The sequence below is a fragment of the Sesamum indicum genome, linkage group LG10, assembly GCF_026168435.1.
Source record: "Sesamum indicum cultivar Baizhima isolate 11 linkage group LG10, ASM2616843v1, whole genome shotgun sequence".
NCBI lineage: Eukaryota > Viridiplantae > Streptophyta > Magnoliopsida > Lamiales > Pedaliaceae > Sesamum > Sesamum indicum.
The window spans coordinates 15,954,648-16,014,280 of NC_142666.1; the positions used below are offsets into that span (position 1 = coordinate 15,954,648).

The 59,633-nt window shown below is 33.4% G+C and overlaps 7 protein-coding genes and 1 long non-coding RNA gene across 10 annotated transcripts; 3 read left to right on the top strand and 5 right to left on the bottom strand.

Moving 5' to 3' along the window:
* Positions 1-694: 694 nt before the first annotated feature.
* On the top strand, positions 695-2,947 carry LOC148786737 (uncharacterized). Its single transcript, XR_016067839.1, has 2 exons — positions 695-877; positions 2,365-2,947. It is a non-coding gene; the product is annotated as an uncharacterized LOC148786737 (long non-coding RNA).
* A 1,860-nt stretch (positions 2,948-4,807) lies between these two features.
* Positions 4,808-7,810, bottom strand: LOC105171971 (endochitinase EP3). The gene is made up of 2 exons (XM_011093269.3): positions 7,315-7,810; positions 4,808-5,368 (listed from the first exon to the last, which is right to left on the bottom strand). The coding sequence occupies exons 1-2, from the start codon at positions 7,730-7,732 to the stop codon at positions 4,956-4,958; spliced, it is 831 nt and encodes a 276-aa protein (XP_011091571.2). The 5' UTR covers positions 7,733-7,810; the 3' UTR covers positions 4,808-4,955.
* A 3,777-nt stretch (positions 7,811-11,587) lies between these two features.
* On the bottom strand, positions 11,588-14,113 carry LOC105172092 (nucleosome assembly protein 1;1). The gene is made up of 3 exons (XM_020697132.2): positions 13,810-14,113; positions 13,105-13,157; positions 11,588-12,542 (listed from the first exon to the last, which is right to left on the bottom strand). Exons 1-3 carry the CDS (start codon positions 13,953-13,955, stop codon positions 11,719-11,721), a joined length of 1,023 nt encoding a protein of 340 aa, XP_020552791.1. The 5' UTR covers positions 13,956-14,113; the 3' UTR covers positions 11,588-11,718.
* A 1,571-nt stretch (positions 14,114-15,684) lies between these two features.
* On the bottom strand, positions 15,685-24,000 carry LOC105172091 (endochitinase EP3). 2 transcript variants are annotated; one of them, XM_088885962.1, is made up of 3 exons: positions 23,537-24,000; positions 17,345-17,350; positions 15,685-16,046 (listed from the first exon to the last, which is right to left on the bottom strand). In XM_088885962.1, the coding sequence occupies exons 1-3, from the start codon at positions 23,955-23,957 to the stop codon at positions 15,778-15,780; spliced, it is 696 nt and encodes a 231-aa protein (XP_088742088.1). In that variant the 5' UTR covers positions 23,958-24,000; the 3' UTR covers positions 15,685-15,777. The 2 variants fall into 2 exon arrangements, with proteins under 2 accessions (XP_088742088.1, XP_020552792.1); XM_020697133.2 differs by lacking the exons at positions 15,685-16,046; positions 17,345-17,350 and adding an exon at positions 21,672-22,250 and having other exon boundaries at positions 23,537-23,993.
* Positions 24,001-27,643: 3,643 nt separating this feature from the next.
* On the bottom strand, positions 27,644-29,175 carry LOC110012680 (endochitinase EP3). Its single transcript, XM_020697135.2, has 2 exons — positions 28,697-29,175; positions 27,644-28,268 (listed from the first exon to the last, which is right to left on the bottom strand). The coding sequence occupies exons 1-2, from the start codon at positions 29,115-29,117 to the stop codon at positions 27,856-27,858; spliced, it is 834 nt and encodes a 277-aa protein (XP_020552794.2). The 5' UTR covers positions 29,118-29,175; the 3' UTR covers positions 27,644-27,855.
* Positions 29,176-36,803: 7,628 nt separating this feature from the next.
* LOC105172090 (uncharacterized) lies at positions 36,804-37,993 on the top strand. The gene is made up of 2 exons (XM_088886249.1): positions 36,804-37,064; positions 37,184-37,993. The coding sequence occupies exons 1-2, from the start codon at positions 36,804-36,806 to the stop codon at positions 37,991-37,993; spliced, it is 1,071 nt and encodes a 356-aa protein (XP_088742375.1).
* A 1,174-nt stretch (positions 37,994-39,167) lies between these two features.
* On the bottom strand, positions 39,168-42,806 carry LOC105171970 (signal recognition particle 14 kDa protein). The gene is made up of 5 exons (XM_088885610.1): positions 42,670-42,806; positions 41,822-42,006; positions 41,476-41,569; positions 41,236-41,345; positions 39,168-39,573 (listed from the first exon to the last, which is right to left on the bottom strand). Exons 2-5 carry the CDS (start codon positions 41,834-41,836, stop codon positions 39,403-39,405), a joined length of 390 nt encoding a protein of 129 aa, XP_088741736.1. The 5' UTR covers positions 41,837-42,006; positions 42,670-42,806; the 3' UTR covers positions 39,168-39,402.
* A 3,115-nt stretch (positions 42,807-45,921) lies between these two features.
* LOC105171969 (disease resistance protein At4g27190-like) lies at positions 45,922-56,542 on the top strand. Of its 2 annotated transcripts, none has more exons than XM_088885545.1 (2): positions 45,922-46,114; positions 52,827-56,542. In XM_088885545.1, exons 1-2 carry the CDS (start codon positions 46,050-46,052, stop codon positions 56,380-56,382), a joined length of 3,621 nt encoding a protein of 1,206 aa, XP_088741671.1. In that variant the 5' UTR covers positions 45,922-46,049; the 3' UTR covers positions 56,383-56,542. The 2 variants fall into 2 exon arrangements, with proteins under 2 accessions (XP_088741671.1, XP_011091569.2); XM_011093267.3 differs by lacking the exon at positions 45,922-46,114 and adding an exon at positions 46,274-46,855.
* Positions 56,543-59,633: the final 3,091 nt, after the last annotated feature.

The window sequence follows — 59,633 nt, forward strand, 5'->3', positions numbered from 1 at the left end:
ATTACGTGCTTCAATCGTCTTAAAATTACTACATGCCTCAATTGCCTCAAAATGATTGGTTTCAATTGACTCTATATATGCGCCAACCCAAACAGAAAATTATTCTTCACAATTATATTTTGACCTAGGTCTTGACATTAATCAACCATACACACCGGATACAATATTTCACCAATTTTATTTTCATCATTTAGGGCATATCATGATAATATGAAGTTTAGTTTTACAACAACATCAAGTCGGTTGGACATTTATTCCAGTGGTGATGATAATAAGGCACAAAATGAGCCAATGCAAAATGTGGGCGAGGAAATAATAAGACCTCGACGTCAATGCCACAGACGCAATTGTGGAACGAATGGACATTTTTGAAATATGCAATTGTATAGTTCATTGTATTTTTCACAATTGTATAAAAATATTACATTTATATAGTTAACTGTATTTTTTAAATTAATACAATTTTAATATTATGATTTTTTAGATTTTAAATATTATTAAAATTTGATTTTAAATAATTAAGTTATACAAATTCAAATTAAATAAAAAAATAAAAAAAAAATAAAAAGGAGTTGTGGCTCCAATCCACTACTTGAAGTCATGGATTGGAACCATGCATCCACGACACGGGCATTCTTTATACCTATTAATGATATGTATAGACACTTTGGTATATACACAAATGTAGAATATAAGCTATATATATATATATATATATAATAGAAGATTGTAGAAAAATAAAAAGAGAGACAAGAGAGAGAGGCAGTGGAAAGAGAGAGAGAGACAAGAGAAGAGAAGAGAAGAGATAAGAAGAGGGGGGAGTTTGAGACTTTGCTCCATTTCCATCAACATTAAAGTAATTTCTCCATCTAATTTGGTAAGTTTTTTACATATTTCTTGGTTAAATTCGTGTAGGAGCTGCATGTTTGACTTTGAAGAAAATAACCGATTAAAAGTGAAGAAAATACACCAGAAGAGGCTCTGTTCTGATCAACCTCCGTAAATTGTAATTTTATAGAGTTATACCGATCCAAATCTAGTGATTCTTGATTTTTGGAAACTTTGAGATGTGTACGAAAACTTATAGTTTTGATCAGAAGCTGACTCCGTCGTTTTAATGGGTAAAAGTAAGAAAATATTCTATTGCTCTATTTCCGCGGGTAATCAGACACTGTATTTAAAACCTTGTAACTTGAATTATACTGGTTCAATTCATATAATTCTTTAGTAAAATGAAACTAGACATATAGAAGATTATATTATGAGCATATGGAAATTTTTGGAAGAGTATATGATTTTTGAAAGAATTTTAAAGTAGTAGATTTGAATCTGTTGCAACCCAAATCAGGTTGTCTAAAACTTGAATAACTAATTATCTATAAATCTAATTAGTATGATTATTATTGTAAATGAAATAAAGACATGTGAGAATATTTTGTTTAAAAATGGAACCTTTATCAATCGTATTTCTATCTGAGAAAAATTTGTAATTTGAGACAGAGATGTTGTCAAGGAAAAGCAATTATATGACAAAGATAGATTTTAATAAATTCAATTACTATGATTTAAAATACAAATCATACACCATTAGAAAGCTTATTATGTCTAGTTTATTATACTAAAATGGTTGTAGAAGTTAGTGATTATAATTAAAGTTATAATTTAATTAGTGAGCAATGCTGATACTGTGAAGATTATAGATTTAGGAGCGATAAGGGAAACTTTTAAAATATAAACAATAATTTTAATATATTAAGATATATACTGATGGAAAGATAATCAAGTCTACTTTATAAATAATAAAACAGAATAAATATTCGAAATTTATAGAGTGAGATATCCAAGAATTAGCGAGAGGTATACGAATATAATCTAATTCTGTATGAAGAAACTACAATGATATCAATTCAAGACTGAACACGTTATTGAATACTTAAATAGTTGGAGAAGTGAGTTAAGTATAGTTAATTAATTTGTATAAATGTATCTACTTGCTTAGGTGCGAACTTGATAAAAAAATGTCATGTACTTAACTGAATTGTGGTTGTTTGGTGGAAAGGTTGTTATATGTTTGTTTATAGTTAGGATAATACATGGTGATTAATTACTAAATACTTTATTTTGATTGTTGAAGAAAGATGAATGATGGAGTTATTGTGAATGATAGTAACACGTTTCTATTCAATGATTGATTGGAGTTAAATTATGAAATTACAATGTATTATCGAACAGAGTTGAATTATGGAGTCGATAAGATGAGAATGGTAAATTAAGATGAAAAGATGGCTTACCTAACTTGAGGCATATTTAGTGGTTTATGATGATTTGATTGGTGACGAGCTGAGTGTTGTCATCAATTAATAGATATGATGTGCTATCATACGGGTTGTGTAACCTTATACTCGTTATGCTGTTCGACTGAACTCGTTGGCTCCGCGTCCACCGAAAGTCGCTTCGTCACCGTCAGCATTTGGTATTCTCTCGATAGCTTCAATAGTTCACTGAAAGCCTTTGGTGTAATGAACCGCAAGCCCTTCAGAAAGAAAGACATAATATAGAATAGTTTAATTAAGATTCAAGTACCCTTGAAAAGACTAAAGGAACGGGGGAATGACTACCTGTAATAAAGCACAGGCTAATACGAGCCGACCAGAAGAAGCAAGGCTTAGATTACCAGATCCTGGACACAATCTTCCTAGAGATGGAGATGTTGTGCAATATGATGGATGATGATGGGGATACTATAGGAGTTATGGGTCGTGTGATATGATGGATGATGATGGGGATATCATCTAAGCAGTGTGTGGTGTGATATGATGGATGATTATGGGAATATGTACGAGCTGTGTGCTGTGTGATATGATGGATGATGTAATATCATATGAGCTGTACGCTGTGTAATATAATAATTGACGATGGGATATCATACGAGCTGTATGCTATGTGATATCGAGATGAGATGATGTGATGGAGATGATGATAGTCGGGTAGAACCACTGAATATATTCCAGCTAGGCTAAGCGGGACCACAAAAAACAATTAATAACTAAGAAAATTAAACTATAATGGTATGTGAATCATGTTGTGATTGTTACTTGATTTTGATGTTGGTTTTGCATGATTACCAATGGAAAAATGAACTATAATAAATGTGTATTATGTTATGAGTGGTGGTTGACTCTGGTATTGGGTTTGCATGAGTAATGTTATTATTACTATGTGATGTAGCTGAATTGTTTAACAATTATCGACTGATTGGTGTCATTGAAATTGGTAGTTCGTGGTTACATAATGAATATTGGTCAAATTATTGGTGTTAAATGATATTAGTCTCCTGTTGTACGTACCTATATGTGTGTGTGATATATAGACTAATTAAATTATACTTACTAAGTTGGCAACTCATTTTTCGCGATGTACTTTTACAGGAGACAAAATGCAATGACTCATCTAGCTAGATTGTAAGCCAGTTGTCAGTCTTATAGGTGGGTTAATAGTGTCATCTTGAGTTGAGAGCTCTAGTTATATAGATACGAGAAATATTAAATTGTGGATGAATTGGTATCTTATATTTTTTAATAGCAAAAATTTCCACGTTTCTCATTTACATATGGTATAGAGAAGACCATTGTACCAAGAGTTCGATAAAGTACTTAATTCGCTTGAGGTGTATAACAAATATTGATTATACTAGTTGTCTTAACGGGATAAATATGAATTTGTTAGGGTAATTAAATATGATTATGGAGGGATGTCCATTGGGATGGTGTTAGTTATGGAGGGGATGTCCTCCTCGGCCTCCCTCTTTCTGCTTTGATTGAATTTGGTTCTTATAACTAATTCTTATTTAGATATAATTACATTACACGATGTAACCCCTAGCTTATTTATAGAGATCACCCATGTTTTTATGATAATTACACATATACCAACTAAAACGTCAAAATTACTTACACAATATGTACCGCAACATTACACAACTATCCCTATTCTTCGGCTATTGGGGAGGTTAATGTAATTATGCAAAATACAGAGATAATTTGTGTAAATACGCCATAAATCAGGAGATGTTGAAGCTTATAATTCTGACCTTAGTCGATTCTCTTACTAAATTTTGGTTATTGTTCCTTCAGTTGTGGGTTATTAGGTAGTTCTCCACTATTTTAGATGTACTCTCATTTTTTACGATGTTAATTATGACCTCATTATATAGTCTTAAGCTTATTTTACCTTATATTACTAATTTTTTATGTTTGGCTTATTACAAAGTTTTAGGGTACGTTTATTTGGTCATTGTTCACTTTTGTAAACATCATAATTTTTCATTTTGGAAATGTATTTATTTTTTATGTGTAAAACCTTATCCTATTTCATTTTTCTTATTTTCATTTGTGGACAATACGTTTTTTTTATTTCGTTTTCTATTATCTCAAATCCTATTATACTTTATTCTACATATTTTTTATGTTTAATATATTATTTCTGAAGTCCACAAATTATATAAGAAAATTGCTAGAGAAACGAAAATTTTTCTTAAAAGTTTTGCGTCGGAAAAAAAAAAGAAGAAGATTTTTACTGAAAAATAGCTAAGAAAAACCAAAACATTGGCGTTTGACAAGTAATTTATCTTATATGGGGTCAAAATCTATATATATATATATATATATATATATATATATATAATCATCAATTTTCATATTTGCTGGTAAACATGCAATTCAAATAATCAATAATATTATTCCAAACAATTAAGAACAAGTAAATGCATTACTATTTTGTCATAACCTAAAGTATCACCAAAACGATCCAAACTTAATATTTGGGGATTTATTGCACACCAACAATTTAACTAAAACATATGATCATATCATATGGATACAATTCCAACTATAGTACCAAGTATGTGTATATATTTATATATAAAAGAAAAAGAAAAACCTACAACCTTCTATATATTAGCATCTCAAATCATTGCCAGGATCAACTTGGAGTTGATTGCAATACTGTGTGTAATACCGGACACGAGCGCTTACTGTGTCCGGGTTCGCCCCATCACATTCAAGACGACCATTAATGGCGCGAATCGTAGCCCCAAAGCCTTGGCCGGAAACAATGAGATCATGGCAATTATTCATCCAATACCACAAGGCAGTCCTGAAAGATATGACTCGACCCGTCGCCACAATTTCTGGGTTGTTCAAACCATCAAATCCTATGCTATTGCCTGCTGGGCCGTAGTTGAAGTTCCACGACAATTGTATCGGTCCCCGCCCGTAGTAGCCCTTGTTGGGCGCGCATGGGTACTGTGTGTTGGTCTCGTCGCAATAGTCTTTAGATGGGCCGTCGATCTCCTCAATGTAGCACATATCTGAGTAGAATAGTAAAATTATTTTTTTTATGTTAGTCGAAATACATATATATACGTCGAGAAAATTCTATTTATGTTTAAAGTTTTGTTTTATTATTTGACTAATTAAGAATTTTAGTTTCTTTTCTGAGATTATGCAGAAATTTTGAGAAACATATTTGATAGTATTATTCTTGTATTAATTTGTCTTAATTAATGAAAATTATAAACTATATATATGTCAAATAATGGTTTTCGGTATTATGTTTTGTGTAAAAGTTGCCATTATTAACACTAGTGCCAAAAAATCATATGTACGATATGTACATAGTGACAACAGAATGAACTCAAATAAAATTTTCATTATATTTGTGTTGATCTATCACTAATCATTAGCATATAGTAAATTGCATGTCAATAGTAAATTTCTAGCAATTCGGTAAAAAAAATTACCTTAAATCATAATTATGCAAAATTACAGTTACATATCCAAATATGAAACTATTCATCATTAATGACAATAATAGCAAATAACTAAGAATAGCTATTAGATAAAGTAAGGGTAAATTGCATAAACCTTCCTACATTTTAGCAAATTGCAAAATGGTCTTTTCTATTAACAAAATAGTCGAAAAGCCCGTGATTTCCAAAATATTGTACCTTTTACAAATAAATCTTAAACCTTAACCCCGCTAATTTTTCAATAAACTGTTAGTTATATTCTTACTTATCGCTCATTTTCTCTATTTTTATTTACACTAAAATTTTTTAGATTAAATAATAACGTTGCACCTGGCCAACTATTTAGCAATTATTGTATCTCAAATTTTCGATGTTCCAAAACTTAAAGGTTTTTAAACTAATATTTTGTGCTTATGCATGTCTCACATATATGATAATATTATAAACAAATGATAAATATAACAACAACCAATATTGATCTCAAAAAACTTTATAGATGAAGGATTCAAATTTTGAAACTTATTTTATCCTAGGTCTGAAAATAAAGAGGCTGTGATGAATTGGGCTAGGAATGCAGTGATGTGAACGAGTTTAATTCGGGGACAGGGCGTTGGATATGGAAGCTGGAGGCGAAAGCTATGGGGTCGATTTTTCTTTTACATATAGAGCTAACACACTTACACACTCATTTAAGTTCGAGTCGTTGGATTGTCCCTTAAAAAAATAGGACGGGAAGGTTTTTTTTTTTTTTTCTCTGCCAGCTTGAGGCTGCTGGCGATGGAGTAGTGGCTGGAGGAAGCAAAAAGGAAAAACAAGGGACAAAAATAGAGGAAAAAAAAAAGAAAAGAAAAAAAAGACCGTAAAGATAAAGAAGACAAAAATAAATAAATAAATAAATGTGAAGTTGGGGTTGAGGTGGACTTGAACCCATCACATGTATTCAAATTCAATATGAATTTATGCTATTAATTTATTTGTGAAAATGTAAGTTCGAATAATGAAAATTCAAGATATCTTTTAAGATTTTCAATTAGTGGATTCATACATCACTAGGGACCATTTGTATCCACAAACTAAACATACCCCTAGAGCTTCCACACTCACATGTTGTGGATCCACATATGTGTTAGGTCCCAATTAATTATTTTGGCAAATTGACCAAGATACAGTTGTATATTAAATGCAATATTTTAAAATGATTCTAATTAGTATTTGATTTAATTGGCTAAGTTGAGCTCTCATAATTAATGGATCATGGAATTATGCATTGGAGTCTTACTAATATATAGTATTAATCGACTTTAATAATAGTTAGTCTACTTAGACCTCATCTAAAAATTTAAGAAAGAAAAGAGTATTTTTTAATTGCAGTATTTAAAAAAAAATAATTCAGTCTTATCTAAGAACAAACCGAATAGTTAATTCACCATAACTTATTGAACAACAACGTTAATTATAAAACACCCATACTTGAATCAATACGCAGAAAAAGTAAGAGAACTTACGTCCAGTCTCATGCGTGACATGCGCAAAGAACGCTGCAATCTCACGCCTCGAATCATCTGACGAACCCACAGTACCAAACTGCTGATACGAGTTGAGCGCTTCAAGAAACGCTGCGCGGGTGTAGAATCCCTTCCCGCTGCAACTCGCGGCAGCCTGATCCGCAATTCCATAGAAAAACTGGTCGGTCACAATATCCGGAACGGAAACGCCGTTGCTGCTGGGCGGGGCGGAGCACGGGCCCGACTGGCAGCCTCTGCCGCAGTAGTCATTGCCGGTGCCGCAGTAGCCCCACTGGCTACAGCACAAGTCGGGTGCACAGCCGCAGTTTTGCCCGAGGACCGGCGTCCCGACTGTGAGAACTATTGCTGCAAGTGCCAGAGCTAGTACAGATTTGGTTTCAATGAGGAAAAGCGCCATTCTTGGGGGGTTTTGGTGTGGTTTAGTGAGGAAAAAAGGATGGATATTTATAGTTGCTGGCGTGGAAGAAAAAGCACTATGTAGTTTGTGGTGTGGTGGGTAAGTTGAATAGTAAAGGATGAGAATTGTAGGGGGACAACATTTTTTGTCCTAAGTTTATATATTTTTGGTCCCATTAGTTACGTGATTCTCACTTTTGATCCCAAAAATTTTAAAAATTCTTATTTCTAGTCACCTGAGAACCTTCCATTAATTATCCTTTAATCTGAAAAGTTAACGACCGCATGCATAATACATAGCATTTTCCATCAAATAGCTAATGAAAAATCGATAGAGGACCGCAAGTGGGACTTTTTTGAAATTTATGACACCAAAAATGATAATCCTCTAATTAATGGGATAAAAAAATATATATAAATCCTAAATTAGGAGACAGAAATGCAATAATATTTCCATAATTATATTTTCGTGGAAAGCGTGTTTCAGTGTATATTGTGGGTTGTAATTGGAGGACTCTGACTTTGTCAAGAGAAAGATAGTCCACTAGAGGCAATTATTTGTTTGGGGCCTCAAGTATTTGTTGACATTTCTTCCACATTTTGAAAGGATGACTTCTTGCATGGAATCTTATTTCTCTCCATATTTTATTTCTAGAGAAGAAAGGTACTTTTGCCCAAAACTGCAAATACAGAGCTTTTGTATAAAATTTAACATTTAAACCGACCTCTATTTTACGTTTACATTTGATCGTAACATTATAATTTTGATTTATTAAAGGATCCTAATACATACGTGCATTAATTATTTAATGAATCGAAATATAGTGTGAAATAATAGAAATTGGGAGCAAATTGAATTTTCAAAACTCTGTTAAATTCATGTTACTGTACGAATTAAAATAGACACTACATCTTTCTAAACTAATAATAAATAAAAAAAAAAGAAAAAAACCTTAAAATTTCAAAAAGACAAAGCATTTAAACCTCCTCGATCTTGTTGTGTTCTACAATCACACAATTTATAGCTGGTTTCATCCATTTTTGGCTTCTATATATATTCTCTATTTTTGCCTTTATTTACTAATTAATATTATATAATTATACCTAATCAACACGTACTATTAAAATAGAATAACATATACTATTAGAATAGAATACATTTCAGACATTAGTGTCGTCCGAGCCTATAACCTTAGAGTCATGAAACTCAATTTGGTTAATGAAACTAGATTTTATTAGCAAAAATTGTGCAAGTTAAGAATACAACATGAGAAGAGGGGATTGTATGGTTTTTTGTTCTGGTTTCCTAAGCTGCCTTTCCAACAATTTTGGCATGAGGACAATCTGGATTTAACCCACTACATTCATGGAATGTATTTTAAAATTAGGCTATAAATATAACTCATGAGAGAAGGAATATTTAACAAATAAACTTAGAATTTTTTTATAAAAATTTATATCATACTTATCTTATCAATTCTTAATAAATATGGTGCGCTATATTACAAAAACCTTTTAAAAAAAGATCTTCCACAAAAATAATATTATTAAAACTAATTCCGGAGTTCTGTTTGCATTTTTAAAATTTTCAGAACGTACAGTTTCAAAATATGTTTTTTAACATTTGTATGAACTTAATTTAAACAATTTAGTGATTATATATTCTTATTTTCACTCTTCAAACTATTATTGTGTCGTCATAACTTTGAGATAATATTATGAAAATATTTAAAATTTTTAATTTTCAATTCTGATAAAAAAAATCAATATCAAATCAATATCTATAATATTAATTGATGTTAAATCTGGGAATTGTGTTCAAAAAGTCAATAAGTTGACTATAACAATTATACTATAGGGTTAGTTACACTTATATCTCTTTCTAAAAATACTAAATAATACTCTTTAAAAAAAATTTAAAATTATTCTTATGCCCCTTTAAAAATTTATTATTTACATCTGATTTATTTTCGTTAGTATTTAAACAAAAGAAAATACTGATCTTAATGAAAAGATTGTCAAAATGTCAAAATTTCAAGACTTGCAGCTATATATTTAGTACTATATACCAAGATTGTCAAAACTAAGATATCAAAGTCAAACTTTCCCGCTACATATAGTTGTTAATAACTGCTGTCCGCGTCGTGTAAGGTCTTGCTCCGCATATGTCGCTGTCTTCGTCGTGTAAGGTGTTGTAAATTTATTTAAACATTTCTTTTATAAATTTTATTCATTTTATAAATTATTTTTGAAAGTTATAAAATGATAGATAAAGTAATATTATGAAACTTGTAAAATATTAATAATAGCAATTTTATAGTTAGTAAGACGTGTGCTAAAATCCCAAAAATAAATTAGGAACACCTAACTTTTTTTGGGAGAATTAATGATAAAATCCTTGGTGTGAGGGTACATTTAATAAAGGTTGTATCAAGATTTTTTCACATATAATATTTATGACTTTTCAGACAAGTTTTAAATCCCTTTTACTTTTTCAATGTTTTTACGAAAAGTTCAGGTTCATTTAAACCCTAATATGTATGGATTTGTTGTAGTCATTGAATTATTTGGCATGGTTTATTTGAAATTATACAATTAAGAGAAATCAATAAATAGTTGTCCTCCATGCAACAAGTACAACTTTTGCTACCCTAATATTCTGACGACTTTTCTTATTATTTCTATTATGACCTATTGATTTAAGTATTTAACAGCTATAACTAGAGCCTTGCCATGCAGTTCTAAAAGGGTAAATTATATTTTTGGTTCCATAAGTGAACCTATTTTCAATTTTGGTCTCATAAGTGTACCTATTTCTAATTTTGGTCCCCACACTCAGGCCAATTCGCACATTGAGTCCTATAAGTGGTTTTTTTTTTTTAATTTGAGGACCATTAAGGAATTTTCGTCCATTTGATAACGGCAGCTACTCTCTCCATTAGTCAATACAATCAAAATAAGGGTAAATTATATTTTTGGTCTCATAAATGGACCTGTTTCTAATTTTGGTCCCACACGTAAATGTGCAAATTGATTTGAGTAATATAATTTAATAGTGATTAATTGTATGTTTTAAAGTAAATAGTTATGGTAGTCATTAATCACGATCACGTAATGATTATTGATCGTGATTTTTGTTAATATAGCTAAAACATTTATCTATGACAAAAATATTTTTCACAATGGATAACCTATATTTTTGCATCGATATTTTATTTAGCGATGGTTAATAATAATTTTTTACAACTCTTAGTCCATATTAAAAGTGTTGACAATAGCTATACATCTTTTTTTAGTGCATGTCCCATATACACACGCACTCATTTAGGCACACACCCAGAATTTGAACTAAAAATCTTAAAAAAAATAGATGATCTAGCCCAAATAACTGAGAAAGAGATCTTAAAGCACAAACCGTTTAGCTCATTAAAAGGACATTCTACTTTTAGCTCTAAAATTTACGTGAGAATTAATTAAGAAGAAAAATTCAGAAAACAACATAATGTATGTATTAGGGTTTAATGCAATTTACCCTATATGATATTGCAAATAAGCAGATTACTCCCTATAAAAAAAAATAACAATTTACCCCTCTGTTTAGGGAGGTAAATTGCTGCATTTGAAAAAACAGAGGGGTTAAATTGTTGTATTTTAAAAAATATAGGTGGATAAATTGCTAATTTTTTTTATAGCGAAATAATTTGTTCATTTACAATATGACAGAAAATTGCTTGCATTTTTTGCGCATGTATTATGTTGCAACACACTTTCATTAGAAAAGCAGTGTAGAGAAAGGTGTGTTTCAGATGATAGCTATATTCTAAAAAGATATGAAAACATTATTACATCAAACCTATTAATTTAAAATTAATAGAGCATTAAAATTTGAATTTGAAGCTGACATGCGACTTTTCCCTTGTGGAGAACTTAAGTTGCTGGAAGAAAGTTGAGAAAAAGCTGAATTTAGTCTTAGGTAATGGATTAATGTTACAATTTTCCTTTTCTAAAACTAAGTACATTGTAACAAATATCCTCTCCCATGTACCATGAAACTGCATGAGGAACAATCTTGTCTCGGATGATTAAGCCAATCTCATAGTCTCTTACCATCCGATGCTGGAGCTTTCGGGCAATATCGTGGTATAGATCTTCGATGTCAGGGCCTCGATATGTACTAAACAAGTTGAAGAAACTTTTACGTTTTTCAGTCCCAGCAATCATATTGATGATCTTCGACCATTTCCTAGGCTTGTTTTGCATAATCTTGTGCGTCAAATTCTTCCCAGGAAACCATTCTATCTTCGTCCCGATTGCTCCATCAAGAACAGGTTCACCTTCATCAACCGTTCGATAAGTTTTAGTCAGGACGGAGTTCTTAAAAAATGGATTGGGGTCGAAATGAAATTCAAGTCTGAAGCCTTTGCGATATTCAACTTTAGACGACTTTATTTCTTTTAGGAATTTGAGAGCCTCCTCGTCGTGCTCAGACAACTCTCTGGCAACCACTTCATTGTTCTTCATTGCAGTCAGCCAGAAATCAGGCACGCCTTTCTCGTCTCCGTCCACTTGATTTACGATTCTGTATCTCTTTGCGTAGAGTGGCTGAGACAGCTTCCGGTATCTTGCTTCGAGTGCTGCTCTCTCCTTGTAAAAGTTCGACTCCAAGTAGTCGTGTTGAGCCTGAATTTCCCTTAGTACATCGACCAGTTTTCTTACCTCCGGGGGCAGTTTTTGGAGTTTCTTTCTCTGTCGAGTTCTGGTACTATAACTATCGTTTAATCCGTTCTTTTTGCTGCTTGTTTTCCTCAGGGCTGCAACAAAAATTCACAAGATAGCGATGCTAAGAATACCACCTAAGAAGAGGGATGCACAATGTGGACTCAAGTGTAGTGAGGAAGAGGAAAAATTACACTAACAATCCTTCAAATTAAGAACAGAAATCATCCCAATTATTTGAAAAATTACACCAATTTCCCTGAATATATATATATATATATTTTTATTACACAGAGTGTTTGTCAGTATAAGCACAATATTTTACACGAATTGTGAGTATAATCAATTCGAATGATGCAAATGCAATTATTCTTAATATTTAGTATTCAGAAAATACAATTTACCATTTGTGACATAAAAAATGAGTAAAAAAAATCTTATTAAAAAAATAGTAAATTATGTCCCCTATATTTTTAAAAATAAAGCAACCATAGATAGGTGATAAATCACTTAGTAAGTACGATATATTTGTCGTGTGATTGATTATTTTTCTTGAACTGACACTAATCAAACTGCAAGTGTATTACACTTATTGAATAATAAATTCAAATCTAACCTGATCGAATTCGAGTTAGAATTTTCAAATTAGTAACAGACCTGGAGACGCAGCTACGCTGGGCTGGGAAACCGAAAAGGAGCTTAAACCATCGCTGCAGAAAGAGAAAGATAAGACATTTTGCTATCACGAATACATATTTGAAAGAAGTTATACATAACATGTTATTACAGAACCACTAATCCTTTAACCAATGACAATCAATTATAAAATTACACAGTATATTCAATATAATATAAGTACATAGGAATAAATACAATTTAGCCCCTGTAAAATTCAAAAATACAAAAAAAAAAAAAAAGAAAAAAACCTGTTATGAAAAAAAGAAGATACAAGAAACCCTCCTTGCTTCATGCCCATACGTTCTTTTGCATCATTTTCAAATATCAAGAGTTTTTTGTATTTTCTTTATTTCACAAGGAGTTTTTTGAAACTATCCAAAATTAAGGAGGGTAAATTGCATTTAACACAAATTATTATATACGTATATGGAAAAATACAATTGATATGTGAAATGAGCAAAAATCCCGGTAAAAAAAATAGCAAATTATCCTTTGTGTTTTGAAAAATGAAACAAATTATTCCCCCTATCAATACCCTGTACTTTGAAAAAATGAAGCAAATTATCTTTTTAGTTTTCAAAACAGACGGGTAATTTGGTAAAAAAAAAATTCACAAGTAATTTTTTTGCTCATTTCACACATCAGAGCAAGTAATTGTATACATATATATGTGTGTGTACTTACATGGGAAATTGGTGAGTGGAAGAAGGACAGAAATCAGTAGAAATGGAGGTGATGCTTGGGCTCCTGGATTGTTCATGAAACATTTGCCGAAGTTGCTCTCTCCGCAGCACGACAGCCACCAGTCTCTCCCAGTTGTCTCGGGACATATTTCCAGATCTGATTCCTACCAAAGTAAACTGCAGCTTGCAACTGTTAATCTTTTCTGCAGAGGCGCTGATAATGATGAATTTAGGTTCCAATGATTCTTTCAAGTCAACAAACTCTGCAATGCTTTTGGCTTTTTTTCTCCAATGGTCAAAATGCACTTTTGAAAAACAATAAGTACAACCATTTGTCAAAATTATTGCTAGAGAAAAAAAAAAAAAAAAAAGAGTTTCTAGTCATTGTTAATTATTATGGCTAAAGAAAAAAAAAAGTGATAATCACACTCCTCTATTTTGAGATTTGATGTAATTAAACGTAAATTCTCTATAGTTTGAGAAACTACATTTAACACCGCCTAGAGTTTGTTTCAGTCTAATAAGTAAGACCCTCCATTAATCAGAATTTACTGAATTTGTTGGTAATAATAAAAATACTGAATGAAAATTCATATTTACCCTCAATTAACTGATTATTGACTTATTTCAGGTCAAATATTTTTTTTGAACTAAACTACCCTTATAACAGTGAAGATATACCTTTTCACATGCATTAATGCATGAAGACGTATAAGGGTAATTTAGTTATAAAAAGATTTATTTGATCTGCAATAAGTCAATCGGAGTTAATATAAATTTTATCCTGATTTTTTTGTTAATATCAACAAAATCGGTGAATTTTAACTAACGGGGGGACTTGTTAGACAGAAACAAACCTTAGGAGTGCTAGATATAATTTTCCAAACCACAGAGGATTTACGTATAATTACTCCAAATCTCAGAAGAGGAAAGTGTAACTATCCCAAAAACAAATTATGGTCAATACAAATTAACATAATTGTGCATCGGTCATTAGTTGTTGTTTCCAAAAAATTCGGTAGGTATTTTAATCGTAACAAAAATCACAACAAATATTGATTACTTGTGATTTACTTTAAATTTTGCTATTGATTTTTGTTAATTATGATTGATAATAGTAATTTACATAGCAATTGTGATGGATAATAAACAAAGGAGGAGTCCAACCTCTCTCCGTCTCTGCAAGAAGGAAGACTTCTCCCCATGGATGAAGGTGCCAGCTTTCAATAGGCCTTTCATCTCTTTCCGCCTATTTAACATTTACACTCAAAAAACATTTAGCAAACAAGCACATGGACCGTAAATCCATCATAGAAAATTTTAACTATGGATTTCAACAAAGGAATATATCAACCTGATCCGGCTCGAAAACTCAGCTTCTCCCCAAGCAAACAAGCTGCTCTGTGTGCGTAATCAAGAAGGTTTTCTGCAGACAAGAAATGAACGTCACTTAGCCGGGATAGGTCCCGGCGGAGGTGCTCCGACGCTCAAGTTAGTTTTTAGTACGTGTGAGATAGCTCTCAATGTTAATCGAAGATAACTAGCTGAAAGCTCAAAAAACTTACCTTCTCACAATGCGATCTCTTTCCTTATATCCCCTGCTACCCTGCGCTATTGGCAGGTTTATGCATGTATCCACGTTCAGTGTCCACCATCTGTGAATGGTGCTTAAGTGTCCTCATTTTTAGGAATTAAGTACGCTCTGACCATGTAACCACCAAGGGATTGACCCTTGGTCAAAGACCTTCAAAGTATGTAGACCGTTTTACCCTCGTCAGGAGGGCATATTGGTCTTTTCTAATATCACCATCATCACAACCATTGATCTCTTATAATCGGAGAATAAGAGGATTTAAATATATAGTAATACCACCAGTTCTTACTGCTCGTGCAAAGAGGCTTTTATTTACTACTCATACATATATTAACCCACCTCTCTTTAATTATTTTTTTCACATTGTACTCTTCTCTAACACCACTGATTAGTTCCAGGATCAACTCCGAGTTGATTACAGTAGTCCCTGTAGTGATTAACGCGAGCAGACACCGTTGCTGTATTTGCTCCGTTGCATTCAAGGGGACCGTTAATGGCGCGAATCGTGGCCCCGAAGCCTCGTCCAGAAGTTATGGTGTCATGACAATTATTCATCCAGAACCAGAGGGCTGTCTTGAATGAAATAACTGGATCTCTTGCTACGATTTCAGGGTTGTTCAATCCGTCGAAGCCTATGCTTTGGCCTGCCGGGCCATAGTTGTAGTTCCACGATAGTTGCAGGGGTCCTCGCCCGTAGTAGCCCTTATTCGGTGCGCATGGCCACTGTTGATTAGTTTCATCGCAATAGTCTCTAGATCGGCCACCATTCTCTACTCTAGAGCACATATCTGGGTTTGAAGACGTAAATATTGGCGTGGGAAGATGTACGAGAGTAATTTAGTCAGAAAAATTTATATAACATGTAATAAATCAATATTAAGTCAATCGAGATAAATATGAATTTTTCATTTCAGTTTTTCGCTGACGTTAACAAATTACATGATATTTCCAATGGATGGATCTATTTAATCTTTTGGACGAAAACAAACGTCATTGGTATTAAATATACTTTTAAAAATACAGAAGGTTTACGTGTAATTACACCAAAAACCTTATAGAAGACAATGCGATTATCTTCTATTTTAGTTATACGTTATTTTATATATAGGTACAGATATGTATATAGGTATTCATGAAAATGTTTTCTATTAAACTATATTTTTGTTCTTATAGCATCGTTTAATATAATTCAGTTAGCTGAAAAAGTAAAATGCCTTTTCCTTGATGGTTACCATAGGAAAATTGTTAAATTGATTGATGAATAGCACCGGATTTGCTTAACCTCGATCAGCATCCAAAATTTTAGGGTAAAATAATTTTTTAGTCTTATAAAATAAGTGTATAATTTGTTTTGGTACGACAATTATAGTAAATGAGGCTTTTATTTTATAAAACTCATAATCACGTATTTTTAATCCGAAAAAGTCATGTGCACTGGAGTTTTGGGACTAAAAAAGTGTTGTTTGAAACTAAAAAGACGTAATTTTGGGATTAGAAAGATGCGACTTTGAGTTTTATGGGACTAAAAGTACACCTACCATAACTGTGGTATCAAAACAAATTTTACCCTTATTTTACTCTTTTATTCATTTCTTCCCTTTCAAAAAGAAAACAAAATAAAAAATTAAAATTGATCAAGTAATTTCAATATTTTTTAATAATCTCACAGTTGTGATTCTTTGTTTTTTTCTCTGAACCCACTACTCCATTTTTATTTTTCCCATAAATATTATATTTATAATAAATTCACAATTACAATTTATTTTTCTTCTCTCACCGGATTCAACGTTTCTTTCTTTTCACAAACTTCTTTCTTTGTCCTCCCCGCCCCCAGACCATGTTTGTTTAATTTCTACAAATTTCTTTTTTCTTTTCATTTCATCCGCATATTTTATGTTCGCAAAAATAGTATGCGGCAACGAGTAGTATATATAAAAAAAACATAAATCTAGATTAAAACGGATAAGAACGTAAGAGGAAAATAAAAGTAACACCAAACACCTACAAACAACATGATCAATGAATCTTTGTCCCAATTGTACGTGGCGTTCGTGAAAATATTTGGAATGCATTTCTTAGCAGCCAATGGACTAATTTTCTTAAATTATTATAAGACAAAATTTTCAGGATTATTACTTCAATATAAACTAATTAAAACCAGTAGTTTCTATACGTCTCCTTTGGAGCCATCACAAACATACCTTTGAAGTGTGTTCTTTTCTCAAAATAAATAAATAAATAAATAACATGTTCGCACTAAATATCACCTTTATATAATAGGGTAAATACAGTTTGTCGTTCCGCTTAAATTATTTTTTTCGTACGCTTAAAGCATAAAAAAAGAATAGTTGGTGTTTGATTGACGTTTTTCTCAAAAAAATAAAAAATAAAAAATAGTATGTTTTACATATATGATCATTTTTCGGTGAAATTTTCCATCAAAAAGTAATTTGAGATTGCAAAGTGCAAATATCGTGGAATTTGGGTGTCAAAGTATAATAAAAAGTACTTTGGATGAAAATTATAATAAAAGCACCAAAATATCAGCTTACCGTATAACTTGAAGACAAGAAGGGCTCTGAGACCAAAAGAGCTGGACGATTTTAAGCCTATTAAAGGGGCCTTTAGCTAGAGAATCATTATTCTTAGATATTCATTATTAATCTCTTAGCATCTTCCCTCTTCCCCCTTCTCCCATAGCTTATGCTTTTCTCAATAAGTTAAGGTTTTTCCATACACATTTTATGTATTTTTTTTTCTTTTTAATTTGACGGGGATTTAATTATTAAAAAGACGAAAAAGTCCTTCATTAAGGGCATAAGAGACATTTTGCCAAGATATCCGCACATGAGATCGCAGGTCGGGTCGCTGGGGCCCGCCCCGCGGGTTGACCTGGAGTCTGAAAACGGTTAAGCATCACACGATTGAAGCTAGGGAAGGCTCAAATTAGGACACGTGGACTAATTTACAGTGTCAAATTGGACCCTGTAAATACTTCAGATCTGACTCAATCGAGGTAACTGGCATTTATTGCTTTGACTTTTTGACTTTAGATCGCATATTTCTATCTCGATCACCAACTAACTTGGGCGTCGGAGAGTCTTTGTCGGGAACGAACCCCACTAACCTGACGTACTTGTTTCATTTATCAGGACCCATAACAAATTTGAAAAGATTATGTGGCCAGATCAAATTTGTTGATTGAAGTCGCTTACTCAAGCCGGATCATAATTCAAGGAAATTCTTGAATCTTTTTATTAAGTTGTCAGGTTTTACACACATTTAACTTCTCTAAGTAAATCAATGGTGTTAAGCTGGCCCATCATCCGAAATCATATCTTGATTGTCGTTCCCCACCATTGGAGACAAGAAAATAGGATTATATTCTTTTGTCCAGAACAACAACATATCACCCGCTCCAAACATACCACGACTCGTGAAATATCCACGTTTGGGTAGAAGTAGCTTCATCGCTATACTTCTATAGATGGAAGGCTTGGAATTTACAAATAAATTTTTTTAATTCTATTATGGGTTAATTTATATTTGGGTCATCTAAGTGGGAGTTTATTTGTAGTTTCAGACTGAAACCTCATCAGATTAAGTAGCTTGTATGCGAACAAATATCCAATATTTAAAGCATTTATCAAACGCATCACATGCAAATAAAAAAACTAGCATCCCATTGTTGCATTATCGCAAGCCCAATCCTATACGAGCAAATAAGGTCATAGTGGATCCATGGTCTTCTAGGGTGGCCTAAACTATACACAAAATATAATCTATTATCATTGTAATGGATCTTGTAACGCCTCTTCATTTTCATTCGGCTCTCCTTTTGGACTCCATCCATTGTGGGCTTCCATCGCCATGGGCTCCCTTCCTTAAATTAATTTTTGAAAAAAAAAAATTAGTTTACTGTTTATCTATTCTCATTACAACATAAGAAGGAAACTCAATCATGTTGGGGGTATTACATGGATAGGCAAAAAGCAAGACTTATTATTTCAAAATTAAAAACGAAGAGAGAGAAGAAAATAAAGAGGAACACCAAACCCCACCCAACATAATATAAAAAACCACAATCATAATCAAGTTTTCGAATATCCAAAATAATTTGCAAAATTAAAAATATAAAATCAAACATACGATTATGCAAATTAAAATCGTAAATATATTTTTCGTAAGCTGATAAAACACATAAAATATGCTTTAACACAGTAAATATAAGAACCATAGCTTATATTCAAAATCAAGTTCCGATACCACTTGAAGACAGTGGATCAACTAGAAAATGATGGAAGCATAAAATAAAAGAAAAAAATTTTAAATTCAGATCAAACAGTGTATCTTTGATGTTCCTCGACACTCAATATTTGAAAAACACAGAGATCGAAACATAATGGCATTTAAGGCTATGGAGAAAGCGAAGGTGCAGTATTTAAACTGGAATATTGCCTTTGACATTTTTTAAAATTCAGCTTCTTGCATTGCTCCTTTCTCCGAATCCGTCCATGCAAGGTTACAACTGTAGAAATCCTCCAAAAGTTGTACATACCACACCGTAAAGTCTAGATTTCATTCTTGCTAGCAAGACTAATATCAGGAAGAAGTGATCAAATCTACACTATCAATTACTGTGTTTGATCTACTTTCGCTCTTGACTTGATTCAAAATTAAGAAGAACTCAAAGAGTGGATAGGGATTTTTCGTCTAGAGAGAGCACTACAAAAAAAATATTTTGTTGGAATAACTTTTGTAATGACGAGATTTAAATTTGTAATAGATTTTATAAATTTGGAACTGCTCGTATAATTGATGTTCTCGTCCATTCCTTTAACAGGTGTTACAAAAAAATTGGGACGACTCTTAACAAAGTCGTTCCAAATTGTACCGAATTTTGTACCAGCCAATTTTACCGTTACAATAATGAACTCAATGCAGAACGCGACGTTGGAACTCCCGACCACTTTAAATTTATTAGACCTACTTTTGGAACTACCATCATATTACATATAGTTATACGTGTATATCCCAATTGGAATAGTCGCTTGAACACTATTTATAACGGTCGTGCCTATTTTTGTAACGATGTTTGTACCTCATTCTGTAATACCTCATTTAACACATATTATAACGGCTTTTGTGACTCCTATTATGAACATTTTTTTGTAGTTTGTAACGGCCTTTGGAGCAGCTCTAGGAATTGATTCCAGGTTATATGCTAATGAAGTGTACTGCTAAAATCGTTACAGAAGCCATTACATATGTAGTACAATTTTTATATAAATTATTTATATTTTAATTATTATATTCATTTTTATAATATTTTATTTAATTTTTAGTTATAATTTTTTTTGTTGAATTTGTTAAATATGAAATATTATATAAATGAGGATAAATTACAACCACCTTCACTAATACCCCTCGTTGTGTGGATCCTCAAGTCTGAGGACTAAACCTCATACTATCAAAGTCGAGGAGCTCAAGTCATACCAACCAAGCCTTAGAGGTTTTCATATAACGATTCTCCACGAGTCAGTTCAGTCGGCTTGATAACTTTATCAACCACCCACTTAAATTGCAAAGACGTCATATGCCTGTCGCCTATGAAACACGGCATCCATCATATGAACGCAAAATTTAGTACAAGTCTCAATAGAACTCTCAGTACTCATTCCCGGGACTCTCGACATGCAACATTTTAGATCCAACCTTCAAAAGTTGGTTTCATTATTGTCCTCAAATGCGCAACCCAACTTTATTGGTTGATTAATAATCTATGGGTTTTGTTTCAATATTTAAAAAAGTACAAGAGTAGAACAACAAAATAAGTCAAATGAATACTTACTCTTATTCATTTAATTTCAATATTACAAAATGAAAGAAATTGCTTAAATAATTGACTTTTTGATCACTTATTCTAATACCAGGTGACACTCGTGGTAAACTGAAGTTGGGGATGCTGCATTAAGGCCGTGTTAGGCCAGGGTGTGGTTGGTGGGGTGTGAGCTTAGTACGGTACGAGTGCTAAATTTTCATTGTTGCTTTTATGATGGTTTTATGGGGGCCGAGTTCTTTTTCATGTTTGGTGTTCTTTGATTTGTCTGTTCTTGGGCATTGATGTTTTGCTGGACTTTCTGGAGGTGTCCTGTGAACAGTTTTTACTCTTGGTAGTTGGTAATATCATCGCTTTTTCCTCAAAAAGAAAACATTACACATGGTTGAAATTAAACACATCATAATACGGGAGAATATTACATAATCTAGAAACGGTAACAGTCACACATTTTTCTTGACATAAAACACTTATATTTTGAACATATATAGTAATACCACCAGTTCTTACTGCTCGTGCAAAGAGGTTTTTATTTACTACTCGTACATATATTAACCCACCTCTCTTTAATTATTTTTTTCACATTGTACTCTTCTCTAACACCACTGATTAGTTCCAGGATCAACTCCGAGTTGATTACAGTAGTCCCTGTAGTAATTAACGCGAGCAGACACCGTTTCTGTATTTGCTCCGTTGCATTCAAGGGGACCGTTAATGGCGCGAATCGTGGCCCCGAAGCCTCGTCCAGAAGTTATGGTGTCATGACAATTATTCATCCAGAACCAGAGGGCTGTCTTGAATGAAATAACTGGATCTCTTGCTACGATTTCAGGGTTGTTCAATCCGTCGAAGCCTATGCTTTGGCCTGCCGGGCCGTAGTTGTAGTTCCACGATAGTTGCAGGGGTCCTCGCCCGTAGTAGCCCTTATTCGGTGCGCATGGCCACTGTTGGTTAGTTTCATCGCAATAGTCTCTAGATCGGCCACCATTCTCTACTCTAGAGCACATATCTGGGTTTGAAGACGTAAATATTGGCGTGGGAAGATGTACGAGAGTAATTTAGTCAGAAAAATTTATTTAACATGCAATAAATCAATATTAAGTCAATCGAGATAAATATGAATTTTTCATTTCAGTTTTTCGCTGACGTTAACAAATTACATGATATTTCCAATGGATGGATCTATTTAATCTTTTGGACGAAAACAAACGTCATTAGTATTAAATATACTTTAAAAAATACATAAAGTTTACGTGTAGTTACACCAAAAACTTTATAGAAGACAATGCGATTATCTTCTATTTTAGTTATACGTTATTTTATATATAGGTACAGATATGTATATAGGTATTCATGAAAATGTTTTCTATTAAACTATATTTTTGTTCTTATAGCATCGTTTAATATAGTTAGCTGAAAAAGTAAAATGCCTTTTCCTTGATGGTTACCATAGGAAAATTGTTAAATTGATTGATGAATAGCACCGGATTTGCTTAACCTCGATCAGCATCCAAAATTTTAGGGTAAAATAATTTTTTAGTCATATAAAACAAGTGTATAATTTATTTTGGTACAACAACTATAGCAAATGACGCTTTTATTTTTATAAAACTCATAATCACGTATTTTTAATCCCAAAAAGTCATGTGCTCTGGAGTTTTGGGACTAAATAAGTGTTGTTTGAAACTAAAAAGACATAATTTTGGGATTAAAAAGATGCGACTTTGAGTTTTATGGGACTAAAAGTATATCTGTCATAATTGTGGTATCAAAACAAATTCTACCCTTATTTTATAGGACTAAAAAAATATTTTGCCCAAAATTTTATGTTAGGGTAACTATAAGAAATAATATAATCAGAAACAATACAAATTTCTTATAAAATAATAGAATTCTTTGCTAATTTACGTAGCAATGGATTTAGCAAAGTATTTACTAAGTAATTAACTCATGGCTGATTTTAGTATTGTGTGTGAATATTAATTACTTAACCTACAAGTTCCTCTACTCTCAGGGACTCTTATAACTAACCTTCGGAAAAAAAAAATTGAAAAGTTCCCCTTAAAAAATTAACTAACAAATATTTTTGTCGCAAATATTTCTTGCAAAATCAGAAACAAAAAAAAAATGTAAAAATCATGAACGAGCTAATTACCAAGTAAATATTTTTGTTGTTAAATTCATTGCCAAAAGTAAATTACTGGCGGATTCTATTATTTTACAAGAAATTTGTATTGTAACTAGTGATATTTTTTTGTGTACAATATTAAATTAAATGTAAATGCTAAAACTTACGTCCAGTCTCATGCGTAACATGTGCAAAGAATGCGGCAATCTCACGCTTAGAATCGTCCACAGAACCAGCAGTCCCAAACTTCGGGTACGAGCCAAGGGCTTGGAGAAAAGCAGCCCGTGAATAGAATCTCCTTCCGGGGCAGCCTGACGGGGCCTGATTAGCAATCCCATAAAAGAATGCATCAGTTACAATATCCGAAACTCTGACTCCGTTATTACCCTGAGGAGCATAACACGGCCCACCCTGGCAGCCGTTGCCACAATAAGCATCGCCCGTGCCACAATAGCCGTATTGGCTGCAGCACAAGTTAGATGCGCAGCCGCAGTTCTGGCCTGAAACCCATTTTCCGGAGGCCAGAAGTAGGGCAAGCAGGGTATATATTGCTAGCAGAGATTTTCTTGTGCTGAAGACACTGATCATTTTTTCTGCACAAAGGAGTACTTGAAGAAAATGTTCGATTGGTGTAAACAGAGTGATGGGTATTTATAGTGCACTTGGACGTACTGCAGCAGCTAGTGGCACTGGCAAGTTGTTGCAATGGGCAATTATCTTTTGTTGTCGACAGGGACCTGCAGAAGGGAATTGTCGAGGCTAATTTTAATTTCCTCCACTACCTCGAAAACATGATTATTTATTATCATTTCACTTGGTGGTAAGTGCTATTATTTAATTGGTGTAAATAACAATTTACCTCTTGTGATATTAAAAATGAGCACATTATTCCCTATGAAAGAAATATAACAATTTATCCTCTTATACTTTTTAAAATGAACATTTTTAAAAATCACAGGGAGATAAATTATTGTATTTTAAAAAATATAGAAAGGTTAATTTCTATTTTTTTTTTTATAAAGGGGTAATTTGCTCATTTACAATATCACAAGAGGGTTCCTTGCATTTTTTCCTATTTAATTTTATGAAAATCAAAGTTGGATCTCTCCAATGCGTGATGATGTCTGACCGCAAACGCACGACTTATGTTTAATTCATGCAAATCTTTTAAAAATTAAACCTACTTTCGTGGTTAATTTTCATATTTAATATCTGACTTTCTTACATGGATATTTACCTTTCAGCACTTGGCTTGATATTTTAAATATGCAAATACGTGTCTAGCATATTCACAATGCAATATAAATCATAAGAATTAGGACAGTATTGTGCATCTCTTAGGTTTGTGCCTGACACAGCTGTGTGCGATGATATGACTACATATGGGACTAAATATGCAAATGTCAAGTGTCGAACTAAATCAATTTTTTAACAAAATTCACGACGTGTTCTATTTGGTTTCAGGCTGATTCTGCGTGTGTTTGACGTTTTAACTCTTTTTATCGCTAATTAAGTCCGCAAAATAAGTAAAATATCAAAAGCAGTATCACTGGAAGAAGAAAAACTAAAAAACAATAAATTTTAAATAAAAATCTGCTTAAAACGACGACGAAAGATAATTATTCCCCTATTATAAATACGCAAGTCTGGAAGTTTTCAATGTACATATATATTATAATTCTGACATGAAAAACATAACAAAAGATCTATTGAGGTCAGGGCTTTAAAGTTTGAATGAATAGTTGAGCAAATTTAGTATGTCATGACTTGCACTACAAAAAAGGTGGTATTAATGATAAAATATCAATAATATCTTGTTCGGTTGATGTGATAAGTGGATGTATAGTTACAAAAATGATTGCACAAATATATATATAAGAAGAAGTTTGCTGTTTGATTAAGGAGAATGGGTTTGGGTTGAAGTAAAATTGGAAGTATATAAAACTTTTTCGGAGTCTAATCTCGTTTTTATTTAAAATTGATCGAAAAAGTGTAAGTACAGGCGAAAAAGACAAACAAATACATATTTTATTTAGATTTGAATTCTTTATTTGAGGTCATTTTGTAGTAATTTTTATTTTTATTTAAACTGAATAGTTTTAGTAGTCATTATGAATATTTTTATTAATAATTATTTTTTGGTCTTGTTTGATAAATATTTTTTATTAATTAGGTTTTTAAATTTTTGATATACTTAAATTATTTTATTATAATATTAACTTGCTTATTTTCTGAGAAGAGAAATGATTAATCAATAAAATTACAAAAAATTAATTTTTTTCTTTTCAATCTTTTATTCTCGTACCAAACAAGAGATTTGTGTTCCTTTGGATCATACAGAACAATTTACAAAAAAAGAAAATATTATTCTTTCGCTCTCTCTTACCTTTTCACTTCCCCTCCCCCTTTTATTCCCTTCTTTCTCTTATACTTGAACTAAATGCCCTAAGGAGAATTTACTTAATTTCGATGGGAACTTACCATCGGGCGAATTTAGGAACTGTTTTTTTTTTTTTTCAGGGGAACGGTTTGAAATTAAAGAAATTAATTTGAATCGGAGTTTGGAGCGATTTATGTTTCGTCGTTATAGACAGTGTTCCTAAAATTTAGGAATGGTTGGTGAGGAACCGTTTTCAATTGGAACGGGTATCGTAACACATTGATGTTGATCGTAACTAATAGTGTTTTTGAATATGCATTTTTTTTTCTATTGGAACACATTGGACAAGATTTGGAATGATTATGTAATTTAATTCGAGATATTTTTTGAACAGTTTTTATAATACTCATTGGCTGAATTTTGAAACTGCATTTATTTGAATTGGTGATGTATTTAGGATTGTTTATCGAAATTGTATAGTGCTCAATTTTTGAAATAGTATTAGGCACGTTTTTTTTTTTTTTTTAAAAAAAACAGTCTCTTGTAGCTGTATTAGGAATATTTTTTTGAAGCACTATATGGTGTGTACATTAGTTTGAGTTGCAATACATGTAGGAATGGTCAATTCCTTAATAGCAATGACGTTTGAAGCAGTTACAATTTTGAAATTTGTAACATTTCTTAACAATTACTAAAATCGTTCCTAATTTTTTAGTTAATGACAAAATTTTTAAAAATAATTTAATTTATGTAACTAATTATTAAATTTAACTATATTTATAAGTTTAATTGATTGAACAAATATTAAATAATGAAATGTAATAAACATACAAGACATGAATAATTAGGGAAAAATATTATATTAATATAAAATATAATACAATCTTTCTAGCCGGCTCGATGCTTCCACCACTTGTTTGAATCCTCTCAAGACTCGTCTCTGCGTCCAGCTCCTCTCTCCCGATTAACGTTCTTCGTCCCTCATTTTCAAATAGATAACACGCCCGTGTACGGGAACACGATCAGGTCTTATTCGTCACCTGATTAGTAAGGCTTCCGACACGGCCTGACAGTGTTTGCTTCGATTATTGAACTAGGAATTACATGGCAAGGCCATGTTGTATCAGCTGAGGTTGTCCTCGGATAAAGCATGCATGCAAAAGGGAAAATGCCAATAACACTATTTTATAAAGAAATTAAACCTGAAAAATAATAAATCACGACTGGTTCTGCTCTAAACGGCACAAGAAAAGAGTGTATTTCTCTACTTAAAACACGTAAAATAAGCTTATCAACCAGGCGAAGAGCCATTAATTACTAGTTTTATCGCTTTTTAAAACCCCTACAAGAAAAAATCCTCAATACATGAAAATTAATAAATTAGTAGATTAATTTTCCAAACAACTTTTTATGTGGTCAAAATTACAACACCCTCTATATATATACAACGAAAGTTACAATTAAAGCCATATTCATTATTTCAACAATTCTGAAATTAGAATAAATTACATATGCTTGGTCTCAAGTTTGGTACAATTATAAAAAAAATTTATTGTTTAAAAAATTATAAATTTTCATTTAAATATAAAAAGTATTTATAACTCGTGAAGTAAAAATTACTACTTTATCTTTGTTTAATATTTAAAAACATATCTGAAAAGGTGTAAAAATAAAAATAGGGGTAATGAATAATCTATAAAGCATATTAGTGCATAAAATATTTAGAATTTTTTTTAAAAAAATTAAAATTTTATAATCCAATATGATATTTTGGCTAATTTATTATAAAAATTGGATGAAACTATATCTAATGGCGGATAATTATAATGAAATGACCACATTGCTAGATGTTTTGTAATTTTTCATATTTCAAGTATTTACAATTATTACCAAATTTGATTCCTAACAGCAACCCTTAAATTTATTACTTAATATATTAACGTTACATTGTGTTGCAGTGAAACATATCACTTTGAGAGATTACATAATCCAAAAAATTCAACACCCGCACATTAGGCAAAAACCACAACATTACCCCCAATTCTTCTTATTGCTCGTGGAAGAGGCTTTTATTCACTACGTCCACATATTTCCCACCTCTCTTCTCTAACACCGAAGATTAGTTCCAGGATTAACTCCAAGTTGATTACAATAGTCTCTGTAGTAATTAACACGAGCAGTCACCGTTGCTGGATTTGCTCCATTGCATTCAAGGGGACCGTTAATGGCACGAATCGTGGCCCCGAAGCCTTGTCCAGAAGTTATGGCGTTATGGCAATTATTCATCCAGAACCAGAAAGCTGTCCTGAATGAAACAACTGCATCTCTTGCTACGATTTCAGGGTTGTTCAATCCGTCGAAGCCTATGCTTTGCCCTGCCGGGCCGTAGTTGTAGTTCCACGATAGTTGCAGGGGTCCTCGCCCGTAGTAGCCCTTATTCGGTGCGCACGGCCACTGTCTGTTATTTTCGTCGCAATAGTCTTTAGATTGGCCACCATTCTCTACTCTAGAGCACATATCTGCATGGGAATTTATATGATATGATCAAAGGAAGTTACAGGAGATCCGATTACAGAAATATTGCGATGGAAAAAGGTACCGTCAATACTTTACAACGTGAGTGCAAAACTATTACAAAGACCATCATTTTGACCAATAAATGTATCAACAGTTTGCCACGGAATTTGCAATGTCGGACAATTATTTGGTCAACGGAGTGGTTCTGCCCAAGGCATATGACCAAGGACCACCTATGACCATTTCTCCTGTAATAAAGTTTCTTTTAAAAAATCCTTTAATATATTTTCGGCTACTCCTCTTATCTTCATGGAGTGTGTGAGTATTCATTAACCTAAGTTTCGATAATGCATGAGCTTCCTACAATAAATACTTTTAGATTTCATCAAACTACGATTAACTAATAATGAATGTAAAAACTAGAACTTACGTCCAGTCTCATGGGTGACATGCGCGAAGAACGCAGCAATCTCACGCTTAGAATCGTCCACGGAACCGGTCGTCCCGAACTTCGGATACGATGCAAGGGCCTGGAGAAAAGCAGACCTGGTGTAAAATCCCCTTCCAGGGCAGCCTGACGGGGCCTGATTAGCAATCCCATTGAAGAACGAATCAGTGACGATATCCGCAACTTTGACTCCATTATTTCCCGGAGGGGCGTAGCACGGGCCGGCCTGGCATCCGTCGCCACAATAATCATTGCCAGTGCCACAATAGCCGTATCGGCTGCAGCACAAGTTAGATGCGCAGCCGCAGTTCTGGCCAGAAACCCATTTTCCGGAGGCCAGAAGTAGGGCAAGCAGGGTGTAAATTGCTAGCAGAGATTTTCCTTTGCTGAAGAAACTAATCATTTTGTTTGATATAAAGGAATAATTGGAGAAATGTTTGTGTTGGTGTGGAAGAACGAGGCAGGGAATGATGGGTATTTATAGTGCACTTGGACATATTGTAGCAGCAAGTGGCACAGGAAAGTTTGTTACAATGGATAGCTACTTTTGACTTCGGACAAAGACCAGGAAAGATATTTGTTAGGATTGGTTTTTCTTTCTTCCACTACCTGCAATAAATATTATATTTTTATCACTTCTATTTTGCAATTAGGGGTGGCAACCCGAAGTATGGGGCACGTTTGGGTGGACTCGGAACCATCCCGTCCCGCCCCGGTACAAAATCAATTAGGATGGGTTTAATTCGGTAAACTTGGTTATTTTTATTTTATTTTTTTTATTTATTTTATAAATATACATAAGAAAGAATATTCAATGCCAAAAAAATTTATCGTCAATTATTCATAAAAATAAACCAAATAATTTATAGCAATTACACATTACTAACACTTTCTTCATTTTCGTCTCATTAAGTATTGTGATATATTTTTTAATTTATCAATTGTTGAACGGATACCTAACAATAAACAAATAAAATGATTTAATATTTTATTAGTATTTATTTTACCAAAATAAAGTAAAATATTATATATTTATATATAAACATTAAATAATAAAACTGGGGCGGGTCCTAAGGACCTAGGACCCGGCCTGAACCTGCTACCCACCCCGTTTGTAATTTTTTGGATGGGGTGGGGCCCGGGCAGGTTCTAACGGGTTTGGGTATGATTGCCACCCCTATTTGCAATAAGGAATCGGCAAAGCTACAGTGTCCTTTTCTTCAGATTTGATCTAATTACGGACAAATTTAATGAAGTTTAAAAAATTATATCTACTATTTTTGATATTATAGACAGCTAAAAACTCATTAACGATCCTGATAAAAGAACTATTTTACCCTTTAATATAAAGGTAATTATGATGGGTTCCCTTTAGATTTGTCATAATTAAATATTCCCCTCAAATTACAAGTACACAACCAAACACACCTTTGTGATAGCATATTATAGGGGGTATTTTTTAGGGTATTGTAATTTCAGGAGAGTATATATAATTTTTAAATTAACAAGTGAATTAGTAAGTATAGGGAAAATAATATTTTTGGTCCCATAAGGAGAGTATATATAACACAGTGATTCTCTCTTTTCTCACAAAAATTGATACCTATAATTCTCATATTTTTATAAGGTGAAGCCAAGTAGAATCAACACAAAGAATCATGTCTTCCACAAATGAATCAAATAGGCTAAATGAAACACTTATATACTTAACTGCAACGTGCTAGGCACGTGATCTACCTCGTTAAATTGTAGATGGAAAAGTGCATGAGGACCAAAAATGCTAATTTTTATAAGTTATGGAATTAAAAGTATTAATCTCGTAATGAATGGGACCAAAAATAACATTCATAACTTATTCGACTAAAAATACTATTACTCCTAAATATAGCAAAACCTTAAAAAAAAGCCTATTGTAATTTACGCTTAATATAATATTACGAAGATCTTTAAGGCATACTCGAATTACTGGCAATTTCTCTAAAGTAAATCCAACTTTTCAAACTTACATACTTTAATAAATTTAGATTAATGATTCATTTAAAATTTTATGATTTATTAAAATTAGGGTAAAATACACTTTGTCTCCCTAAACTATTCGTCATGTAATAATTATTCTCTTAAATTAATAAGTATAACACTTACCCCCACAATTAAATTTTTAGACAATATTGCTCAAATAAGTTCTTCATTTAGTAATTTTGTATTTTAAGTTTAACTAAAAATTTCTTAATTGGAAAAAAAATATCTTTTATTTATAATAAATTAAAATATAATTAGTGAGTTAAATAGTTTGATTTTTTTTTTTACAGACTCGAAGTTAACTAATAAAATATAATCTATGACGAATAATTATATTAAACTTAGTAAAAATTTAAGTTTTTGCTTTGATTTTATTTACCATGATTAATAGTAGTGATTTGTCATGATATTTAAACTGTTGTCATTTTATTTACCATGATAAATAGTAGTGATGTGTAATTAGATAAATTTCAGGGGAGGATCTTGTAATAATCTTGAAATATTATTTAAATTTAAGTAAATATGGAAGAGGGATTCTCAAGAACTCATGACATCAAGTGTCACTAAATGATACGTGGTTTTTTATTATAATTAATTAACATAATGAAAAGTAAAAATAAATCATGGATGCATTATAATTAGAATAAATTACAACAATCCCCTTAAAGTTTGGTAAAATTACAAATACCTTTTCATTGTTCGAAAAATTACAAAATTCCCTTAATGTTTGATGAAATTATGTAATTCTTGAATAGATGTATGAAATTTTCAGCTATACCCTTATTGTAATGGAGACTAATGGAATGGACTAATTGTGGTATTGATAATTATTCAAACAACAAGAATGTATTAGTAATTATATCAAACCTAAGGGGAAGTTGTTGTAATTTACCCTTATTATATTTTTGCTGCAAACAAGGTCTAAATATTAGTTAAAATCATGGAATGAATTGTGATCAAATTTTAAGTTTTATTTGATTTATTCATGATAAACAATATTGATTTGAAATGATTTTTATATATTAGTAATTTATAATATATATATATATATAATAATATATTTTCTTACCGTGTCTGCGATAGGCAGGGAAATAATAATTCTGTATGTTGTAGATGCATTTGAATTATTCAGAACCAAATAAGATCAAATTTTAAATAAAATGTAGAAAATCATTTTAGAACTGATGAACTGAAAGGACTGCAAAGAATTAATCTAATTAATTAATTAATTAGGAAGGTCTACTTGAATCATTCTGGTCAGAATGTGACAGTTGGTAAGAAGGACCGCCTCCGGTACGTAAACGTAATGGACCGAATAAATGCTTACAAATCGCAGCCTCATTGACCGACAATAATTCAAATCGCAAGCCTCATTAAATCCTGTACCAGTGTCATATTCATACGTCCATTTAGGGGGCATGGGGATGATAATTATGGTTCTATATAAATTTATATCGATAATTTTGTTCTATAATTTTAAAAGATTTAATTCATTATGAATAAAAATGATCATACATGTATATGACCGACTTAATTAATTGAGGCCACCTTAATTTTTAGTTTCTTTTTTTCTCATTGTGCGAAACTTTTAAATTATAGGATAAAATTATCAAAATAAATTCGTACAGGGGTAAAATTGTCATCCTCATATTTGCAACATTAAAACTATAATTTCCCACACGTTTAGCCTGACTCATAAATGAAACATATATTATATAATTATTGCAATCTTGACCATTCATTTTTATCATTAAAGATCAATGATTGTTAAAATAAGGGTATAATAGTTAAAAGGAAACAAACAGTGAGGAAGAATGTGCATTATTTCAAAAAACACAAAGATTTCTTTTACCTATTTCATTAACATATGAGTTTTCAACTAATTTTGTATAGCATAGAGGGGTTTTACGTAATTTACCCCATTATTTTGCCAGAGTTCACCTCCTCTTGCTAGAAGGATGAACTCCAACGAAAACAAGAACTGAAATGCCAAAATTAGAAAAACACAATACCAAAATGCTAGCTTAAAAAACAAAAAAGTACGAGTCGATTGATACAATACCCCAATTTTTAAAGGCCACATGAAATGCACATACATTTTTCTGGGAAGAATGGTGAAGTCTAGTAAAAAGAATGACTGAAATTGAGAAAATTAAAAAAAATATAGTACCAAAATATTGTTAAAGGACAAAAAATGCTACGAGCCAATAGAAACATTAGCCCCAATTCTAAAAAGGCATGTGAGATACACATGCATTTTTCGGCTGAAATGGTGAACTCCTATATATGAAACAAAAAAAAAAAGGACCGAAATCGCGAAAATTAAAATTATGCAGGACTAAAATATTACTCTAGAAAGTTAAAAGACAAAAATACTATGTGTCAATAAAAATAATAGCCCCAATTTTAAAAGATCATTTAAGATACATATGCAGTTTTAGTCGAGAAAGGCGAACACCGGTGGAAGAAAAAAGAATTAGAATCGCAAAAATAAAAGAATACAAGACCTAAATACTATCCTAAAAAATTAAAGAACAAAGATGCTATAAGGTAATTTAATAGAAACAATAGCCCAATCTAAAAGGCCATATATGATGCACATGAATTTTTCTAGCTAGAAAGGTAAACTCCTAGAAAAAAAAAATACTAAAATAACAAAAATTAGAAAGATGTAGGACCATATGTTATCGTAGAAAGTAAAAAGACGAAAACGCCAAATAACCTAATCAAGTTGCGGGTAAAAGTATATTTTTGGTCCTGTAATTTTAGGTTAATAGCACTTTTGATCCTATTACTTACTCCTTTAACACTTTTGGTCCTTTTTTTGACGTCTTCAGTCTTGAACAAGTCATGTTTGGTCTTTTTTTGGCAATCATGTATTGACAATTTTAGTCCTAATTATCGATAATAACAAGACAAAAAGTGAGATCTATATATTACGGTGTGAAGAATGTCCTAGAATAGTGTGATTTTGGAGCTTTGGCTTCAATTCATACTATGTCACCAAGTTTTTCAAAAATTTCAAAGCTTTCGGAATGGATTAGTGGGGCAGTCTATGACTCTTGGCAAACCAACCCCCACTTGAACAAAGGAAATATTTAAGAGTTAAAATTCGTATCAGCAGCTCCAGAAACAATAGGAAAGGGGTCTCATCCAACCTTCTATTTCATCAAGCTGCAGAGACCAGACATGGTAGCTTTTAACAAAATTAAAGCTACCTCAGGAGAAGCTCCCCTGGTATCAGCTATTAGTGAAAACGATATCTCTACCAGACGAGTTTGGAGGTTACGGGTTTGTCTCACTGAGATGGACAAAGTCAAGTATCCATTCAAAAAACTTTCTCAAACAAAGTGAATGGATCATTATACTGGGTTCGTAGAAAGCTTATTTGAAAAGAAGAGGATGTTGATATGGAAAAATAAGCTACCAGCGACCGAAGCAATAAGGATGAAGACGTGCAACATGTTGCATTTTGGGCAATGGCAAAACCCTATATGCACTTGCTACAAGGAACAAAAGAAGCCCCTGTTCGGAAGAGAAATTCGGGTTACCCAAAAGAAACCCAAACCAGATCAAGACAAAGGTAAAACAAAGAATTTTTACAAAATGAAGTAAAAATTGAAGAATGTAAAAATTCAAGAATGAGACTAGTGGCTGAAAACAACAACAGTCAGTAAAGCAGGAAGTCAGCTAGCAATTACATACCCGGCAAGCCATCATGACTACAAACTTGAAAGGACACGGGGATAACAAACGCAATAACGCTTTTAAAAAAAGACAAAGTGATGACGAACGCAATAACATCTTATCTAAACATACGTTTGAAATCCGCAGACGATTATAAATAAGGAAGCAGCGAAGCAGATGGAGATCATCGAAAATTTTCTCCAACTCTTCAAAGCATTATATTTTGGGTTTTCCAATCCTTGTACTTTTAAATTTTTAGTTTTATGGGGGTTTCCCCAATAAGAATAGAACCTTATATAAAAGGCTAAACAGTTGTCTCCTCCTATAGAAGAAGAAGTGTCTATGTAATATTTCAATTATTTCTTCAATAAATCAAAGGTTTATGTTCAACTTGTTTGTCCAAAATTCGATGAAGTCCCTATATTGGAGTGCCTTTTACACCCTAATATAGGAAACGAAATAGGAATGTGGTGTTTATTGCTAAAGGAGCCAAGTATTTGCGAACCATCTGTTGCGATAGTGTGGTTGAAAAAAGTCTGTAAAACCGAGGACTTGAAATGATAGGGAACAAGGCGTTTAGAACAAGGTATGAATTTATGAAGGCTTAATTTATTTTAAAAACATGTTGGGCCTATCTTGGAGCATGTAGTGAACTATGATTGATTTCTAACTAGAAGGGCAAAATGATCATAAAATTTGCAGAAGTACTAAAACTGCGAACATTTGAAAGTTATAGAATCAAAATTGCCAACTCCAAAATTAGAGGACTAAAATTGCCAACCCCTTATAGATACAGGACCAAAATTAAAATCCCCAATTTTAATATAATCAACCCAAAATTCAATGGAACCTTGTAAAGTTTTTTGTTTTGTAATGGAATATGGGACAAAAACTTGCACAACTTACATTGGAATGCCTTTTCTAACGGCTTTTTACCATCCAATAATAAATTCTTATTCATGACGTGATGACGTCATCGGTAGATAACTGTTACAATATCCATTTCAATTTGTGATAGAAGTCATCCGTTACAAATATTCCATCCCAAATTACCTGTTTTTTTAGTGAAAGTGACAAAACGAAAATATTAAAAGGAAAAATTATTTGTTTAGTCATTTAAGTTTGGCTACTATTAATTTTAATCCTTTAAATTTGTCTATTTTAGTTTTAGTCCAGTAATTTTTAGAATTGCTTAGTTTTAGTCATTTGACTAAATTTTGAACAATTTTACCTTTACACAACTTTTCAAGAGCAATTTTAGTCCTTATATATTCATTTATTTTGCATTTCATAGCTTACACGCTTAGAATAGTATAAGAATTTAAGTTTATTAAAGAAATATTTGTGATATTACATATAGAGCATTATGGACTATTAGCCTTTATCATCAAAAGGGCAAAAAAGTCAAAAATTAGACTGAAGGAAAAATCAATTTAAATCAAAGTTATAGGACGAAAATTTTCTTTTTCCCAATATTAAATAACCTAATACCAAAAATACATTAAGTCTATAGTTATCTATACTAATGTTCAACCATAAAACCTATGATACAAATAAAATATAAAGTTAATTATTTTATAATAAATTACATATTCATCTCTAAATATTAAATTTCTAAACAAATAAAAACCAATCCATTCTGTTGGATTTCAGTATGTCGCTGGTCGCATTTTCGGTTTCAATTCGATTGAATTACCAATTATGAGCACCATTACATATTATCAGTTCTCCTAAAAATTTAGTTATATATATAAAATAAAGGTGAATAGCAATTTATCCCCTTTGATATTAAAAATGAGCACATTACCCTTCTATGAAAAAAATATAACAATTTACTCCCTATATTTTTTAAAATGAAGCAATTTACCTCCTTATACATAAGGGGGGTGAACTGTTGTATTTTAAAAAATACAAAGAGGTAAATTACTATTTATTTTTTTAATAAGGGGGTCATTTACTCATTTGTAATATCACAAGGGGTTGCTTGTATTTTTTTCTTTAATTATATATATAATAATGATTCAATGATATAGAAATATAAATATAAATAGAATTATAAATTTAATATTTTTTATAACTAATAAATGATATATTGAAGAATTACACGGAAACCCTAACCAATTTTCGGCCTCCCCAGAGAAGAGGTCTGCATTGTGCAAACTCCTCTCGTCTCTTTATTACTGTTTCGAAATTTTCTTCCTGTGGAAACTCTAACCATTTTTCCGTCTCCCAGAGAAGAGGTTTGCATTCTGCAAACTCCTCTCATCTCTTTATTACTGTTTCGAAATTTTCTTCCTTTTGAGTTCTTTAAAAACTCTTCACTCGTCTTTTGTTTGATATACAAACCGTTAGTTCGAGAAAAACAAAGATGAATAGCGTAGCAATGCACGAAGTGCGGCTGATCAACGACGACATTGTCAAAGAAATACTCTCACATCTGCCCGTAAAGTCCCTCTTGAGATTCAAGACTGTCATCAAATCATGGCAGGACATCATCGGTTCATGGGCTTTCGTGAAGCTGCACCTGGAGAATTATTGCAACAACTGCAGCAACAACCAGGGTATTCTCGTACGAGTTTATGATGGTAATACACACAAGTGGAAACTATCAACTAAGTTCACAGATTGCAGCAAATTACGTGAGGTATCGACCCTTGATGGTGATTATTTTATGGAACACATTCGTAGAAATGAAATACCCTTTTATCCAAGAATGGTTGGACCCATTGATGGTTTGATCTGTATTCATGGAATCCGCCCGAGTACTCCAATAGCCCTATGCAACCCTTCTCTTGCCAAAGCTCAGTTTCTGCCGATGTTCCAATTTCATCGACCTGTAACCCCGACGCTTACCGATGCTACGTTGGATTCAGTTTCGACTTTGTTCATAAAGATCTCAAAGTAGTGCAGCTGTCGATTTTCTCCGTTTTGTTTAGCGAAATTCGTGTTGAGGTTTACTTCCAAAGCACAAATACCTGGAAAGAATTGGATCACCAAATACTCAATGACATGTTTATTAACAGGGCAATCATGCCTTACAAGAATGGATCATTGTCCTTTTCCCACTGGCTGGCACTCAAACGTGTGGGACGAGTCGCTGGTCCTAATTACAGCATACTGTCATTCAACATGCAGAATGAGGTGTTCGAACTAACCCCAGTGCCGCCTTGCGTTCATGGTGCTGCATATAAAAGAAAAGTGGAACTTGGATTTTTGCCTGAGGTTGATTCTCTTCTCCTCTTTGTTCACCCTCTCAGGAGACAAAATTCTCGAGAAGATGTGTGTTTCGAGAGATGGGTGTTGAATGGTTTAGGGGCCCAGGGACGTTGGACGAGGTTGTCGAGTATTAGAATTCGACCTCTTAAAGGAATACCGAAGCCCGTGGTTGTATGGAACAGCGATGTGTTGATCTGGGAGGAATCCGGTAAGAAAAACAGACTAGTTTTTTACAATTACTGCACTCGAGAAATAACAAATGTGATAGTGATACCCCCGAAGCAATGTGCTCCGAGGGTTCTTGGGTACAAGGGAAGCTTGATTTCACCTGCAATTTTCATGAAGACTCAATTATAAGTAATATGCAGTTCCCTGGCTGATTTCTTGTTTGATGCAAATTCTTGATCCGTTGTATTCTGAGACTTGCCACCAGCTCGATCCTAACATGGGAGAAGGCTGGAACAAGTCTTGCTATAAACTCTATTTTAATTAGTTGGGTTCAACATTTTTACTAGAAAAGCTTAAACTTGTTTTGCTTTTGGCTTACTCACTTAAGTTTAACCTTGATTCAAAATACTTTGTATAAAGAACCGACAGTTGAAATTCAATCAGAAGATGCTGCTGCTTTTATTCCTATTAATGCAATTTTTTTCGTTAACTATTTATATGGTAAATTATAGTTGCGTATAATAAAGAACTCGTTTGCAAAATTACTTACACTTTCCTTATTTTAACATACGTCTAACAACGAACTTATTTGTTAGTTTAATTTAAATTTTTATCCAATTCTCTTGGTGAACTAAGTCAAAGGGCATTTAGATTATGAACTATATTTATATATTTTTAGAATTTTATAATATACTTTTATAGATTAATATTTTTTTTAATCCCTCGGATTTTTCTATTTTTTTCAGTTAATTATTTGTTAGAAAACATTATATATACAAATAAAGTAGTTATTTTTACCTCATTGTCTACAAACTTCCTTTTAGAGGTACTTATATTTTTCTATATAATATCATAATTATATAGAGTCTTGATAAAAATATTTATAATTTATCAATACAACTTTACCAGCTATTAGTGTTTGCAGCTCAACTTTCGGAGTAGAGTCTGCAGGTCAAAACCAAAGACATGATACAAGAATGCAAGTTAAAATCATGAGCAATTCGTAGAATCTGAGGCCTTTGCACCATCGATTCATGCCTGTTAAAACTACTCAAAAGCATGATGAACAATCTCAATAGGCTCCTCTTTTGGTAGAAGAACATACAATGACTATTTTTACCAAAAAAGAAAAAAGAGGCAAAAATGTTCGTCTTCATTCATTAAAAATTGGACTGATAAAGAAATTTCTTGTTAAACTACATACCTGGTTAAAATTAATAAACCCCAATTCCAAATGATCGTTTCTTCGACTACTTTGAAAGAAGCCATTCAAGAACAAATGTAAAGATACAAAAGATGGACTTGGACTAATTCAAGAATGAACCTTGAAACAATCAAGCCCCCATTGTCACAAGCGTGGAAGTGCAAAACATACTCTAGCAGCCACTCGAATGTTTTGAATAGTTTGAATGTACAAAACTGAAAGCAGAAATTCATCTTAACATTCTGTAGAGATGGAAACAAGAATCTATAATCTATACCTCCAGCAAAAAGTTCGGCCATCCAATTTCATCATAAAGATTTTTAGCTCTGTTAGTCGAAAGCCCAAAATGTAAGAAGGCATACACCAAAAAGAGATGAACAATGGAAATTTTTGTTCAGTTAGAAGTTTTCTTAGCAGCAGAAGATCGTTTCTTTGAGTCCAGTTTTTTATCAGAATCTGCTGCCTTTCTTTTATCTTTTCTCTCCCTCTTCTTCAGGGCAGTCATCCTGGCTTTTAAAATAGTCGCATAACTTGATTGAAAACGTTGATGATCTTTTGCCCCGACCTGCAAATACACAGTCCAGAACCATGATTATATTTTATTGCAACTTATTTTCAGGAAATTTTTGGAGGAAAAGAAACAGGGAAAACAAAACAGAAATGACAATGTGCAATAAAGATCAAATGTTTGCAGAAAACAACACAAGCGGAACAGAGCAACATAAAAAGGCTACTTATGACAAGCATTAATTTTGTTTGTACTTTATTTAAGTGATATTTTGGCTCAAAAGATGTTGGTCTATTTCTGAAATGATGGTCAGGATAAAAACTAACAGCTGCAGCAGGTCTCAGATGTCAACTTTTAATTGGAAAGCTGTGTAATTACTCATGTGCTGGTAAAAGTGAGCACATTCATGATTTTCGGTCTTTTTCCAAGCCTACATGGCAAGCTTGAAAATCAATTTCTTACTCAGCATAAAGAAACATTTTATTTCCTACCAACTCCCTGCTTTTTCAAGTTGATGAATCACTAGAAAGAATTTTGCTCAAAATACTGCCAAAAGTCATTTAGTCATGTATTCATGGAGTGAAAATTTGTATAGAACATATGCAACGCATTTTTCGAAGATATTCATAATCTCAAATCTGTGAACTTTATGAAAAAACTTCTTGGCCTGTTCAACAGAAGTTATAGTTACTTTTCAAGTGTAAAAGATTTTATCCAAGAGATTACCCTCAGGTTCCTCATCTGTAGTAACATGAGAAGTTAGTTTATATTTAGTCAGTATATGCCTAGAAATTACTTCTATTGAGAAATAATAACAGTAATATTCCATTCCTATGAACATCTTCAGCCATCATATGCAGGTAGAAAGATCAGAATATGTGCAAAATAAGACTTCATAATCATTGACGGATATACATTTGACCTGCAGAAATAGAGGCAAGGAGTTCCAAGACTGAATAAAATCATTGGAAAACAAGTACGGACAATCATCTAGGTATATGACTGCAATTATAACAGTAGATTCTCAGAACCCCACAATAGCCTTGCAGCGATCTCTCAGTATTGAGAAGATGATAAAGAAAGTTGCCTTTGTTTTTCAGTATTTCTGTTAAAGAACTATATATATCTACAGATATTCTATTTGATTAAGGTGGAAGAGTAAAGGTACATATCAACAGAAACGGTCTCTCTCTCTTCTCACTACTTCCAAGACAACAAATGGATTTGGCATAATAGAATGACATTAAGTGGGGTAGGGGCAGCATCCTAACAGTTAGGTAGCAATTTCCTCGTTTTACAGAAATGTGCTGGTTCAAAGGATACCATGATAAGTTGAAGCAGTTAAGATGAAGTCTTCATAATGCTAGCAACCCCAACTGGATGTAGCCTCATATACTACATAAGCATGTGTTGGATCTCACTGGAAAAACAATATAACAAGGGTGCAAAGTACCTTAAGTAAACCGTGTTACCACATTTGATTGACAACAAAGAAAATAGTCCTAGAATGCTCCAAAAATTCGTCTTCCACAACTGTATGACACCTCAGTATTTGGTAACAAACCAAAGTTGCTTGCATTTAGCTAGGTGTTCATGAGGTGCACTTAACGAGTAGCTCAACATTGTTTATTTCATCAGTCAAAACCAGTCAGACTGTACACGAGTGTTGAGGATAATAAAAATTAAACATAAAAGAGGGAGGACTGGTTGAATACATACCACTGTGGAAATGGTCTTCCTGCCGTCTGTTGCTCGAATAAGGCACCTATACTCAATTTTTTCTCCAGCTGTCTTCATCTTATTCCTTTGCACCTTGGACTTGTCAGAAGCTGCAAACATAGCAAATCAATGGCGGTTGTTATGTCAATTGCTAACCAAGCAGCATGCATTACAAACAACTGAATATTATATCTCCTCAAGTGGTGAAAAAGGTTAGTGTAAACAAAGATGAAAACTCACAGTGTTTCAAGGTAACCCATACAGAGCCCTTTTCTGTAGTCCGCTCGAACATGTTTGTAAGTTCATTGAGAAATGGATCCGGCTGTAATCGCACCTATACAAGATAAAATGGATGTGGCTAAAACTACAATAAATGTTCTAATGTGTTCAAATGAATATTCTTATTTGCCATCATATGGCAATAGTTCTAACTAAGATCTGCTGTTCACCTATGACCTATGCAAATGGCAAATACACATTTCACGTAATATAATATATGTGTAACACATATTTTCTACATGCATTATCAAATTAAGGCACGTATTTCATATTTAGAATGCTGCAACTCTGATGCCAATGACAGTACATTCATGCCCTGCATCCATCATCCTGCAACCCCCACCCTCACCCCACCAACCAAAAAATTCCGCATAATTTCACTGGACCACTTCAACTTCAATACAATGCAACCTCAACTTCACAAGCAAGTCCAACACCAACATCTCCCTTTCTTATGTTCATTCATCAAGAGATCGTGCAACATTCAGGGCACTGTATACATAACATACATTGCATTACTCAATTTTCATGTCACGTATAAAAAGAGGCCCAAACGGCCTCTTTAACCATGCTTTTACACCGTAAGAAAATAAGTAAGCAACAGACAGATGAAAAATCTCAAATGAGGGCTCCACTAGAACTATCTACTTAAAGTTGTTTTTTTCAAAAGGTATTTAAAGTATATTTTAATCATCATAATTCAGTTCACTACCACTTAATCTTTTCTAAAGTTCCACCAACCGCAGCAGAAACTCAAAATCGCACACAAGACTAGACTTTGCTTCTACAAGCATCAAGTTCAACTTTTTATTGTTTTTCTTTTTTCTGCTAAATCGGTCTTTCACAGAGAAATCCAGTGACGCCTCACCCCAGAAATATCAGAAAAACTAAATGAAATCCGAATTCCAAAAATTCCATTACATACATTATCACACTAGTTACCGTCTAAACAATTCATAAGTCCCTAAATATCAACAAAGAGAACGGAGACAACAGAACAACTCATAAACACTATCCAAAACAACATTTCATTTCATGATCTAAAAATTGAGTACTTTCAGATCAAATTCAAAATACAAACGCGTTCGCGCACACACGCATATACAAATTCGAGTATACGCATAAGAATTGCCAAGTAGAGAGAGAGAGAATCACCATCTCTGGAGGATGAACGAGAAACACGGATGTGAGGTTTGGGGGTTTTTCTTTTCTTGCTATATTATTACTAGTGCTTCTTTTTGTAATCTTTAATGGAGCGTTTGACGCTGTGGATCCGACCACAATTAGATTATGGGTCGGACTATCCGTATTTCTAAATATTGTCAAATGTAAGCTCCGCAACTTATCGGAGATATATTCATTATTTTATTCGCACAATGTAAACGATTTATGACCATGATACCCTATTATGCATATATATGGACACGGAGCCATATGAACACGATACACTACGAATATGGAGATACGAAAATATAAAAAAATTAGAAGACAATACGATACAGACACGATTATATATAATATTTTTTTTATTAAATATATTTTGAATTTATCATAAAATTAAAATATACAATATAAAAAATATAAGATAAAATATAAAATAAATATGTCTTATATCTAAATTTTTAACTAAATATGACTTCAAAACACATAAATAATCGATTTATTTTAAAAAGTATGCCGTGAAAATTTTCTAATAATTCAAAGTAGTTAAATCATTATAACCATCTTTCAAATATTTAGTAATTTCATCCCAAAACTTTTTAGTTTGAGAGAAGTGAATTAATTCTTTTTTATTTTTATTAAGTCGGAAACTCTTTTTTTGTTTTTGACACGTGAATGTCGTGTCGAACACTGCATCATATAATTTTTTGAAGTTCCGCATGATGGAGGAAAGAAATGAAGCAAAAAAAAAAGGCAAGGATGATATTCTCGAAAAGGAAGGTCAAAGTCAAACTTACCAAATTGATGTGGAACAACGAATTACTAGAATAACCCCAGCCAATGAATCGTAGCCATGTAATAGGGGTTAGGTGAGGATTAAGGCAATACTTACCCATACCTATCATAAATAGCATACATTTGTATTAGTAAGTACCTCCTCATTTTTTCACTGGAAGGGATATATAAAGAAAATCATAAAGAAAGTTAAAAAGTGAACGGGTTAGTTGTTACATAGAGAAAAGTCACAACCCAAGAGACATCCTAATAGGCCAAACCCGAAGAAGAGCCCAAAATCATACTTTAATTTCTAAATATTTTAATGATATTCAAGAATTGGGGGTTGTTGATGGAGGAAAGAAATCAACGCAGAAAAATGCAATGATGATATTTTCGAAAAGGAAAATCCAAGTCAAACCTACCAAATTGATATGGAACAACGACATTACCAGAATAACCACGACCAGTAAATCTTAGCCATGTAATAGGAGGTATGTGAGAGTTAAAGTAGTACTTTACCTATACTTATCCTAAATAACATACATTTATATTAGTATAAATACCCACTCATTCTTTTCATTTGAAGGGGGAGAAATCACTTGTATCAACCTCTAGCATAAAGCGTGTTGAATCGCGCTCGTATAATATAAATTTATGCTTTTCAGCGTCATCACGTGCATTATAGATGATAACTATACGTTTTTCATAAATTCTAATATTGTAATAGATTTTACTTAATTGGAATATTAGTTGTTTATTTGTTTAATAAAATTGTTGTTCGATCATAATTGACCATATATTATTGGGGTTAAATTTAAGTTGTTTCATGTAAAAATCAAATAAACCCCTAAAAATAAAATAAAAGGTCAAAAAGACGCGTTAGCTTTTTGCAAAAGAAATGTTCATTGGTGTCCACCTTGCTCTACTCTCCACAAACGCAATTTATGATGGGTTTCCATCTTTTGGCCTGTGCGTTTTCTGATTTACTTTTTTTAAAATAAAAATGATAAATTATAATTAATTAAAATAAAATTTATTATAATTATTCATGTCGAATTTAATATCTAACAAAGATACATACATACTATTCAGTATAAATACCACACCTACTATTCAGTAAAAATAATATCCCATGCATAATGCGAGATCCGAATTCATGACCTTTAAAGTTATGGAGTCTCAACTTCGCTGACTAAGTTAGACCTCAATGTCCTGTAACCTTTAACCACTTATTATAAGAGTTCAAATCTTTTGGGACTGTTGGGTTTGGGAAGGAAAAAAATAGAGGTTAAATGAAATTTACTCCTTATAATATGAAAAATGAGCAAAAACTCCCTTATGGAAAAATTAGCAAACTATCCTTCTTTCTTTTCGAAAATGAAGCAAATTATCTCCTAACAACAGTTTAGATAAGGAGGTAATTTGTTATATTTCTCAAAACACATGGGGTAATTTGCTAATTTTTTTCGCAAAATTTTTTTGCTCATTTATCATATCATGGAAGGGTAAATTGCATTTTTCCCAAAAAAATAAACTTTGTAGCAACTAAATATTTGAGGTTTTATAGTTAACTAGCAGTTGTGGCACACTGTTCTTACGTGCATATAATTAATAATCTTTCATGCTTAAAAATATTATACATAAAAGTAAAATATATAATTTAATACACTATAATTAAAAAAAACTAATTTATGAGTTAATTTAAAATTTAAGAACTTGAATAAGAAGTTATCTTATTAGTTGAAGGGTATTTTGACTTCACGAGAAATTGATATGGCGGTGTCATTAATCGTTGTTTGTAAGCGTGAAGGGTTTTTGGTTTTATAATAGTATAAATAAACAAAACAAAAAGGTACGAGAAAAATGCAATTTATCCCTTTGTTTTATGAGAAATGAGAAAAAAATCCATTGTGAAAAATAAAAATAGTAAATTACCCCCTATCTATATCATTGATAGGGGAATAGTTTTGCTTCATTTTTTGAAACATAGAAAAATAATTTACTATTCTTTATTTCACAAAGATTTATTTGCTTAATTCACATATTACAGGGGTTAAATTGCATTTAACCCAAATAGATACTATGCGGGTTAGAACATGAAAATTAGGGGTTTAATGCAATTTACCCCCTATGATAGTGCCAAGGAGCAAATTACCCTCCATGAAAAAAATAGTAATTTACCCTCCTATATTTTTTAAAATGAAGCAATTTACCCCCCTGTTTAGCGAGCTAAAATGCATAAATTTTAAAAATACAAAAAGATAAATTGCTATATTTTTATAAAAAAATGATTTGCACATTTACAATATCATATTGACTAAATTGCATTTTTCCCTAAAATTAATCCACAAATTGCGTGTGTGACGAACATATATAACAAGGTGAAGGGTGTTAGAATGCATTTAGTTTTTCACGTGTCGCTTTTATCTTTTTCCTTTTTTATTTTTTTGTCTAGTTTTGAGGGATTTTGTTTGCTCTTCCTGTTTAGTGGTCCCAATGTTTGATTCTTGTGTTTTGGTTTAATGTGATTCAGCCTCTACTGATCACAGAGGCACGCTGGAGCACCTCGCAAGAACCTGCACTTTGGAACAGAAGGAATGAACTGTCTGCATAAGTTAAAAAGTAAATTACAACACTTCCTCTTGAGATCCCTACTACTCAGGTAATTTTGCATTTCGCTATTTGGAGATCAACTCTCTATTCTGTGGTTTTGTTCATTTTGTTATATGTGTCTCCGTATTTTGTTAATTTCACGAGGATGATACGTTTACCCTTTGAACTTGAAGAGCCTACAAGTTTCTGCGTAACTAAAGCATAATCCTTGCATATTTTTATGTGGAAGAAGAAATGTTTGGGTAGTTTTGCTTCAATCTTTTTCGGGACCATAGGTTGCTTATTGCGGTACTTGAGATTACCCGTCAATACAGTACAAACGTTGTTGCTTATTCGGGTACTTGAGATTACCCGTCAATACAGTACTCATGTCATCGAAGGAGTTGAAACCCACAATAGTATTAGAATGATTTTAACTGTAAAGTGAATGGTGTCCAATGGTTGAGTAGAACTACAACAGATGAAAGTAGAGCAAGAATGGGACAGTTCACCTAATGCCTTTTTTATGTCTGAAAATTCCATTTTATATGAGTTTCTTTCTCTACCTACACAAGAAAAAAGAACAAAGAATTCTGAGAAAAAGAATGTCATTTTCCTTGGTAGAAGTCTCATTTGGAACCAAATTAAGAACATGTTAGTGGGATACAATATAGCCATTGACTTAAACTTGGGATCTCAACACTTCTCAAATTCTCTGTTTGTTTCCTCCGGAGATCATCGGTCCTAGAAAATTGAAGAGCCTCTTGCCTGTTTCTGGGGGTTTGAGTGTTTTCTTCTGATCACTATTCAGGTTATTTAAGTTCTCTTATTGTTTTTCTTTTTTGCTGTTTTTTAATTGTATTAATCAGGATTCAAGCTACGGATAAACATGTCAGATCCTTTTTTGGTGGGGTAAATGACACTTTTTGAGATTATCTCCAATTACACAAACACTCCTTACCAGTGATATCAATAATTACATTAACATCCTTTTTTGTTGGGTTCTTATTATACAATTTTACCTTTATTTTTTATACGGGTTGCACATTTATAAGTTATGGGATTGATATTTAATTAGAAATGAGCAACATTTGTTTTTACTATACTCTTTAAATGGATAGGATCAATATAGTTTTGCTAAAATAAATGATTAGCGTTTTAAATGTTTTTATTCAAACTTTTTACTCGCAAGACAAGCCGAGAAATTACTTGAATATTTTAGATAGGTTTTCCGTATGATAACATTGACTTAAGAATAAAAAGAAAAACTTTTTCAAATGCTAAAGAAAACAAAACCTAAGTACAAAAAGGTATGCCCATATTTCACATTCTAAACTCTCTAATATTGTATTGGAACATGTATTTGGTAATTGTATAATTATGGAGAAAATGAACTTCGTGTTTTGATGTATTTTTTTATTATTATTTGATTATTGAGATTTTACGATTTACTGAGGTGATATGAAAATAAAGAGAAACATGAGAATAGTATCTTTCTTCCTTTTGATCGTTATATTTGTTGTGGCCGAAAATCTTAATGATTTATTTCAATGAAATGAATAATGTAATTGATGAAAGTATATGGAAGCTTGTTTTTCTTATTGAAGATAATAAAAGAGGGTCAAAACGAAATTAATTTTGACTTTTTTTTTTATATAAACTAATGATACTTATTACATTGATTAAACTAAATAAATTATGCGAATTCTTGGAATAGTATTTATGTATCATTTATTAATTCAATTTTATCATTCTTAATCCATAGTATACCATTTTTCTAAACTACGTTTATAGTGAATTCTACAAGCTTTTACTTTGTTTGTAATTTTAATATTTTAATCATTTAATTCTTTTTATCAATTCATTGTGTTTTTGTGACCAATAATTCGATATGTCCGATCTTTTTATGTTTCAAAATTTTTATTTTGCAAGAATATATATGTGAACATACTCTATTCACGTTTATATGAACTTTTTAAAGTTTTGATATACACTGATACTTCGTTATTAATAATTTATGATGAGGTTAGCGTCTGAGTTATTAACTTAGTAATTTGGTGTGATATTCAACATAATCAGTGTTATACTCAAAAAATTACATAGTATGGAATTGTAGTTATTTTCTGTAATGCCCTTTTAATTAGTTTTAGTTAAATTACTAAATTAAATTTTTTAATTCACAACTTATTATTTTGCTGAAAATGCTTAAGACTAAGTTTGAAACTTTGTTTTTTATTAAAATGGCATTTAGAATAGTTATTAGTCTCACATGAGTTTAAATTTCAATTACTGACTCTTATTAGTCTTTGTAACTTTTTTATGTTCTTTTTCCGTTGCATGTTAATAGAATTTGTATAAAATAAGATCTATGCAACTATTTTATTCTTTTTCTAATCTTAAATTTCTAAATTGTATTCTATAAGAATAAAATATTTAAGAAATTACTTAATAGTATGCTGATTTAATATTTTGTGACGTCTTATGTAGAAACATTTTTGGTCTTTTAAAAAAGGTTAGACATATAAACTACTATATACTCTAAATCTTATAATATGTATAGAAATGTGTATATGTAAATATATAGATAATACAGATATAATATTTTAATTTAGATTAAACATAACCAATAGATGTACTTAGAATTTTAATTATATGAATTAGAATTGAATTTAAATAATTAAATGAAATTTTAAAAAACTTTATTACAAGATTGTCTAAGTTCAATGTTTTCAACTAATGTATTTATCAATTTAGATCTTATCAAAAGTAAGTTTTAACAATAATAATATTAATTTACCTCTATACCAGTAAAATATGTTTATTACGAATTTTTTCCCGAAATGGATTTTTAGTAATTTTGAACTTTTATTTAAAAAAAATACTTAAATTATATCATTTTATTATAAATAAAGTAATGTAGAAATATTTACAATTTCAATATCTGAAACTATATTTTATATAGTAGATTGTTCATTTAAGAATACACATAAATATGTATGAATCATGATGTCACCATATATATCATGCATAGAATTTTATGAATATAAAGTTTTATGTTAATTAAAATTTTACATTTTATATTCAGTTTCATGAATAAGTATTTAAAATATATCATATCTCTACTAACAAAATTATGTAATATTATAAATGGATTATATATATATATATAATGTTGTATGTTTCAGAATACATATACAAGCTCAAAATAAATTTTTAAAATTTTATTTACAATATTTTGTAAAAAGTTATACACATATAGGTAGTTAGATATTGATCCGGGTCGAATAATGCGATCTCGAGATTCGATCTCTACTAAGAATGTTGATTCGCCCAAGACCAAATTTTGGGTTCCCTGAGAATAAAACAAGAACCGTGAGCTCGTCGGGCACGTCCCCGACAATGACCCTCGGACGCTCAAGTTAGGTTGATCGAGAGAAAAGTGTTCTATCTCAAAGTTCGATCTCAATTAATGCATAACAGTTACCTCAATAATGGCGTATTGGGGTCTATTTATAGAGCACAACTGGGTATCGGGTACTGGGCCACGTGGCCTTATCCTACTGGCTCATGTTCTGATCGAACGACTTCCATTGTCCGGGTCTTCAGTCGGTTTGTGCGACCCGGGCCGGGTCCTCCGCGACCCGCCCGTTACAAGAGGCGCGGATCCTGGTCGCGAAATGACTCTAATGCCCTTAATGAAGGGTAATCTGGTCTTATTGTAGGGGTTACAAATGTATACCCATCATTACTCCCCACTTTTTCAAAGTGCATGACCGTTGCCTTTGAAGAAGTCGAACAGTCGCGTCCGTCGATCGGTTACCCAGGCGGACACGTGGCGGCATCTCGGCGGTTGATCTGCGGCGCGCATTCCAAGAGGGGTATGCTCTCTTTCATATAGATCGCGGTCTTTCTCCAACACCGGGTCGCACCTTTTTCAGGTCGCGTATTTGACGCTTCTTTTTCAAATGGCAAGACGAATGCATCTTTTTCAGGTCGCGTGTTTGTTGATGGTCTTTTTCAGACATCGGGTCGCGCCTTTTTCAGGTCTCGTGTTTGTTGATGGTCTTTTTCAGACACCTGACACCTAATCGCGTCTTTTCCCAGGTCGTGTGTTTGTTGGTGGTCTTTTTTAGACATCGGGTCGCGCATTTTGCAGGTCGCGTAGTTGATGCCTCTTTTTCAGACACTGGGTCGCGTCTTTTTCAGGTCGCGTGTTTGTTGATGGTCTTTTTCAAACACCGGGTCGCGCCTTTTTCAGGTCGCGTGTTTGTTGATGGTCTTTTTGCCGACACACGGGGTCGCGCCTTTTCCAGGTCGCGTAGTTGACGGTCTTTTGCAGACACAAGGGATCGCGCCTTTTGCAGGTCGCGTAGTTGACGGTCTTTTGCAGACACACTGGGTCGCGCCTTTTCCAGGTAGCGTAGTTGACGGTCTTTTGCAGACACAAGGGATCGCGCCTTTTGCAGGTCGCGTAGTTGATGGTCTTTTGCAGACACACGGGGTCGCGCCTTTTTCAGGTCGCGTAGTTGATGGTCTTTTGCAGACACACTGGGTCGCGCCTTTTCCAGGTCGCGTAGTTGACGGTCTTTTGCAGACACAAGGGATCGCGCCTTTTGCAGGTCGCGTAGTTGATGGTCTTTTGCAGATACACGGGGAAAGCTATCTATTTCACACGCACATTTATAGATGCAAATACTCCCAAATATGGTAATTACACACATGACCCATAATTCGTAATGTAAGCACCATAATATTATTCCTGCAAAAGCTAAAATCCACTATGAAAATAATAGAGGTACATGTATACCCTATCCTCCGAGTTGTTACCCTCACTGAAAGCGCCGTTCTCCCTTTATTCTGTCTAGCTCTTATTTCTTTCTGCTCGATGTCCTGCTTCAACTGATCTTCTCAAAGATCTTCTCGATCTGCTTGGGGATATTCTATCTCGATGTCCTCTCCATTCTCTGTCCTTGATCGCATTCATTTCCTCCTCGTTGATATACTTGTGGGCTAAGAGCATCAATTGCTCTATATCACCGGGAGGATCTCTAGCTAACGCCGATGCGAATGGTCCTTTCTTTAACCCATATACTAATATGCTCGTCATCATATCGATCCGCAGATCCTGCACCTCCAACGTCTCGTTATTGAATCTACCCATAAAATTTTTAAGAGATTCATCACTTCCTTGCCGGATCACGAACAAGTGGGTCGCTGATCTTTTTTATTTTCCTTTGCTGGCGAAGTGGTACGCGAACCTATGTATCAGTTGCTCATACGATTCGATGGTCCCACTTGGCAAGCTGGTGAACCACTCTTGTACCTTCCCTGTCAAAGTAGTCACAAACAACTTTGCGTTAATAGAATCCGTTTGCCTATATAGATTCATTACCATTTCGAATGCAGTGATATGCTCACGTGGATCTTTCGACCCATCGTATTTGGGTAGGTCGGGTAATCGAAAGTTTGAACCAACAACTTCGGATAGAATTTCGTTAGTGAAGGGTGAATTCATATTCCGCCTCGCCAAGTCGCCTCGCTTCTTCAGGTCGCCTCGCTTCTTCAGGTCGTCTAGTTGTTGCTTCAATTTTTCTATCTGCCTGCCTACGTTTTCCACTTCTGCTCGCGAAATCACGGGTTCTCTTCTCTTTGATCGGGCATGACTACTGGATCCCGCGTCTGATGAGACCGGTTTTTTAGTCCTGCGCTCTAGCTCGCCATGCACCCGCGACTCTCTTTGGGGTTCGGTGTTCTCGAACAATTGCCTTCTTGCAGTTTCCTCTTTCGTTATCTGGATTGTCGTTCCTCCTTTTCTTGGTGTATCTTCTTCCCCGGCGTTCCTTCTCGATGAACCTTCCATGATGTAATTCTCAGACGTTCCCACAGATGGCGCCAACTGATCCGGGTCGAATAATGCGATCTCGAGATTCGATCTCTACTAAGAATGCTGATTCGTCCAAGACCAGATTTTGGGTTCCCTGAGAATAAAACAAGAACCGTGAGCTCGTCGGGCACGTCCCCGACAATGACCCTCCGACGCTCAAGTTAGGTTGATCGAGAGAAAAGTGTTCTATCTCAAAGTTCGATCTCAATTAATGCATAACAGTTACCTCAATAATGGCGTATCGGGGTCTATTTATAGAGCACAACTGGGTATCGGGTACTGGGCCACGTGGCCTTATCCTACTGGCTCATGTTCTGATCAAACGGCTTCCATTGTCCGGATCTTCAGTCGGTTTGTGCGACCCGGGCCGGGTCTTCCGCGACCCGCCCGTTACAAGAGGCGTGGATCCTGATCGCGAAATGACTCTAATGCCCTTAATGAAGGGTAATCTGGTCTTATTGTAGGGGTTACAAATGTATACCCATCAGATATATAACAACAGAAAACATGAACTATATATGTATATTTAAACAATGATATAAAGACTATAAGGATTGTAAGTATAGAGAGTTTCTAAACGTTTATATACTAATTATAAAAATTATATATTGTGAGTAATATTTGTTTTAAATACAACTTTTATAATAAATTATTTTATATCGTTTGTAATAAATATATTTTAAGGTGTTTAAATGATAAAGGCATTTTTTTCCCTAAAACTATGGCCAATGTTATCAAAGGCTTTGAGTTACCTTTTATACTTTAGGGAGGTGAATGCGATTGTAGGCATACTTAGGGGTGAAAAGTGTATTTATCCCTATAGATAATTTTATGTTTCACTTTCGTCTAGTCCTGGTGCCATCTGGACCACTGGGTGATCAAAATGCCTATTTTGCAGAATGCCTTTCTTCATCCCAACATTGATTGCGCAATCTACATCAGCTATTTATAATCCTTGCAAGGACTTTGTGCTGTACATTAAAGGTAAGAAGCATGACATTGAAGATTTGGAGGATAATTTGACAAAGCTCGTGGTAGAGGTAATCATCATTCAGTCAAACAAGGACAAAATTGATCGAATCCTTAAAGGGTCAGTCTCTAAAGAGAAGAATAATGCATATCATATTGTGGAGAAGCAGATTGAAGTTATTCTTAAGAGGTTCACCAAGTTCATTACCAAGTACCAAAAATACACCACTGATTTCCCAAGTGCTGTGCCCAAGTCAGATGCCTTAAAAGAGCTGCTTGAGCTCGGCGCCTATGAAGAGCTGCCTGATGAAGACACCCTAAAAGCAAGAAAGATGATTGATGAACTGGAGAAAAGAAAGCCAAAGATCTTGACACGTAATTTCTTCAAGCTTGCACAACTCAGCAGAGACGTTGTCAAGCTGACCAAGGACATCCATGGGCTCGTAGATAGTGTGAAGCCGGACAATCTGCTAGTTGAGAAGAAACTAGAAATTGTTCAGGTGCAACATACTGATGATGATCGGCCTTTGCATGGTAGCTATGTTGCCGATCTTGTCAGATACATGTCTGATCAAAATTTGAAACGAATTGGTATAACGGGCCCATCGGGAGTAGGAAAAACAACAATTTTGAGAAAGTTGAATAATCAACTTGAAAATATTACCTCATTGTCCGATGGGAAGAACAGTTTCAGGTTAGAGATTGTCATCTGGATAACTTTTCCTACAGAACTGGGTAAAAAAGAAATGATCATAAAGAAGATACAGAATGAGATAATACAACGGTTAAAGCTCTATCGAGAGAGTTCTAACAGTGTAAACCAGAAAGCATTTATAATTTCCACATTCTTGTGTCAGAAGAGATATATAGTGCTCATGGATCAGGTTGCCTCATACATTGATCTGAATGATGTGGGATTAAGAGAAGACCACCTTTATGGAAAAATTGTGATTGCATCAAGTAACAAGAAGCTTATTCACCGTATGATGGATCAAGTGGTCGAAATAAAGAAACTATCGGTATCTGAAGCAAAGATGCTTTTTGAGAGTATCTATGGCAAAATTCAGGCTGATCACAACGTTATTGCTGACAGAATAATTGAGTGCTGTGGGGGGCTACCCCGTTTGATAGCATTAGTAGCCAAGTATTTACAAGACACAAAAAGCTCGTGGTATGATGTGAAACGAATGTTACAGTCTGACATTGAATCTGATGACTTGCTAAGCCTAGGAGAACTTGCCAATGGTTATAAGATGATGTATGAAGGCTTGAGGCCGAATTATGTGAAAAAATGCCTACTCTATGGTGCACTGTTTCCGAGTGAGCATAAGATTCACAAAGACTATTTAGTAGAATGTTGGATGGCTGAGCGTTTCATTGATATAAATGATACCAGAAGGCTGAGGGCTACTCGAGACCGTGGAGTGACAGTTCTGAAGGAACTTACAGATAAGTACCTGCTCGAATGGTGTTCTGACAATTATGTCAAGATGCCACTGTATTTTAGAAAAGTGGCTCTAAAACAGAAGTGCCCGGACGAGGAAAAGTGCGTAATTTGGGTGCCACAGAACCATGAAGTTCTCAATGGAGAAATCTGGAAGAAAGCAACACGAATGTCGTTCATCTGTTGTAATTCTGAACTACCTGAAACTCCAGAAAGCAGCGACTTGTCTACCTTGTTAATGCAGAGGAATCCAGAGTTGGTAACCATTGGAGCTTCATTCTTTCGCCATATGACAAATCTTTTAGTTTTGGATTTACATGAAACAGGGATAAAAACGTTACCAGAGTCAATCTCTAGCTTGGTTAGTCTTGTGAGTTTATATTTGAATAATTGTTCCCAACTTGCTCAACTACCAGCTGAAGTAAAAGGGCTGAAGAAGCTGGAACTGCTTGATATTCGGGGAACTTCAGTTCCAGCTTTACCTGATGAAGTTGGTGAAATGGTTTGCTTGAGGTGTTTGAGACTTTCATTTGCCCAAATTCAATGCCAATGCGATAGTGAAAGAAAAAAAGGTTGTTTGATGATTCCTCGCAATATAATCTGTCTTCTAAAACATTTAGAAGAATTCACCATTGAGACAGGCTGCTGCAATCAAGGCTGGATAAATATTGCCGATCACGTGGTTGATGAGCTAGCCAGCTTAGACAAGTTGACCACTCTTAGCTTCCACTTCCCAAGTGTGTGTAGCCTTGAAAAGTTTGTTAATTACAGCAAATCCTGGAAAAACACAAAGACCCACTGGGAAAACAATACTTTGCGGTCCTTCAAAATTTCTATTGGTTTCTCTGAGACGAAGTATCCAGACAGTCTAGATTTCTCTGGAATTTTAGATGAAAGACAACTGAGATTCCTCACCAGCGGAAAAATTTCTTCAGTCAAAGAAGTACTAAAGCAGGCAAGTGCTTTTGAATTAGTTGATCATTCAGGTGTGAAGAGCTTGAGTGAATTTGACCTGGAAAATACAGGAGCACTGAAAGTTTGTGTAGTCAAATGCTGCAAGGGATTGCTAAACATTGTGGACACTGAAAAAACTGATGGGAGGTTGGAAATTAGGGAAGAGACTACTGGTGCAGTGCTGCAATGCTTGGAGAAGCTGCATTTATTTGATCTCCTGTCGCTACAATCTATTTGGAAGGGACCAGTGCTTCCAGGAAGCCTTTCAAACTTGAAGGTTCTAACGCTGTTTGGCTGCTCCGAGTTAACAGAGATTCTGAATCACGAGCTAGCAAAAGCTCTTTCAAGTCTAGAACACCTAAAAGTTGAAAATTGTTCCATAATTGTGGATATTGTGAAGGTAGAAATCTCTGGCAGGCAGAAACAGGCTGATATGTCGGATATCCTACACAAGGTTGAGATTGTTGAACTGGTAAACTTGCCAAATCTGCAAAGCATATGCAGGAGTACCTCATTGAACTGGAAATCATTGAGAAAAACTGTAATTCTAGGTTGCAGCAACTTGCAATATCTGTCTTTAACACTAAGTAATGCAGAGAAGCTAGAGACAATACAATGCGAAGCTAGTTGGTGGACTACAATTCGGTTGTCTGATGAAGAGAAGGAGCAATTTGGTCGTCTTCTTGATTTTATTATCATGGAACCACCAGCAACTGTTGGATTCCATTCTCAAGGAGAATCATCTAGCAGTGGAAGATCAGATAATCCTCAGGATTCAAACAATATCGATTCACAAACATATAATGTTGACAACATGATGCCTAATGAACATACAATCTCAAGCAATGGTAGTTCAAATGGCTCCAATGTGAAACCTGGCCTGAAGGAAAGGCAAAAATCAGTAAAGACTTTTGTGTCATCAGAAACAGTTGCACAAGCAGAGACTTCTGGGGAAGATTCTGAAGTTAAGAGATTATACACAGTTGAGAGTGCACCCTGTCGGTTGTCATATTCAGAGGAACTATTGTGCAAAGATGGATCACATCAGAATGCTCCACAGAGAGACGAAAAACAGGCAGCAGGATAATGTGGAGAACTGTAAACTTCAAGTGGAGGTTAGTATTTTTTTTATTTCCTGTTATAAATTCTGATGTTACCAAAGCACTTATTTTATTCAACATGGTTTTCTGTAAAATCTTGCTGATTGTTTTCATGTTCATTTCAGATTTCATTACTTTGTATTTCAAGTTTATGCCTTCTTGTTACATTCCACCATAAGATTCTATTTCCTAAAATACAATACGGTTCAAGTACACATAAATCTCCTCTAAAAATATGAAATGACACTTCCCCCTATAAAACTTTAGAAATTACATTTATACCCTTTTAAAACATACTCCGTTCACAATTACACCCCTGTTGTCAGGATTTTGAATGAAAGATACTGAAATCAGCATAATGTTTAAGTGAACTTTCAATATTGCCCGTTATAATACGAAGGTCTCTACATTGATTACTGTTAATATTTTGAAGTATGTTAAGGATGTAAATGCATCGCATATAGTTAATAGTTGTTTTCTGGTTTGTAAATCTTTTTATCTATAGAGAGTGAAGTAGCAGTTATTCTTGCATCTTTAAATACTTTGTTCAAATTCTAATGTTATAAGATACAAAAATAAAGAATGTTTAGAAGGTGATGAAACATAAACTAAAGTGATGGAAGAAAGTAAATGTCAACACCCAAATATCAAAAAGTTTTTACACTGGGGGTATAAGTTAGCAATAAACCTAACGATATTAGTAAATTTCGGGCAAACACTTTCTAAGATAATTTTCAAGGTCGTGTATTTAATATAGTAATCACTGCTGGAACCCGATTATTGATTGCCTCAATCATTCTTATTATAAGAATTTATGTTGTTGTTCGTAATTTTTTTTCACAATTATATGAATTACATGTACGTCTATATCGATCAGCAATTTTAATATCACAACATGAAAACATTACAGGCACCCTCTTAAAATAAGTTATACGCTTTAGCATTATATAGCAAACCATATCACAATTTATTAAATATATTCTTATGAGCCTATACAGCTCAATTGCGTTCACACTAAGAATATAAATATAATGAAAGAAATAAACCTAAAAAATTATCATTGTATCCATCCGTGTTATTAATGGCGCAAGGCCAAAAAGTGCATTTCTCTTCTTTTCCTGTTGTCGATTTTAATGCAAAGAGGTTGATTTATAGTCTAATTCTCCCTCCAAAATGGTTGCTGTTACTTCTTTGCGCCAACTAACAACAGTGTGCAAAAGTAATTATTTTTAGAAAGTTGAGGTATGAAAATTGATAGGTTCAGGACATCAGGTACTAAAACTTATTAGTGTACAATTAAAAGACCAAAAATAAAATTTTCTTTTTTGTTTGCTCGAATATCACATTTATTAAATTAAAATATAATTTTATCACAATCAATACTATTATAACTACAATAAATACTATCGTATCAACAATATTAAGACGCGAACGACTTTTCACACTTCACATTTTAAATTAAGCTCGACTTGAAGGAGTTTAGGCTCAACCCAAAAAGCCTATTACACAAAGTACTAGGAATAAATTAAAATTATTAAAAAAAAACTTAAAAAAAGAAGGAAAATAATCTAAACAAAGATTTTTCACAAGAAATGACACTTTCACATATATTATTTATAAAAGAGAACCTATTATTATTTGAATATTCAAATTTATCTTTTCATTCAATCCACCCCTTCAATAAAATTTGGTTATAGTAATAATTTCAAATAATTTTTCTAGAAACCCCACATTCACGACCTCTTGCCCGCGAAGGTCTCGCCTATAAAACGGATTGACTTGTCGAAAGAAGACATATTCTACACAAAATATACTCAAAAAAGCTTTAGAGGAAAAAGAACAAGATACATACAGAGCTCTCTGATGGAAAAGGCTTGTGATGCTTCAAGGAAAAGGAAAGAAGAAGAAATGAGGAGAAGTTACCTGTTTAAAGGACGTGGGTAGGGAGTTGAAGGCACGCTCCTATAACCGCCCGTGACAGAAGGGGCTCGTAACCACCTTTACGCGTGGTGGAGGCAATTATCGCTCCCCAGTACTCAAGAAGGCCAAGTCTAAAACTAGCCATCATTCCATAACAGAAAGCAGAAGAACGGTGCTCGAGTATAGGCAGTCAAAAAGACGTATGAAGGCGGGAAAAATTAAAGAAGGTTACTTCAAGGAACCCCTCTTTGGTTGACAGAAGGACTCCTCCCAGATCCAATGAGACGAAGCTACAACGAAGGAGAAGATGTCCAGGAGCCCGATTACGATAGGAAGGTCCTGCCTTCCAAAAAATACCAAGACCTTCCATCCAGAAAAATGAAGGGATACCCTTCTTTCTTGTGAGGACAGACGGGCCCTTCATTTCAATAGAGTAGATTCTCCAATTGTAAGGATTTAGGAGGCATCATTCCTCCTTAGAGTTGGGGGGACTGAGTAATGGGCATGGCCTAAGAACGGTTGGCCCAAGAGATACTGGGCCCATGTCAGGTCCACAAGAGAAACTGCCTAGAATCATTGAATCCAGCCTAAGGAAGAGCCAGTCTCCTCAAGACTAGCCCAAGAGGGAAGCTCCAGGCTCAGCCCAAGGAGGGTTCCCCCCATCACAAAGGCTATCCAGGAATGTAGGAGCTCAGCCCAAGTAAAAGGCCCAGACGAAGCCTGATGCTCCTTTCCAAGCCCAGCCTGAGGAAGAAAGGCGCCCTCTAGAAGCCGGACTCTCCACCTTAAAGAGACTCCTTGCAGGTAGGAGTCCTCAAAGAGGAGTTCTCTATCTCCTGGGGATTTTTTGCTCAAGAAATAGATAAGGAGACAGCCTTATACAAATTCCTTCGCCAGATACACCTCCTCGGACTCTTGCCGTAGAAGGACTTCTCCTCTATAAATACAGGGAGTATCCCCCAACGGGTTCCCTCCTTTTTTTTTCACTCTCAAGAACCTCTCTTGCTGCTACTCATCTATTCTGATTCATACTCTTGCTTACGAAATTTTTATTACTCTCACAATTTCTCATCATAATTTACTTCTATATTTATTTATTTTTAAATTCAGGAATAACTTAAGTATCGGAGTGCTAACATGTTGTTTTGCAGGTCTTCTTTTTCAAAAGCTTTCATTCAACTAGCTCAAATTCGATATTAAGACTCAAATATCTTGGACCCGTGCTAAAATTGCACGCAGTAATTATTATAATTAAAAGATATTTTTTTCAATTAAGAAAATTTTAATTAAAATTAAAATAAAATGTTAGAAAAAGAAA

Excerpts from the sequence above, each read along its gene's own strand:
- LOC105171971 (XM_011093269.3), bottom strand. The coding sequence starts at position 7,732 with ATGGCGCTTTTCCTCATTGAAACCAAATCTGTACTAGCTCTGGCACTT. Across the intron at positions 5,369-7,314 it reads TGTCACGCATGAGACTGGAC|ATATGTGCTACATTGAGGAG; the intron begins GTAAGTTCTCTT and ends TATTCTACTCAG.
- LOC105172092 (XM_020697132.2), bottom strand. The coding sequence starts at position 13,955 with ATGTCCCGAGACAACTGGGAGAGACTGGTGGCTGTCGTGCTGCGGAGA. Across the intron at positions 13,158-13,809 it reads TCCACTCACCAATTTCCCAT|CGATGGTTTAAGCTCCTTTT; the intron begins GTAAGTACACAC and ends CTCTTTCTGCAG. Across the intron at positions 12,543-13,104 it reads CAGCGTAGCTGCGTCTCCAG|CCCTGAGGAAAACAAGCAGC; the intron begins GTCTGTTACTAA and ends TTTTTGTTGCAG.
- LOC105172091 (XM_020697133.2), bottom strand. The coding sequence starts at position 23,957 with ATGATCAGTGTCTTCAGCACAAGAAAATCTCTGCTAGCAATATATACC. Across the intron at positions 22,251-23,536 it reads TGTTACGCATGAGACTGGAC|ATATGTGCTCTAGAGTAGAG; the intron begins GTAAGTTTTAGC and ends CTTCAAACCCAG.
- LOC110012680 (XM_020697135.2), bottom strand. The coding sequence starts at position 29,117 with ATGATTAGTTTCTTCAGCAAAGGAAAATCTCTGCTAGCAATTTACACC. Across the intron at positions 28,269-28,696 it reads TGTCACCCATGAGACTGGAC|ATATGTGCTCTAGAGTAGAG; the intron begins GTAAGTTCTAGT and ends ATTCCCATGCAG.
- LOC105172090 (XM_088886249.1), top strand. The coding sequence starts at position 36,804 with ATGCACGAAGTGCGGCTGATCAACGACGACATTGTCAAAGAAATACTC. Across the intron at positions 37,065-37,183 it reads ATTGCAGCAAATTACGTGAG|TACTCCAATAGCCCTATGCA; the intron begins GTATCGACCCTT and ends AATCCGCCCGAG.
- LOC105171970 (XM_088885610.1), bottom strand. Across the intron at positions 41,346-41,475 it reads ATGGGTTACCTTGAAACACT|CTTCTGACAAGTCCAAGGTG; the intron begins GTGAGTTTTCAT and ends CTATGTTTGCAG. Across the intron at positions 39,574-41,235 it reads GGAAGACCATTTCCACAGTG|GTCGGGGCAAAAGATCATCA; the intron begins GTATGTATTCAA and ends GTGTATTTGCAG.
- LOC105171969 (XM_088885545.1), top strand. The coding sequence starts at position 46,050 with ATGAACTGTCTGCATAAGTTAAAAAGTAAATTACAACACTTCCTCTTG. Across the intron at positions 46,115-52,826 it reads TTGAGATCCCTACTACTCAG|AATGCCTTTCTTCATCCCAA; the intron begins GTAATTTTGCAT and ends CCTATTTTGCAG.